Here is a 72089-nt window from a genome sequence, read left to right on the forward strand (position 1 = left end):
TTCACACTCTGGTCAATAGTCTCTGTATACCACTAAACGGGGAAAATATTTGCAGTTTTGTCTACTGTGAATTTAGAATGAGTTTTTCTGCATGCTTTTTCATGTCCTGCCCAGAATTTGATTATCAACAATCCTCAATCTCCACTACCCTAACTGCAAAGGGCTAAAGTATAAATCCACATACGCGACCAGTTTTTCATACATATGTATCCGGCTGTGGAACGCACTACCGAAGGCCATAAAAACAACGCAAGACCTAACTATCTTCCGAAGGCTACTGAAAACAGACCTATTCAAAAAGGCATACCACAAACAACCATCTGAAATATGACATAATAAGACTATAAACGAACCAGATACTACCGAAATCTTATGTAATCATACCTGATTGATTAACCTCTTAGCTATTAGTGAACAAGAACTATCACTTCAATCCTTATATCGAATATGGTCTCTCCATTGTCGATGACATAATGTATGTTATAATTCAATTATCACTCAGGAACCTTAATGTAATACCATAATGTATTCCTCTTTATCATGTATGTATGCACATGGTATATATATACCATGAACTGTTCCATGTATATTATGTTCCATCTATGTTACCATATAGGTATGCACCTTAACGTAATACCATATGTTATACTGTTACCCGGAAATGGAGACCGCCATTACGGCAAATGTAAGCCACATTGAGCCTGCAAATTGGTGGGAAAATGTGGGATACAAATGCTACAAATAAAATAAAAAAAAAAAAACATTTCTCCCTTAGAAAGCTACAAGACACACACACAGTATGTAGAAATAAAGTTTAACAAATATTTTGTGTATGATGGCATTTTATTGGACCAAATTATATTTATTTATGTATATTTTTTAACATTGTTATATATTGCTTCCTGGCTAAAAGTCGTCCAAAGTGCTTTACAAGCAGCCTAGGTCTCTAGAGCAGTGCTGTTTTCATCATGTCTGTCAATCCCAGCTACTTTTCAGCAAGAGTTAGCAAACTTCCTTTCAACGCTAGGAGTGCCAGAAAAAACTTTTAAAGTCGCAAAGTTTGAGAAGTCATAAAACTACCCTAACATGAGAAAAGTCAGATTGGAAAGGTTGATTTTTTTGAATTCATACAGAGCCTCCATGTTTCTATCAGCAGAATATTTTCAGCTGTGTGGACATAGTTTTTTTTAGACGCTATGGTTGGGCTACACAATTCTTGAAAATCGGGTCTGCTGTAGACCTTGAGGGATGGAACTATGTATTCCTGTTCTACGTTACACTAACAACATTTCTGACAAAGTTGAATAACACTTTCTGCGTTACACAGGCACTGCTCAAGGATCAACCACCAAGTGGAGGAACGTAGAGCACTAAGAGAAGTGGTCAAGACAGAAGGAGTAGTGTAGAGTCAACAGGACACTTCCAGAAAAAATACGTGGGTGATGAAGGTATATCAAACACCTGTCAGAAATGGTTTGTCAAGACTATTTTATACAAGTTGATGTTCAAACTGCAAGTTACCTTCATAACTATCTACGATTTTATTAGACTCCTGATGCAGGCACACTTTCTGAAACATGGAGCCGTGTCAAGTTCTTTTCATGAAAGAAACTTGTGTTTGATTATCTTTCATCTCTCATATGTTTTCTTCTGGAAGTGTCCTGTTGACTACACTACTCCTCAGTGTGGTTTTACTAGCAAAAAAGGTGCTGGTACTGAAATGCTAGGCCACCCTTCAGGGGTGGGGTGATACCTGAGGGACCCACCCCACAATGGGCAGGCCCCCCTGCAACCAGTCACAGAGTCTATGACAAGGCAGAATTGGTGTGTAGAGCCTGAGCTCTTTCATTAAAACTTGGGGTCCATGGGTCAATTTTAGCAGACAATGGAAAAGGTGCCGGTACTCAGTACCCCCAAGTACCCCCTCAAAAAAAGCCCTGCTACTCCTTCTGATTTACACAGGCACTGGACACACAGGAAGCAATCTTACAGAGTGGAAAAGCAACCTAATGGAGAGAGGTGAGTGAAAAACTAGGGAACCAAGGTTTGGATGCCAGTATAGATCCCTGTGATCTTGGGCAAGTCACTTAGGGTCCCTTTTATTAAGGTGCTCGGCTACCGCACGCTCTGGGCGGTAATTCCATTTTTGACGCAAAACATGCGGTAGAAAATATTTTCTATTTTCTATTTTCTATCGTGTGGCGCTTACCCGGCGGTAATCAGCAGTTTACGCGCACTGACAATTACACCTGGTTAACGTGTGAGACCTTACCACTAAGTCCATGGGTGGTGGTAAGGTCTCAGGCTGAAAATGGACGCACGCTGGTTTTAATTTTGCTGATATGTCCATTTTCGGTCACAAAAAAAAGGCCTTTTTCCATGCACGCTGAAAAATGGACCTGTGCGTATCCAAAACACGCGCCTACACCGGCACGGGCCATTTTTCAGTGCGCTTTATTAAAAGGACCCCTTAACCCTCCATTGCTTCAGCTACAAACCTAGGGTCTCTTTTCTTAAGTTGCGGTAAGCATTAACTCGTGCTTACCGCAGGGTATGCAAAGGCATCCCATGGTAACTTTTGCATGTGTGGATGCTACCCACGTGCTAAAAAAATAAAAATTGTTTCTTAATGCTGGGAGCAGGTCAGGGAGGTGGAGAATAGACTTGAACTGCACTAATTGGTTTTGTAGCTACATCACCGCACGCTAACTGATTAGCACATGGTTAGCATGTGAACACTTACTGCCTACAAAATAGGTGTCAGTAAGTGCTCAAACGCTAATGGGAAAATTATTGCATGGCCATTAATGCGGGAAATATATATGGCCTCCTAGATTGTAAGCCCCCTGGGAACAGGAAAATATCGAATATAACTCACCTTGAACTATAGCTGAAAAAAAAAAGTCTGGGCAAAACCCCAAGTCCCTTCCCCTTCCCTTGTAAAGAGTTTTCTGTGTGGATAACCTGTTTTACTTGGAGAAATAACCTCTTACAAAATTGTGTGGTGTTATTCCCATGATAGGTATGTGTGCCAACCAGATGGCACACATACCTATCATGGGAATCAGAAAAAATATGCACGGGGTAGCAAACTTTCAAAATATCCCCCCACAAAGCATCAAACATGCAGTTTGCTAACAAAATGACTAACCCAGACTGTAGGAAGCTATAAAAAAAATCTCAATTTAAGCTAATGAGTCCTCAAAACTCAAAGAGCAATGGTCTGACCAAACGTGTCAGTCTATCCCATAGGGATTCCCAGATATTATCATTGGCCCCAAATTATCTATCTCTAGAAAAAAGAGCAACAACAACAACAAAAATAAACCCTCCAAAAATGGAGAAAAAAGTTGCTAACCAAAAAAACCAGTGAAAAATAGCCAAAACCCACACAATCTGTTTTAGTCATAAAAAAAACCAAAAATATCCACATCAAATCCCCAAAGTTCCAAGATACACACCTGGTATTTCATGACTTATATTAAAATAAAGTCCCACAAAAACTTAGCTTCACTGAGGAGGTAGCCTTTCCCAATACCAGATCACCAAATTGCTACTGCTCCAGTACATAGAGGAACTCTCTTCAAGTGCTGCAGTACATGAACAATTCCAGCTGTCCAAAACCCCCGACAAGGGCCACTTGCTTCGTGAACCCGCTGCTTCTTGAGGTGGAACCAGAGCTTAAAAGATTGTCCAAAATGGCCGCCAGGAACAGACAATCACAAGCAAGCCAGTTCTTAAGGTAGTAATATTCAAGAGAACGCTTGCCACTCTATAGCCATGTTCAAAGCCATAGGTTCAACAGTATTGAGAGAAAAGATCCAGCGTTGTTCTCGCTATCTGAGAACACATTGGCATTGCCTACAAAATAGGTGGCATTAAGGGCTCATGTGCTAATTTTTGTTAATGGCCGCATGCTAATGAAACATTATTGCATGGCCATTAAATTGGAAAATCGGTCATTTTCTGGGCAGCAAAGACTCGCGTATGGGTGTGCTAAGGTGCAGCTTTGTAAAAGGTCCCCAAAGTCACATAAATGCCTATGTTGCTTTTACAAAATAACCCCAAACCAAAACACCTTCTCACTTATGACAGCACTTGTAGAATATTTAATATATGTTAATATTATTATGGAACAATCATCGCAGAGGTTTTCAAGTTCTCTTTTGCCAGTTTAGCACATTGAACCGCCAACTGCAGCTATCATTATAGGGTCCACTATTTATATGAATGCATTCAATCTGAGCAGAAGTTTTATATATCTTGTGATAAGTAAGAGGGTGTCCTATACGGTGTAGGCCACTAGAGGGTGCTAGAAGAAGATGGAGGTCGCTAGGACCGGGGGAGAGCCCTGGGAGGCCCACGGGTGCAGGAGATTATGGGCTGGGTCCTGGGTGGCTAATTAACCACTTTATACCCCACCTGAGTTAGGAAAGGAGGGAAGTGAGCTAGCAGCAAAAGAAGAGAGAGCCCCTGAAAGATACTGGCTAACCTTATGGACTTGGGGGTGGAGTGGGTGTCCAAAGGAGATCAGCAGGCTGAAAGTCCTGGGGTAAGAAGTCCCTAAAGCATTAGTGTTTGACTGTGTGTCCTCATAGGAACTGTGTGTTCAGTGGAGGGACTGTGTGTCCGAAGAAGAAAAGACTGTGTGTCTAGAACTGTGGGTTCAAAGAGGGACTGTGTGTCCAAAGAAGAAAAGACTGTGTGTCTAGAACTGTGTGTTCGAGGAGGGGACTGTGTGTCCAGGGTACTGAGAGAAGCAGGCTGCAAAGCCTGGGGTGAGAGTCCCCAAAGTATTGGTATAGTACTGAGCCCATGTATCTGTGTGGGGAGGCTCAATGTGATGAAAACATAAAGTGTTAGGCTAGAAGAAGTGTGCCCAGGGGCTGGAATAAAGAGTTGCCTGAGATATATGCAGTTGGTGAGACCTGCTTAATTTGCTGAGTGGAAACCAGGTCACCCTGAGTGAGAAGAGGTAGCACACTAATCTGCATATGATTTGCATATTGAGAACCAGGTCACCCTGAGTGAGAAAGGGGATATCACAATCTATATCTATATATAAAGACTTTTTAAAAAAGTAAAAATGCAGAGCACTTAACAACTATAGATGGAGGCACCAACAAGATCATATTTCGAAATGTTGGCTCCGCTTCAGGGTGCAGCAAACCAATACAAAACTCAACAGCGGAGTAGACGAAAATGGCAGGAAATCTTTAATCACAATTTTTCAGAAAATGTAGAGACAAACTAGATCTATATCATATGTTACACACCTTAATAGATAGAATGTATTTGGAGGGAGCATTGCTTGATACACTTGTTTGTGATAAGCGGGATATACATCTGATATGTGCCTTTGATCGTTCCATTTATAAAAGTGTGTTATATATGATATAGATCTAGTCCCAGGTCCACCAAGAGATAAAGCTGGGCCCAGGGCAGGGCCACCGCTGCCAATGCCCCCCCCCCCCCTTTGCCTGCCACAGCCCCTGCCCACTCAGGCTACTGCCGCCACTCTCCTTACCTTCTTGCATCTGCTCCTCCCTCGGTCTGTCACTCTCCTGCTCCTGTGTGCCAGGACCTGGGTTATCACATTAACGCAATCACCCGGGTCCCGACACACAGGAGCAGGAAAGAAACAGACTGAAGAAGCAGAACCTTCTGGCACTGGGCCCCCCTTGGAGGCTGGGCCCAGGGAATCTTAACCCCCCACCCCCTCTCAGCGGCCCTGCCTGACGCAGGCCCTGTCGCTAAAACACAGTCTGTTTCAAGTCATTCTGTAGACCTGTGAATAAAAGATTTCCTCCTATGTTCATCTTCTCCGCTGTTGTTTTTTCCTATGGTTTGCGTTGACTCTTGTTTGTTTATCCTTTAGGATGTGAATAAATCCGTTCATTCCACTTAAATCATGATTCTTCAGCCCTGAAATTGCTGGGCCTATTGAAGAGTTACTAGGAGTCTTCTGGACAAGCGAATGTGCTCAACAGGAGTCTCTTGAAGACCTGTGTACCTATAGTGTGCAACGAGAGGGAACCACAAAAGTGGAGGAACACTCAATCCCTACGTGAGAAACAGTCAAGCAAAAGAAGGAGTAGGGTGGGCTGGCTCTTTCCAAAAACCAAGGGAGACGATGTGCAGTTTTAAGTCTTTATTAAAGAGTCATCAAGCGACTCGACACAGCTGCTGGGTTTCGATGCTGAACCGCCTGCCTCAAGAGTCTTTGTGATGCCTCTAAGTTATTGTACTAAAGTAAGGCTTTTGTACAAAAAGACAAAGCTTGGAAAACAAATATCATAATCCAAATGTCAATAGCGATACTTCTAAAAGGCTGTCGCAGCATAATAACTTAGAGGCATCACAAAGACTCCCGAGGCAGGCGCTTAGGCATCGAAACACAGCAGCTGTGTCGACTTGCTTGATGATTCTAATAAAGACTTAAAACTGCACATTATTTCCCTTGGTTTTTGGAAAGAGCCAGCCCACCCTACTCCTTCGTTTGCTTACCCATAGTGTGCACCATTGTGTAATAATGCTCACCATTAATGAAATAGCCCTGAAACCAAAATTAAAAAGTAAAGCGAATCAAAATGGGAAACTAAACTTTCAAGACTGGTGGGTATTATTATGAATTCTTCCAGAGGCAGGATCGAAACAGGGGATCTCTCTGACGGGGCAATGACAGGTGGCCACTCTTGGTGTCCTATGGTTGAAGCCGGGGCTCTCCATGGTTGGATTAAGAAAGAAGTTATTCTTCGGTTCAGTGGTTGAGCTAAGTGACGGTTTCTCTTTATTCACATATGGTGCACCTGTTCTTTAATTATTGGGAGATTTCTCCAGTTTTTTGAAGAAATACAGTGTTTTGGATAGGGGACTATCTCTATAGCAAATAGATTCCTTCGTTTTTTTTGCTACAGGGATTTTTCTCCATTTGGGAGTTCTTTACTCTGTGGTTGGTTTCGGAGGCAGGTGGGGGGAAGAGGGGTTGGTGGTTGGGAGGCTAGGATAGGGGAGGGCAGACTTATACGGTCTGTACCAGAGCCAGTGATGGGAGACGGGACTGGTGGTTGGGAGGCGGGAAATACTGCTGGGCAGACTTATACGGTCTGTGCCCTGAAAAGACAGGTACAAATTCAAGATATGAATTTATCTTGGGCAGACTAGATGGACCATGCAGGTCTTTTTCTGCCGTCATCTACAATGTTACTATGTTACTATGTATGATGATGAATCCATTAAAGGGGAGACCATCTCTGTAGGCACCCTGGATTCATAAGGTTTCATTTGTTTAATAATTAGATTTCTGGTGAGAGAGTCTGCTACCGATCACACTATAGTGAGAGCATCTATTGATGTGTAGAAACTAAGCAGAATGAAATGTTTTACCCTGCACAACCCTAATAAAGGTCAGTCCCACATCTGCCTAGACATGGTGGGATTCCACAATCATAACCTAATGCAACCTGACAATCTTTGATCTAAGTTATCAGTTTGATGCACCCGGAGCAGAAAAAATAACCCTGACTGCTTAAATTGCAGACACACCGATATGTAGACAAGGAGAGGGAAAAGTAATCTTTATTTGGCCAGCAGAAGTTTAGTGGTGGTAAAGAGTCAGGGCCAAGTAGCTTGAGGATAAAGATTAAAAAATGTGGAGGAAGTGACGTCACTGACCGAGATGGCTGCTTGAGAGCGGAGCTCCGCTGGGGCTTTTACTAAATTACGTTAAACCCACAGAACAGTTTGGTTTTTCAAGGTCTGGAGGGGCGGAAAGCAGTCCTAACATAATGCCACTGAAGAGCCTTGAGCGATTCCGTTTTCTGACGGTGCAGACTAAGAAATTGAGGGTGAATCCAACGGGTCCTGAGAGGAAGGAGACAAAGATGGAGCTCGGGGGAGGCACATGGAGTTGAAGAAATGGAGGAAACCAGTGAGATTACTAAATTGGATGTCGTGGGCTGGTTTCAGGACTTAAAAGCAGACTTGACAGGAGTCCGAACGGATGTACAAAAGGCCCTGAAGGATATCAGGACAGAAATCCGCGAGTTGGGGACCTGAGTTGGTGAGGTGGAGGAGGGGATGGCGACATTAAAATCGGATATGGGGAAACTCCATAAAACAGTCGATAAGGACAGTGGTGAATAGCAACAACTTAAGGAACTGCTGGAGGACCTAGAAAATAGGTCGAGACGTAATAACTTGCGATTTAAAGGAATACCAGAACTGGATATTTTTGGCAACTGTGAGGCGGTGATACGGGAGTTGTGTTTATATATATTAAATCCAGAAGAGGGGAGCCAGCAACTGGACCTCCGCATTCAACGTGTACATCGGGTTGCTGGGCCACAGCGAGATTCATCCCCGAGAGATATCGTGGTATGCTTTCTAGACTTTCCTATTAAGGAGAAGATTCTGCTTAAAGATAGGCGCAGTGCCCCATAGGTGCACGGAGCCGCAGATAACATGGTACCGTGCACCGAGGGGCATGCGCGTTTGTGCCAGCGGGGTGCCATGGAAGCGGGGTGGGCTCATTCCTGCCGCCAAAGGGCACCCTGCTGGTAGGGGAGGAGAGTAAACGGGGTTTAAAAACCCTGGGGCGGAGCCCAGACGACATGATGGTGTAAGCTAGGCAGCTGGGGCAGCTGCGCTTACGGTGGAGCTCCCTTGCTGGGCGGCGGGGAGCTCAGTTTACGATTGGTCAGTCTTGCTATGACGGCGGACTGGGTTGGACAATGAGCCAGAGGCTGGATCGGCTTGGGTATGCCCATGGTTAAAATGTGTTGTATATAAATAAAGCTGCGGGCCGTGTTATGCCATATTAAAATACCATGTGTCGTGTCATTATTGTATTTTGTGTGCTGTTGTGAATTTTGTGAATTTGAACCCGAGGTGTCTCAGCTGCCTATGTTAAAGCATGGCAAGTTGTGCAAGTTGTTTGTTTCATAATTATTATTATTATAATAATAAAAATTGAAATAAAAGAAAAGATTTAAAAATGCACTTTTTCCATGCCCTCCAAAATAGAACCCTCTCTGCATCTTGGAGCAAGGGGTGGAATCGGATGTGGTGAGAGACATTTGCAGAAGTCTGGCATGTAACAACCTGAACAATGGATGCGAATGGCTTTTGCTAGGTCTTACCTGCCTTTTTAACAAGTAAACCCTCTCAAAACCTAGCAAGCCACCACTTGCCTGAAGCAATGGATAAACCTTCACTATGTTGAATTAAATCCCCAGAGCTCTACAAAGGCCTGAGGTCCTAGCCACACTGCTTTCTCACCCTGTCTGCATCCATTTTATTGTCCTATAACCCTATAAACAAGCCACAGTGAATGCTGCTGGATGCCAGGTTCACATGCCAAATTCTGGAAGCTCATGCCGACTTCACAAGGGCTTAACAAAGAGCCAGAGAAGCATAAAGAAAAGAGCAGAGGGCAGCACCTGGAATGCAGAGGATAAAGTGAACCGAGAGAGCTGAGGATTGCAGTCATGTGAAGTGTGGGAGGTCTTGTCTAACACACACAAAACTCTTCTATCAGTAAATGGAGTCAGAACCTTTTTCTTTTGCCTTCCAAATAGAATCTCTGATCTTCTTTTTGCATTAGTTTTAAAGGAACCTGAGGCAGTTTTCTTTAAAAAGCCTATAAAACTGTTTTGTTTGTGAGCAGCTGTTCTATCAGCGTCCTTCATAATCGTTCTCTGTAGCAGGGCTCTGTCTGCCTTTCATAGTCATGACCTCCTGGAACTTTTGAAACAGTTAAAGGCTCTATTTTCAAACAATTTCTCTCTCCCCCCCCCCCCCCCCAAAGGGTGGATAGGAAGAACAACATTTAAAAATCAGATCCTAGAAGTGTAATGTCAAAATCCAAACAAGTCCATTTATATGGTAACAGTCATATTTTACCCTAATTCACCTGAATATGGGTTCTCTACTCTTCAGTACAACCACAGCTAAGAAATAGGAGATCTTTTACTAAGGCGCGCTAGCGTTTTTAGCACACGCTAAACGCTAGAGAAGTCCATAGGAATACATTGGTGTCTGTAGCATTTATTTATTTGTTACATTTGTACCCCACATTTTCCCACCTATTTGCAGGCTCAATGTGGCTTACATAGTACCGTAATGGCGTTCGCCAAGTCGGTAGATAACAAATACAAGCTTATATTGTGGTCTAATGAGGTAGGTGTGCATTAGGTACCATGAGGGTCGAGGGGAATGAAGATTGTATATTGTCCAGTACGATCATTGGTTAGGATGTGTTGCTGGGGGTGGGGATTTACGGTGGATCGGTGGGGTAAGCCTTTTTGAAGAGGTTGGTTTTTAATGATTTCCCGAAGTTTAGATGGTCGTGGATTGTCTTCACAGCTTTTGGGAGTTCATTCCATAGTTGTTCACTTATGTAGGAGAAGTAGGATGCGTAAGTTGTTTTGCATTTAAGTCCTTTGCAATTTGGGTAATGTAGGTTTAGGTAAGATCGTGCTGATCCGAATCTGTTTCTGGTTGGTAGGTCTATGAGGTCTAACATATATCCTGGGACTACGCCGTAGATAATTTTGTGGACCAGAGTGCAGATTTTGAAGATGATCCTTTCTTTGATTGAGAGCCAGTGCAGCTTTTCTCGGAGGGGTTTGGCACTTTCGAATCGTGTTTTACCAAATATCAGCCTGGCTGCTGTGTTTTGGGTGGTCTGGAGTTTTTTTGCGAGTTGTGCTTTGCATCCCGCGTAGATTCTGTTGCAGTAATCTGCATGGTTTAGGACCGTTGATTGGATTAGGTTTCGGAAAATTTCTCTCGGGAAGAAAGGCTTTAATCGTTTAAGTTTCCACATTGAGTAGAACATTTTCTTTATTACGGAGTTTACTTGGCTCTCAAGGGTAAGGTTACGATCAATTGTGACTCCGAGTATTTTTAGACTGTCTGAGCTAAGGAGGGTGTGTCCTGGGGTGTTTATGGTATTTAGAGCACGCCTGTTTTTAGCATGCACTAAAAATGCTAGCTCGCCTTAGTAAAAGACCCCCATAGTCTCTGGTAAGAAACTGGTGGTATAGTGGAGTGCCTTGTAGCGTGAAAACTCGCACTCCCTACTCTACTGGAGACATTAGTTTTCATGCTACGAAGCACTTTCACTCATTGAAGTATTAGGCGTGAACTGCCATACTTTTTTCTGTAGTGCATCATACATGCACGGTCTTTTTTTTTTTTTTATTATTATATTTATTGGTTTTAATTTCATACAAACAAATCACGTTTGTAAGGCAATACAGAGAGTTATAGAGGAAAATAAAACATATATATAATATATTTCAATCAAGCATACATGTCACATATATTTATCTTATCTCTCTTCCTTAGACCATCATTAGTGGAGGAGGGGGGAGAGTCTAAACAAATTTAAGGAGAATTATCACTCTAAAAAAGAGAAGGAAAAAAAGGAACAAAATTTAACATAAATTGGCATAGTCCTGATATTATATCTCTTAACTCTTATTTGCTGATATCAATCATTGTTCTTATTCAACTAGTTGGCTTTTTGGCGTCCAGAAAAGCCTTCAACTGAATAGGCTCAAAAAATACATATTTAGTGCCAGTCATTCGAATTATGCATTTACATGGATATGCTAAGGTAAATGTTGCGCCTAACGCTTTTACTTCATCTCTAAGTATGAGAAATTGCTTTCGTCGCTGTTGTGTTATCTTGGTAACGTCAGGATATACCCATATTTTCTGTCCACAAAATAAAGCTGACGAATATTTAAAATATTTTTTCATAATCATATTTAAATCCTGTTCGAAGACCATTGATATTATAAGAGTCCCTCTTGAAGTTATTTCTATCATGGAATCTTCTAGTAGTGCAGTTAAATTTTGAATATCTATTACTGGAAATTGAGGATCTTCTCCTTGCTTTTGCACTTTAGGTAAATAGTAAACTTTATTACAAGGTGGAATATCCGCATCGGAAAACTTCAAGATCTCCTGTAAATATTTTTTAAGGAAATCTCGAGGAGTCAAAGCAGGTGAAATAGGAAAATTTAACATCCTAAGCGTAAGGCGTCGATTATCATTTTCTATCTGCTCTAGTCTACGAGCAGTGTAAAGTTTATCTTTTACAAGAGAGTCTACAGTCATCTTGACAGATTTAATATCTTCATTTACTGTAGCAAATTGGATAGCAGATTCTCTTTTAATTTCTTCATACGATTCTGTCATAATAGTCAACTTACTAGCAACCGTGGAAATTTCTCGTGTGGATTTAGCAACTTCAGTGGTCAGTCTCTGGAGCGCCGACCAAATAGCTTCCATTGTAACCTCCTGGGGCTTTTCCAGCTCCAGTACATTTTCCACCGCTGGTCCAGGGGAGAAACCGCCAAAAAGGGACAAGTCGTTACCCACTTCGGAGTCCGCTTGATCCCCTGACTCCACTCTGGCGCCTGCGGGACAAGGAGGCGGATTCAGCGTCGGCGGCGATAAGGTGATATCCAGGCCCCTGGCCGACGTCGCTCCTTTGTTGTTGGTCAATGCGGGGATCGCCACGCCGGTATCGAGAGGTAAGCTTCTCACAAAGCGGTCTAATGTCTGCTGGTTGGGAGACGACGTTAGTGCAATTGACGGTTGCACTTTTGTCGTCCCCTTTCTTTTGGTATGAGGCATAATTAGAAATCGGGGAAAAGTTAGAAAATTCCAACAAACAGTTTGAGAGCTTCCGTGAGCACAGCTAGGACGCCATCTTGCTCCTCCCTTATCACCCCATGCACGGTCTTTTTAAAGACCACCTTGCTATTCCTATTTAGCTGCATAATCCCATTCTCATTTCCGCACCATCAGACTCCTGAGGCAGGCATTTTGCATGGCGAAACACGGTGCCGTGTCGAGTCTTGACATTTGCTTTTACGCAATAAATTGTATTTGTTGAACCTGTGGTTTGTCCAGCCGTCCCTCATTTTCCACTTCTTGGTTTGTTGCAATTTTTCGTGGGACTTTCTGTGTTCGGTTACCATTTGGTTCTGACGGTTTCATAAGCAAGAAACAGAAGGTTTGCCTTTTTTTTTTTTTTTTTTGCAGATGATGGATATGCAATAGAGTGGATAGTTGAAAGAGAATATACTAACATGGCATGAGGGTGCACTAATGCCCTTACAGAATCGGTGCTAAGTGCCCTGCAGTGGCACACCTTCATTGTATGCAAATCTAATGCATATTCATTGTGGGTATCCTGAAAACCTGACGGGCTGGGTATGTTCTGAGGCTTGGGTTGAGAACCCCTGGACTAGATGGACCTTATAACCTTTGTGTGCTAGCATCACTATAAAGCAGGGGTTCTCAACTCAGTCCTCAGGACACACCAGGCCAGTCTGGTTTTCATGATATCCACAATGAATATGCATGAGATAAATTTGCATGCACTGCCTCCATTGTATACAACTTTATCTCATGCATATTCATTGTGGATTTCATGAAAGCCCGACTGGCTAGGTGTGTCCTGAGGACTGGGTGAGAACCCCTGCTATAAAGCCGTGCTTCATGAGGAGCTTTCAAAGTGCTTTATCTCCTAATGGTGCTCATGGCAAGATTCTGTTGAAATGATTGAGATCTTTTCTGATGATGAAGGCCAGCGGACAAAAGGGATTTTCCTGCTGCAATCAGGTTGGCCCAAATGACTCTCTCTGTGGGTAACATTTCTCTAAATGGAGTAGTTGTGGGCTCAAAAAAACATTTGACCAGGTACTTTTATGAATAGGAAACAAGAAAGTCATTAAATGATAAAGATTGTGGGGGTTGTATAGCTCCGGGCCAGATGGAACAGGCTGAGACAGGCCTAGTTTAATTTCCATGGCTTCCATGGACTTGTAATTCTGGTCACTGTTGGGTTCAGGCATGTCCTAGGGGAAGAAAGATACGGAATGGGGTAGTGAAGTGACTTAAACTTTAATTCAGAAAATGCAGAATTGTAGCTTGTCACAATTGAAATATTGCGTAAAGGTCATACGTTTTGAACCTCTCCCTAGCCAATTGTTTCTTGAATTTTATCACTAGTTCCAGTTCTTAAGTACTTGGGGCAAGCAGGTAGAAGAACTCCCAAGACTCAAAGGCACTAGATAAGAACATAAGATATGTCATCGTGGCCAGACCAAAGTCCATCACTATCTCCGACAGTGGCCAATATTGTATCCTATGTCACTGCATGTTGTTAAACCCTAAAACTGAGCAGGAAAATATGAAAATTCATGTTTTCCATTTGATGATCATAGTGCACTCTCTTCTGAAAGGAGACGTACTGTTTGGAATCAGGGTGCGCTCTAATGAAACAGTGTGCCCTTGTGCATTTGTGAACTATTACACAAGTGCAAGCAGCACACGTGTCCATGCTATCAGGAAAGGGGTGTATACTGTTTCAGAAAGAGTGCACCTTCCCCCCCCCCCCCCCCCCCCAAATAGTGTCCTCGCTTTCAAAAAAAGATTTAAAAAAATGGCCAATGAAAAGATCAGAGCAAACATTCCTGGATGTGTCATGGGAAAGGACATTAATCAAAAATTTCTTGGCTGCTCTTCCTTAGTCATAAGACCCCGGCAGGGCCTGAGAGAGTAGCTCCATTCTGTGTCACTCATTCCCAGTGGGTCGTTCTTTGACTTTATGTGGATCCCTTTGGGTTACTGTGTTTTACCCTTTATAATTGAGTAATTATAACAGCCACCTTTGTTCTTACTCTCCTCTGAAAGCATTCCGACCCACCCAACCTGCGTGCATGTTTCCACAAAGCTATGGTACGATTACGGAGAATTGTGGCATCCTGTTTGGATGAAAAGTGATATCCTGGACAGATGAGAGTTATTAGCGCAACTATTTCTACCAGACTGCATGAATTTCTTATTACTATATTATTTAAGCATCCATAAAGTCTCCATGCTTGACCTCTTCCACTACTGTAGAAAATCCCTTCATTCTGTTCAAGAAAATAACCATATGCTACACCAGTCTCTCACTGGTGCCAAATCTGTCTGACTATGAAACACACACATGCATTAATTAGGGTGCAAAGCATTTTCCTCAATGGCGTACTAGATTTCTATAACTACCCTCTCTTTATTTCCTTGTTGTTTTAAACTGATGTTTGTTACATGCTTTCTACTGTACTTATTATTTACTACTACTACTATTTAGCATTTTTTTATAGCGCTATAAAGCGTACGCAACGCTGCACAAACATACCTACTACTACTACTATTTAGCATTTCTATAGCGCTACAAGGCGTACGCAGCGCTGCACAAACAGAAGAAAGACAGTCCCTGCTCAAAGAGCTATGTAATAAAAGTAAGCCAAGTATAGGACAATCAAGCCATTGTGACATCACTGATGAGGTTGGCTCTTATTGGTGGCCTGAGGCATTATGACATCACAATATTAGCTCTGGTTACAAGAGACTACTACTATTACTATTTATCACTTCTATAGCGCTACAAGGCATACGCAGCGCTGCACAAACATAGAAGAAAGACAGTCCCTGCTCAAAGAGCTTACAATCTAATAGACAAAAAATAAAGTAAGCAAATCAATTAATGTGTACAGGAAGGAGGAGAGGAGGGTAGGTGGAGGCGTGTGGTTACAAGTGGTTACGAGTCAAAAGCAATGTTAAAGAGGTGGGCTTTCAATCTAGATTTAAAGACGGTCAAGGATAGGGCAAGACGTATTTGTATTATTGAACCGGAGTCTACCTCTACGGTATTGCGAAAGCCACATTGAGCCTGAAACTAAGTGGGATAATGCGGGATATAAATGTGTTTAAAAAAATTAAAAAATAAAAATAATTCACAAATTTTGAAACATTTTCTCTGTGTGTGATTTTTCAGGGACACCATTCTCCAATCAAGCAACAGATAGTATTTCTTTGAGCTACTGCAATAAATTAAATAAATTGGTCTGACCTAGTATGGCTATTCTTACGTTCTTTTGTTATGAATGAATGTTGACTTCAGTCCTATATTTTAATGGAGTTCCTTTCTGTGTTACTTTGCTGCTATTTTATATTGTTCGTCATCCTGATTTGCTGTACAACTAGGGCGGTTTCATCAAACCTCAATAAACATATAGATGAATAATTAAAAAAAAAAAAACAGATGCAAATGACATCCAGATTTTATTTTTAAAAAGAGAAAACAAAATGTAGACACAGCCAGACTTTGTTCTGAACAGATAGCCCTGTTTACACTGGTTTGGCTGTAGATGAAAGGAAGAAAAATCAGCTGCGTTAAGTGACTTTTATAGGTATGTGCATTTTATAATTGCCCTGAAAGGTAGATAAGAGATTATCTCACAAAAAACAATAAAATTGCTGCTACCACTGATTTTTCTCCATTATTCTGCATCTGTTATGCATTAAAAAAAAAAGACTTGATTTTGGATCGTTCCCATGGATCACTGGTAGAGCTGTTCTCTACCTTACGAAAAGTCTCTGGTTTAAGCCCTATGTCAGATCTTCCACTGCTCAAGAAGGCTGGGGCATGGGATGTAGCACAGGTAGAGCTCACAACCTCCAAGAATAGAGGCAGGCATGGCCACTGTTCAAGTATTATACTTAGGAGGTAAATTTTATAATGGCCTGTCAAAATATAGATGCGTACATTCTGCAGGTAGCAAGCCAAGGAGTATCCCAATGGTTAGTGCAGTGGCCTGAAAACCTTTGAAACTGGGTTTGATTCCCACTGCAGCTCCTTGTGACTCTGGGCAAGCCACTTAATCCTCCATTGCCCCAGATACAAAATAAAGTACCCCTATATAATATGTAAAATGCTTTGATGGTAACCACAGAAAGGTGGTATATCGAGTCCCATCCCTCTTCCCCTTATTCTATAAGAACAGTTATGCACTTGGGTCTTCATGTGGAAGGGCATTTTTGACTTGACACCTAATTCCAACTTTGGATGCAGGGCCGTGCCAAGGGTCTCTGGTGCCCCCCTGCAGACTATCAGTTGGTGCCCCCCCCCCCCCCCCCCGGTCTCGCTTCTTCATTAGATGTTTCTCCATTGCTACCTGTCTTTCCTTTAGACTGAAAACTACAGGCCCAGCCAGACCTGACAAAAGGGTCTACCACACCCTTCAATGTCAAGCATATACTAGAAAACTGTAAATTAGCTTACACAGGAAAGCAGTTAAAAAAAATAAACACAATTCCTGCTGTTTCTTAACACTGCTCTCCAGAGAAAGCACTGCCTTTATAAAGAGGCTTTTCAGTGGGACTTAGCCTGTTAAAAACTATTAGCATAATTAGGAATGACCAGCCCTTGTAACTGCAGAGACCTAAGCGTTGATTATGCATGTTCCTGTCTTTGTTACAGTGGGGGGGGGGGGGGGGGGGGGGGTCTCTTCATCTCAATTACATAGTCTGACCTCCCTGGCTCACTGGGAGCCCAGTCTCTTGGAGACTGCTATACATTGCAAAATAAGATAGCAGATGTAAATTCTCAAAGTAGACATATTCCAAACACTAAAATGAAAATAAAATGATTTTTTATACCTTTGTTGGCTGGTGACTTTCTTTTTCTGATCATGCTGGCCCAGTATCTGATTCTGTTGCTGGTATCTGTCCTCTTAACTCTGTTTCCAGGGCTTCCTTTCCACTGTATGTATCCCTCATTGATAAGTCTCTGACTCTAAAGTTTAGCAATTTCATTAAAGCAAAATGTATTTTCAAATATCACAAACTCTCCCTATCCAAGCAGAATGTTTTATATAAAAACAAACACACAAAAAAGCAATCAGATTTTTACTTACCAGCTATTCTACACTATACGTCAGCTAAACTTCCTCTTTGAACCTCAGCCAATTAAATGGATTTTAGCTGTAGATATGATAATTATGTACACATCATTGCAGTCATGCCCTCCTCTCAGTGTACATGCTCAAAAAACAAAAACTTTGAACCACTTACTGATAACAATTACACTATTTATTTTTTATTTCTCCCCAGTCTCACTTGCACACCTGCCTCCAAACCTGTTCTCTTTAATTTGAATGTTGTTCCAGCTCACCCTGAATGAAAGTTGTTCACACACCAAAGCCATAAATAGCTGCTGGTTATACTCTTTGAAACAGCTTTAGCAGAGCAGCGTGTCTGTGCCAGCACTGCTGGGCTACCTTCACTTCCTGATGTGGGAAGGGCAGGGGAGAGAGGAGAATCACAGCTTCAGGTAAAAGATTTTGCAAGTGAGTGGCGCCCTCTAGAGGTCGGCGGCGCCCCCCTGCGTTGCTTACCTCGCTTACCGTGTTGGCACGGCCCTGTTTGGATGTACGGTAGGGTTTTGGAGGGCTCACACGTTACACCATAAGTGTGACTGGGTGGATTATGAGCCTGGTCCCCTTCTCTACAGTGCACTGCACTGATCACTAGGCTTGCTGCTCTAATAGGATTGGCCATAACATCTGAAGCTGTCTTAAAACCTGGTATGTACTGTTTCGTTTATATCTTTGGGGGGTGGGAGAGGGTCACTGGGGGGGTGGGGTAAGGGAGAATCATGCTTTAATATCTTCAGTGGTTATCTGGTCATTTAGGACACCTTTTTGTGACTTAATCGTGATTTTAAAAAAAAACAAAAAAACAACAGGTCTAGACCAAAGCATCTAAATTGTAGCCCTGTACATTTTTTTTGTTCCATTATGGCAGAAAAATGTCCCAAGTGTTAGGACCTTCCAAATCCCACCCTCGACACGCTCTCCTGACACATCCCTTGTGATTTGGATGTACTGCTGATGAACTGCATAGTAAAACATCTTAAAAATGGGTTTTGAAAATAGCGATTTGGACGTTTTGGCAAATACAGCGTCCAAATGCTTTTTGGATGTTTTTCTGTTTCGAAAATGAGCCTCATAGAATGCTAGTGTAAACCTGCACCGATGCCTTTATTTAGGTGTGCATATTTTCAACAGGTCTATGGACTTCTAAAATCGGTGTCTTATTTAGGTGCCAATCGTGGGCATTAATTGATAGAATAGGCGCACTTATGTATGTGAATGACATCACAAATTGGTATTTATGTACATACTAGCCATTAAGCCCGTAACAACGGGCTAGTTTTTTGTCTTCCTATGGCCTCCCCCCATCCACCAACCCTGCTCTCTCCCCTGCCCTCCCCCCATGTCCAGCAACCCTCCTCTCCCCTCTCCCATCCGCTCCATCCACCCGTGTCCATCAACTGTTCTCTCCCCTACCCTCCATCCTCGGGCTCCCATCCACCGCAATTGTGACCTCCTGTGCCCTGTCATCCCTGCCGCCGCCATTTCGCCATCCCCGCCGGCGTCGCCCCCCCTCTTTCCGCCGGCGTCGAGTCGTCAGTTTTCCATCGCTGCGTCTGTTTCCCCCATTCCGCCCCCTCCTTCCCTCCCTGCTCCATCCTCCTCCGATTTCCACGCCCATGTCCAAGCCCTCCTCCCTATTGGGCTGTACTGCTGGTGGAGGCGGGGCTTGGACTTCTACACTCTCAGCGTTCTGACTCTACTGCGCATTTGCAGGTGAGTCGGTCACTTGCCGTTTGATGTGCTAGGCAATAGTCTATTAATGTGGCACACTGGTAGCATGCCCCCGGATTCTATACAGCGCACCTAGAGATCTGCGCCAAAATCCAGGCAGATTCTATAACAATGCGCGTAACTTAATTGAATTAACAAGCTAATTAGAGTTGATAACAGCACTTATATGCTATAATTTATGGTACATTGGGATTCGAAAGTTCAAGACCACTGCGTGAGAAACTGCACTGGCTTCCTGTCAAGGACCGAATCACTTTTAAAATTTGCACTCTGGTGCATAAAATCATCTACGGTGAAGCCCCAGCATGTATGGACACCCTTATCAGCTTGCCGCCTAGGAACTCTCACAGATCAGCTCGTTCGTACCTAAATCTCCATTACCCAGTATATAGTGGCCTCAAGTACAAGACCACCTATGCAACCACCTTCTCCTATGTTAGCGCTCATTTGTGGAATGGTCTACCTACATTGGTGAAACTTACTCCTGATCACCCGACCTTCAAAAAACGCCTCAAGACCTTTTTATTTGGCAGAGCTTACGCTCAAATCCCGCCTAGCATCTCCTACTTCTGAACTGTCTCTGTCAAGGCGTCATATTGATCACCACTCCTCTTTCTCTTTTTCCCTTCTTTGCTTTTACCCTTTCTCACTTACACTTCAAAGAAATTGATTGTATGTTTGCTGACTTGATGTATGTTTTTACAGACTGTTGTAAGCCACATTGAGCCTGCCCGTGGGTGGGAAATTGTGGGATATAAATGCTATAAATAAATAATGAGCACTAATTGGCATTAATTAGAATTTACATGCACAACTTGCTAAGCATATTCTGTAATGCACTGCACCTAACGTCTAATACATGCAGACAAAAAGGGGCATGGTTATGGGTGGGGAAATAGGCATTGCGTGGGCATTCTGAAATTTATGCATGTAGTTATAGAATATGGACCTCTGCACCTAAATCTATGCGCCAAGATTTATGCCATGTTTTCGTTGGTGTAAATGGCCATGCATAGTTTAGTTGCTGGGATACCAACTAAGCGTATTCTATATACCATGCCTAAATCTAGGCGCCCTTTATAGAATACGCTTAGGCAAAAATGGGCATGCTCCTTTTAGTGAAATTGAGCATGCTCAGTTTCACTAAAAGGAGCGCGTGCCGGACGTGAGGGGAAGAGAGAGCAGGGCAGGCAAATGCGGTGGTGTCGGAGACCAGTGCTGGATGAAGTCTTCAGCTGGTGGGGGTTGGGGACCCCCACCAGCCAAGATGTACAGCGGAGGCAGTGGGCGGTGAGGTGGTGGAGGGAGGGGGCAGTGGCAGAGGGGGAGTGGCGGCAGGGTGGCTACCAAAATGTGCCCCCTCACCTAGGACTCTGGCCACCGGGCACCCTGCATTAAAATTGGCAACGCCTCAGCTCGGCTCCATTTGGAAAGGCAGATCGCCTCCCTTTGGGCCTTCCCTCACTGTGTCCTGCCCTCATCTGATGTAACTTCTGGTTTCTACGAGGGCGGGACACAGGCAGGGCCCGAAGGGAGGCGATCTGCCTTTCCAAATGGAGCTCAGCTGACGCGCTGCTGATTTTAATGCAGGGTGCCCGGTGGCGGACGTAGCTGAGGGCAGGAAGGTGAGACTGGGGACTTCAGCAGCAACAGCAGCAGCGGCGATGGCGGCGGCAGGGGGGGCAATGAGGGTGGCGAGGGCGTCGGCAGCAGGGGGGGGGTGGCCTTGCCCCGGGCCCGGCTTGGTCTCTCGGCGGCCCTGCTGGCTACCTCCCACCTCAAGGTCTGGCTATGTCCCTGCTGTAAATCAACCTCTGGCTTTCAGTGTTTACAAAAATGCTGATTGTCACAGGCTGATTATTGACCCATCACTCACTGCTATTATATACGTCATTTCAAACGAATGCACATCTCCAGCACCTATTTCCTTAAAGAGTACAGTTTTCTTTTAATTCTCCGCTGCATTCTGAAAGTAGCAAATGAATGAAGGAACAGAAAGGCCACTTCTTGCAAATATGCAGTCTGAAGATTTGTAGCAGATAAAAGTCTCAGTCATGGGGGTTGGGTGATATGGACTGGAGAAAGATTTGGGAAAAGCGCCCTCCAAGGATGAAAGGATTTCATTCTGCGTGGAGCGGTTCATCGTGTCTCTGTCCCTCCCTGCCACTGTAATCTTCTTTCATGACTCCCCGGCAGTGGATCTTGTCCGAATGCTGCTCTTTTCCTGCTCCTGAAACTTTAAGCACAAATGGCAAGACAGTATCATTACACTTAACAAAATTTCACGACTCTTTCCATTGTCAAATAGGCAATATATTAAACAGAAACATTGTTCACATGTCTACACAGATGGTACAGGGTGGTGCAGCATTATCTGTCTTTTTACTAAAGAATTCTCATTCTAAATGAGGCTTGATATACAGAACATCTGTATCTGGAATTCTCTTCCAAAATTATAAAGTGATTTGCTCAGATCACTCGTATACACCTCCATGATTTGTGTCCATGGCATCTTTAATTTTCTAGGCATAGAACTTGTAAAGTTCAGCCATAGATAATCCAAGCTCATTTTTAAAATGTTTTGTACTTCCTTTAAGAAAGATATTATTGGAAGTTTTCTTGACATGGGTCTTTCTCATGGTTGACGTTCAGGCATCACTCCATCAACATGGTTGTTGCTATCGTAGTGAATGTCAGATTAAGTCCACGTTACTTTTGCAAAGAGCAGAAAGTGTTTGGAAGAATTTTGTCACACATTATTGCAAAACAGTAATGTTACCCTTACTTACTTTTTAACGTTTATTTTTCTTTTTTAGCTGTGTTGGTGGGCCTGTAGAAAGTAATAGGTTATGACCTCTGGAGCTGAAGGTTGAATTCAGAGCTCGACTCCCAAATGAAATGAGTTTAATTGACTGAAACGTGTCTCTAGTGAATGTATTAAGATTACAACATGTCAATAGAAGGGGAAGTGGATGGGCCATAACAGTAATGAGCTTGGCAGGTACTTTTCAAACTGTCTTCACTGGAACAAAGTTGGTAGGTCAAACTGCTCAATTTTCAAAACACAAGTAAATGCATCCCTTTCCTTTGAAACTGGTGGTGGGCACAGAGTATCAACAAACATTTGCACCTCTTTGGCGGTGATTTTATCAGCTTTTTATTTAAATGTGGGTAAACAGTGTCTTAACACGGTAAAAGAGTTTTATAATATTACCCCAAGAGGCTATGCATGTATACACAGAGAATGTTTGTGCCAACTTTAAAGAAGGTCAGACAGAGAAGGGCTGGACCATGGTTTCTCAGCAAGGGAGAGAAAAGGCACTAGAGGTAAAGCGTCAATTGGAAATTATTTTAATCATCAATATGCAAAATAGTCAAACCATTAGTTCTCCAATTGTTGTATGAAGTCCACCAGAGAGTAATGCAAAAGAGCTGCAGGACCTGACAATTGATGCTTTACCTCTGGTGCCTCTTCTTTTCTTTGTTGGGAAACTATGGTCCATCCGTACTGTCTGACCTTCTTTTTGGCTTCACATAGGGTGGCTTGTCTACTTTGTTGGGAAACCATGGTCCATTCCTACTCTGTCCGACCTTCTGTTTGGCTTCATATAGAGTGGCTCGTCTGTTAGGAAACCATGGCCCATCCCTACTCTGTCTGACCTTCTTTTTGGCTTCACATAGGGTGGCTCGTCTACTTTGTTGGGAAACCATGGTCCACTCCTACTCTGTCTGACCTTCTGTTTGGCTTCACATAAGGTAGCTCATCTCCTTTGGTTTGTGTTTGTTGGATATGATAACATTTATATAGCCCAAAGGTAGGCAGGGAGGAGTTTGGGTAGAGAATGGACAACATCACAAATTACATGTATGTTTTATAAAATATGTGCTCATATATTCACATCAGTTCAGATGCATTTTGGCTGTGATTGTTGCAGCTTTTGTGATGCTATCTTATGAAGACATATAGGTGCATCAATGTCTTCTTATAATAGCCCCAAAATAGATGTTTAATTGGACTTCCTATCCTGATGACTTCTTACAAAATTACCCTCTTTGGTGGTAACTTTACAAACTATTTTTGAATGTAAAATTCTGATTTATTCATGTAAAAGGCCTCTTGTAGAGCAGACGTGCTCAGGGGAGGAATTTAGGCAGAATCATGATTTAGGTGCATATTTTACAAAATTTGCACATACATTGCATGGTAACATTTACTCCTACTCTCGAGCAAGCGCAACTGTCAGTGCTCACAAACTATGCGCTATTTCTGCAGGTACCTATGGTGCTCATTTTCGAAGCAGATGGATGCCTCAAGATGGCCCCAAAAAAGTCTCATCTGCTGAAAACATCCAAATTGCAATTTTCAAAAGGTAGAATTTGGACCATTTTACACTGCAGTTTGTCCAAATAGCAAGGAAGCATCTTGGAGGTGTGTTTTGAGTGGGAATAGGGAGAGCCTAAAATTAGGATGTCTTTCAGTGATAATGGAAAGGGAAGAAATGTCCAAGGCAAAAAAGAAGAACTTTTAAAAATCTAGACTTTTTTTCAATCAAGTCCAGGGTACAAAAAAAGTGCCTTGATTGAGCAGCTGACCACTGGAGGGAGGAAGGCATGACCCCTCCTTAATCTCCCAGTAGTTACTGATCCTTTCCCACCCCCCCCCCCCTAAGAAGTGAAAGTGACAGTGGATACCAAGAAATATGTACCCTACGCATATATCCAGAATTGCCTTACGATATTTGCTTGCTATAATACTATCATGCTTTATCATTATCATGTTACCCAACATCCTTATTTTTTTTATTTTAGTTACATTTGTACCCCGCACTTTCCCACTCATGGCAGGCTCAATGCGGCTTACATATTGTATACAGGTACTTATTTGTACCTGGGGCAATGGAGGGTTAAGTGACTTGCCCAGAGTCACAAGGAGCTGCCTGTGCCTGAAGTGGGAATTGAACTCAGTTCCTCAGGACCAGAGTCCACCACCCTGACCACTAGGCCACTCCTCCACTCCGTTCACTTTTATGCTCTCATTTCCCTGGGGGAGCTTCATTCATGGTTTTTCCCATTCCCTCTCCAAGCTGCCCTCTTCTTTTGAAGTTGCTTGGGCACAACTGCAGCGGCTAGGTCTCGGTGCGGCCACAGTAGCAGGTCATGAGTGAGTGTGGGGATTGCACCATCGCATTCTCACAGTCTCTGCCTCCTGCATGCAACACAGAAGTAGGAGGGGCCACGATGATGTGCTTTGTGAATGTGCATTTATTTTATTCTTGCATTCACTCAGTACCTGCTACTTCCTTGGGCTGCTTTAAAGAGATGAGGTGTGTGTGTGTGTGTATGAATGCTTTCTTGACAGCAGAGTAAGGAGTGGAGTCTGTGCAAAGGGAGAGGGAGTCAAGACAAGCAGGCAGTAAGGAAAGATGTGAATTAAAGGGGCCTGGGAGGGACTGGATTTATGAAGAGGGGAGTAGTCCATGTCTACTGCTAGGGATGCAGGCCATTGGCAGGTTTCTGGCAATTATATTGTTGATGCAAAGGTTCTGCCAGCCACTGGCTTCCCTTAATTAAAACCACTGCTTGGCAACACTATTCTGGCCCTAACTATCCAGTATCCATCAGAGGTTTACTATTCTCAGGTGGGAGGATTGGCAGATCGAAAGCCCCCTCCTGACTTTGGGACCGTGGCGCATTCCTAGTTTGCCTGTGCATTAATCCTGCCCGTTGCTGGGTCTGAAGTTCTGCAAAATTCCAAATGTCTTTTCTTCTCCTCACATTCATTCATTTTTTTGGAGGTGTTACAGGATCAGCTGGTAATGGTGACAGTACTTGTTGTTCATGAAAAAAAAACCTAAGCTGCAACTTTGTCTCCTCACTTTGTGGTTAATTTTAGGCTTCCCGTAAGGCCACGTATAAAGAACGGTGCAGGTCAAACAATGTCAAGGCTACAAGTCAGCCACGATATGCTCAGATTACAAAAGAACGTATCGATGGGAATGTCTCTCGTCAACTGTATCAACGCTTCATTAATAACAGAAAGTAACAACATTTTCGTGTTATGCCACAATGAAAAACTGTATTAATGAGAGCTGGGAAAAACATATAGAGATAGATTCAGTATAGGGTGCCTAAGGTTAGGTGCCAGGATTCGGGACACTTAGCCCAAATTCTATAGTGGCGAGTTCTGCGTGGAACTGCCGTTATAAATTTCGCAGTTTCGCATCTAACTTTAGGCGCAAGCATTTATCCAAGCCAAAGGCCGGTGTCAGGACTGCCAAAAGGGGAGAGCAGAGGGGTAAGGTTCCCCTGGACCCGGCCTCCAAGAGGGACCTGATGCTGGGACCCAGGGTAACAGAAACAAACATTTGGCGCATTTACCACGGGTGCAGGAGCAAAAGTTTTTACCACCCTGTAGGAACAGTAAAATGCCTTATTTATTTATTTATTTATTTGTTGCATTTGTATCCCACATTTTCCCACCTATTTGCAGGCTCAATGTGGCTTACATTATGCCGTAGTGGCGGTCGCCATTATCGGAATGAGAAATACAGAGTGGTATTGCATTAAAGCTCACAAGTGACAGAGTACTTTTGAGCAGTGGCGTACCAAGGGGGGAGGCGGTGGGGACGGTCCGCCCCGGGTGCACGCCGCTGGGGGGGTGTCGCGCGCCTGTTGGCTCTTCGTTTTCATGCTCCCTTTGCCCCGGAACAGGTTACTTCCTGTTCCGGGGCAGAGGGAGCATGAAAACGAAGAGCCGGCAGGCGCGCGGCACCCCCCCCTCAGCGGCGTGCACCCGGGGGGGGGTTCTTTCACCGGGGGATCGGGGGTTCTTTCTCCGGGAGGGCGTTGCACTGTTCTGGGGGGGGAGCGCTGTACCCGGGGGGCGGGACGCATCGGCGATCCGCCCCGGGTGTCAGCCCCCCTAGGAACGCCACTGCTTTTGAGCAATATAAGCGGTCCTTTTACTAAGCCGTGGCAAAATGTGGCCTGCGGCAGTACGTGAGCAACTTTTGTGCATGTACCTGGCCAAATTGTACCGTGTTCTGGAAAAAGGGGCCAGAAAATGGACATGTGGCAAAATAAAAACCAGCACGTGTCCATTTTCGGCCTGAGACCTACAAACCACCCATTGACTTAGCGGTAAGGTCTCACGCGCTACCCGAGCAGTAGGCATGCAGCACGCGTACCCTGCCGCCTACCGCCACCATTACATATTTTCTACCTTGTCTTTTCGGCATGCACTAAATTCAGAATTATTGCCTGGGCATACGGTTGCCGGGCGGTAATGCTGATTTGGGGTGTTGGACAAGCGATAGGCTCTTACGTGCCTTTGTAAAAGGGCCCCTAAATGTCTTCCTTTGTATGTCATTATTTGTCTAAAAGCATGTTTTGCTTTCACTGTTACATAGTAAACTGATCCCTGTGTCCTCTTGCCTCCGTTTAGCACTTCTCATGTTTTTACCGTAATCTCTGCAATGCACCAGTGTTGCTCATATTTCATCTCACAATGTGAACCAGAAGCACTCATAAAAGGATACACATCTGAACGACCCATACAGTTACGTCTTTGGACTTAAGATTTTTGTGAAGTAATTTATTGGCAGCTATTTCTACTGAAGTGAGCTGTAAACATTCACAACAGCAAACAACTGTAGACACAGGCCAGAGTCACCAATTCTCACTCTTCAGAATGAAGTTTAAAAACAAAATGATTTAGCTAACTAGTGGTTATTAGGTGTCAACATTTCTGTTCATGTGCACAGGTTAGTTTATGCAAGTTGAAAGCATCTGTCATCACAGGCAAACTAGCTTGTGAATATTTTAATATGAGATCTATGCTAATGAGGTAGTGCAATTCAAAATTATGCAAAATAGCTCATTGAAGAAGTATGCATGCAAACTGCTTCACAGATGCATTAATGCAAATAAAGAAATCAACTCCACCTTAAAGCAGTACATTTTTGCAATGCAGTCTTATGTACTTTATGATCTGCCTCATCCATATGTCTTTAACATTGACTTTTATAAATCTAGTTCAAAATATTGAAAGTCTTCTGGAGACAGGGAAATATATATTGCATTTAAATATGACTCACCTTGAGCTACCAATGAAATGGTGTTATATATATATATATATATAGTAATCCAATACTAGGCTAACTTTCTTCAATTGGTTGCAATTATCTTAATCTACAATTACATAAACAACCATATCATATAATTGTCAATCTTTATTCAAAACCTTTTCATTACATACGTTACAAGACGTATGAGGAGAGACTTGCGGACCTGAACACGTATACTCTGGAGGAAAGGTATTAATCTGCAAACGAACCTTTTCCAGAGATGCGAAGGCAGTAGAACGAGAGGACATGAAATGAGATTGAAGGGGGTAGACTGAAGAAAAATGTCAGGAAGTATTTTTTCACGGAGAGAGTAGTGGATGCTTGGAATGCCCTCCCGCAGGAGGTGGTGGAAACGAAAACGGTAACGGAATTCAAACATGCGTGGCATAAACATAAAGGAATCCTGTTCAGAAGGAATGGATCCTCAGGAGCTTAGCCGAGATTGGGTGGCAGAGCCGGTGGTGGGAGGCGGGGCTGGTGGTTGGGAGGCGGGGATGGTGCTGGGCAGACTTATACGGTCTGTGCCAGAACCGGTGGTGGGAGGCGAGGCTGGTGGTTGGGAGGCGGGGATAGTGCTGGGCAGACTTATACGGTCTGTGCCCTGAAAAGGACAGGTACAAATCAAGGTAAGGTATACACAAAAAGTAGCACATGTGAGTTTATCTTGTTGGGCAGACTGGATGGACCATGCAGGTCTTTTTCTGCCGTCATCTACTATGTTACTATGTTATTTAATATATCAAAATGTTATTCATCACTCATTAAAAAACATACAACCCAACACTCTTGCATACGTTCTTACACATCACACTCATACACTCATACATCTCATCTTATTTTTAAAAAAAATACAAGATATTACAAATCATCTGCTATCATATTAGCATAAAGCTGTGTATTCTATGATCGTAATCGCAGGGAACACTGTTCATGAATGTCAACCTCAGTTGTAGTTCATATTAATGAGTGTCATCACATTTACTACTACTACTACTACTACTTAACATTTCTAGAGTGCTACTAGGGTTACGCAGCGCTGTACAGTCTAACAAAAGGACAGTCCCTGCTCAATGGAGCTTACAATCTAATGGGTGAAATGTCAAGTTGGGGCAGTCTAGATATCATGAGTAGAGGCAAGGTGGTTATGTGCCGAAGGCGACATTGAAGAGGTGGGCTTTGAGCAAGGCTTTGAAGATGGGCAGGGAGGGGGCCTGGCGTATGGGTTCAGGGAGTTTATTCCAGGCATGGGGTTAGGCGAGGCAGAAAGGGCGGAGCCTGGAGTTGGCGGTGGCGGAGAAGGGTACTGCAAGGAGGGATTTGTCTTGAGAGTGGAGGTTACGGGTAGGAACGTAAGGGGAGATGAGGGTAGAGAGGTAAGGAGGGGCTGCGGATCGAGTGCATTTGTAGGTTAAGAGGAGAAGCTTGAATTGTATGCGGTACCTGATCGGAAGCCAGTGAAGTGACTTGAGGAGAGGGGTGATATGAGTATATCGGTCCAGGCGGAAGATAAGATGTGCAGCAGCATTCTGAACGGATTGAAGGGGGGATAGATGGCAAAGTGCGAGGCCAGTGAGGAGCAGGTTGCAGTAGTCAAGGCGAGAGGTAATGAGAGAGTGGATGAGAGTTTGGGTGGTGTGCTCAGAGAGGAAGGGGCGAATTTTGCTAATGTTATAGAGGAAGAAGCGACAGGTCTTGGCTATCTGCTGGATATGTGCAGAGAAGGAGAGGGAGGAGTCGAAGATGACTCTGAGGTTGAGGGCAGATGAGACGGGGACGATGAGGGTGTTATCAACTGAGATAAAGAGTGGAGGGAGAGGAGAAGTGGGTTTGGGAGGGAAGACAATAAGCTCGGTCTTTACAGGTAGATATCCAAACCCTGTATCCAACATAGACTAAAGTCCTTATATGTATATATAAGGACTTTGGCACTCACTTTCAAAGCACATGGATGTTGCATATGGTATTAAAAAAAAAAAAAGTCCATCTACCGAAAATGTCCAAATCACGGTTTTTGAAAGGCAGGATTTGGACTTTTTATACTGCAGTTTGTCCAAATAGCAAGGGGAAGTTGGAGGTGTGTTTTGGGTGGGAGTAGGGAGGACCTAAAATTAGGATATCTTTCAGTGATAATGGAACAGGAAGAAATGTCCAAGGCTTGACCTGTTTCAATCACATTCAGGATACAAGACATATGCCTTGATTGAGCAGCTGACCACTGGAGGGATGAGGGCATGACCCTCCTTAATCTCTCAGTGGTTACTAACCCCCTACCACCCCCTCCGCCTAAGAAGTGAAACTGAAAGTAGATATCAGGCTCTATAACAGCTTCAGGTATTATGGCCATTCCTAATGGAGCAGCAAGCAACTGTAAGGAGTAGCTTAGTGGTCATGGTCAGTGCAGTGGACTTTGAACAATGAGACCCAGGTGTAACTCTCACCTTAACTCTTTTATTTCTGTGCAAATATATGAGTCCTTCTGGAGCATAGAAATATCTACTGTACCTGAATTTATAAGACACCTGCAAGTGAAAGTACGATGGCTATTGTAGTGTTGTACCTTTAGGTAGTACAGTAGTTTTTTATATGTTCCTGGAGGGCTCACAATAACATATAATAGAATTAAGGTGGGGTTTTTATGCGGGTTCTGTTGTTTAAAGTCCACTGAGTTGACCACTAGGCTGCCCTTATGCTCTGCAGGGACGTCTGTGTAGCCATTTTTGTACAAATGATAAATGATGTCAGCCATTTTTGTGCCTGTTTTTTTTTTTTTTGCATTCATATTTTGGATGTTTCATTTTGGAAAATGTCTGTTTATTGGTCTTCTGAGGAAAGGGGGAGTAGGAGGAGTAGGCTCTTGAACAACACCAGTAGGCGACGTAGGTTAGGAACAATCTCTTTATTTAAATATACACTTGACTTAACACAGCCGTCTTCGTCATAAAGCACTAAATACTGCTGCACTGAATCTGGGCTCAGTGTGCGGAAAGTCCCACGTTAAGCCATGCTAAGCCCAGATTCCAATGCCCTTTTGTAAAAGGGCCCCCAAGAAAGGCAAATGGATGGGATAATTATAATAGATTTGTTGCAAAGTTTTTGCTGAGAAAGTTGAGACGAGCTCCAAACACAACACCATGAAACAGATTTAACAGTTTTCTATAACAAAAAAAATGGCTACTTTGTCCAAGTTTCCATCCATTGCTTAAATTCCTTATCTGCTGCTTTCTCTTTTGTTGTTATACTTTGTAGACTGGTTTCTGGAAATGGACTTTGATTAGCAGCACATATTCAAACCTTGTCTTGACAGCAGGGAAAGTAAAATATCCCTTAGGGATTTTCTAGCTTGAAAATCTTTCATATTCAGACACAATATTCAAAGCTTTACATCAATGTTAACTTCTGCCTGAAAGATGGTTGCAGTGACCCATCTAAGTCCTAATTCTCTCAAGTTTTCCAGTCTTACAGCTCAAATCATATAAATATGGTGGAGGAAATGGGACTGAAAGAAGCTTGGATAACTGTTTGGAAGAAACACTTTTTATTGGCTAGGTCACCCGAGGATGTAAGTAACCTTGAACCAACTTTGCTGGTGAGTGAGAGAGCAAAACTCAGAATATCTGGATGGCTGTAAACTCCCTGAACAGTTTCCCTTTGAAAACTGGGCTGGTCTAAGCAGGTGCAAAGTATATGTTACAAAGTAGAGGGTCATGGATTTGATATATCACCTTTCTATGGTACAACCAAAACGGTTTACATATATGGTGAAGCCCCAGGTTACATGGATACCCTTATCAATCTACCATCTAGGAATTCTCGCAGATCATCCCGTTCATATTTAAACCTCCATCACCCCACCTGAAATGGTCTCAAATATAAGTCCACTTACGCTTCCACCTTTTCCTTTATTGGCACTCAACTATGGAATGCATGACCCAAACCTATGAAAATTACTCATGATCATCTGAACTTCAGAAAATCTCTAGTTTATTTGGAAAGGCTTATCCTAAAGGACCCGTCTTAAATCCATAACTCCTGGAATACAACTTATTTATGGACCTCATGGACTCTATTACCCTTCCCCTCTTACCCCTCGCCCCTTTGTAATTACTATCCTTCCCATTCACCTTATTATACTTCATTTGTTTGTTTACCGGATTGGTGATTGCCTCTACGGTCTGATGCCAGCCACATTGAGCCTGCCAGTGGGTGGGAAAATGTGGGGTATAAATGTTATAAATAAATATGTTATATGCAGGTACTTCCTCTGTGCCTAGTGGGCTCAAAGTCTAAAGGGCCCTTTTACTAAAGCCATGTAAGTGCCTACGGGCGCCTAATGCGCGCCAGTTCTGAGTTACCACCCGCTACCGCATGGCTTGGATGGTAATTTCATTTTTGATGCACGTCCGATATGCACATCAGAAAATATTTTTATTTTCTGGCGCATGGGCGGTAATCGGTATTTGGACGCACGTTGACCATTACTGCCTGGCTAACGCATGAGACCTCACCGCTAAGTCAATGGCTGGCAGTAAGGTCTCAGACCCAAAAAGGACGCGTGCCAATTTTCATTTTGCTGCACGCCCATTTTCAGCCCCCCCCCCCCCGAAAGGCATTTTTACAGGTGCACTGAAAAATGATTCTGCGCATGGCCAAAACACATGCCTGCACTACCACAGGCCATTTTTCAGTGCACCTTAGTAAAAGGACCCCTAAGTTTTGTACCTGGGTTAAGTGACTTGCTCGCAGTCACAAGGAGCACACTTGCTGATCCGTGCTTTGTGATCTGACTCTGGTTGGCCACTGTTGGAGACAGGATGCTAGGCTTGATGGACCTATGGCTAGAACCAGCACGGTATGTCTTATGATCTTACTAGTAAAAAAGGCCAGTTTCTGACACAAATGAAATGGGCGCTAGCAAGGTTTTCCTCGGAGTGTATGTTTGAGAGAGAGTGTGTATGTGAGAGTGTGTATGAGAGATGGAGTGTGTGTGTCAGAGAGAGAATGAGAGAGAGAGAGAGAGAGAGAGAGACAGAGTGTGTGTGTGTGTTTGTGTGAGAGAGTGTGAGAGAGACAGAGTGTCTGTGTGTGTGAGAGTGTGTGTGAGACAGAGAGAGACAGAGAGATAGAGTGTGATAGACAGAGAGTGTGTCAGAGAGAGAGTGTATTTGAGAGACAGGGGCAGGCAGGACCGGGGATCTTTCCTGCCTGCCCCGAAGAATTCGCTACACAGGGGAGAGAGGAGGGTAGCTGGACATGGGTGGCTGCAGGGGGGGCAGGGGAGAGAGGAGGGTCGCTGGACATGGATCAGCTGTGAGGCATGCATGTTTTTTTTCTTTTTTCACGGGTTCTGAAGTTGACAGCATAATGGCTACTGAGACGTCAGCCTGAGCTACGGAGCCTAGCTCACCAACTCTGAAGAAGCCATGGACACAGGCAGCCTGAAAATAGAACGTTGGAGGTAAGAATGATTATATAGGATTGTGCTATGTTAATAATTCTACAGCATTTTGTGTAGTGCATTACATTTTCCATAACTAATTCAACAGGTTAACCCTAATGCAGTCTGTCACTGGTTGTGCATGAAGACACCAGTGTAAAGTCACTTTCAATATTCCTTTTAATGTGCAATCTGTTGAATAGAGAACATTCACTATTAGCCTCTAATCATCGGAATGAGCTCCTCTTTAAGAGAAAGATTTGCCATTGATGTTGAGAAGCATCTGCTGAAGCATGTTAGTTAAATTACCCCAGACTAATCATTGAAAAGAACAAGTATGTTTTTGTCTGGGCATCCTGGCTAGCGACGAACATTGAAGACAATCAAAATAATGAATGGAAAGAATTTTGGTTGAAAATGTATTAAGAAATGGGGACTTGCAGGTAATGAAATACTTGCATATCTGCTGGTCAAGGCAAAACACCTGGTTATTTACAAGTAGCTTGGTTATTTGAAACCTTAGGGGGCAATTCTCTAGGTGGGTGCCTAGATGGGGCTTGCTGAGTTCAGATTCTATTATGTCATTTGGAAGCAAAGTTTCCCTTATAGAATTCTAGTGCAAATTGGCATCTATCTGCTTACAATTTGGCACATCCACTTCCCAACCAAAGGTGAGGGAGTCAGAGGCACAACCTTTGATCCTTTCCAGATTAGGTTATTGTAAATCCTACTTCAGCTATCTGTTCTAAATCACTTCTTCACCATTTACAACTAGTACAAAATTTGGCAGTTAGATTGATTTTTGGTAGGCAGGTTTTTGTTTGGGCATACTGGATGGGCCGTACAGGTCTTTATCTGCCGTCATTTACTATTACTATGGTACAGACCGAACAGAGAGGGTAAACAGCATACATAGAAAGTATACAGACAAAAAAAGCAACACTGGGCCTTCAAGACTGAGACAACAGGAGTAATTTATTGATAAGTGACCTGACGCGGGCCGTGTTTCGGCGTGAAACAACGCCTGCCTCAGGGGTCAGGGTTTAGATGTAAGTGGTTTATAATGTGTATCTGTCCAATGCCTGTAGGAAGAATGGAACCTCCAAAGATAAGACCTTTAAAACCAAGCTCGCCTGTTTGAAAGGACAGCCACGATGTAGAGTATAAAAACTCCTGTATTAACCTTGTCTTTTTGGCTGTCCTCTCAAACAGGCGAGCTTGGTTTTAATGGTCTTACCCGTCTATCTTTGGAGGTTCCGTTCTTCCTACAGGCATTGGACAGATACACATTATAAACCACTCACATCTAAACCCTGACCCCTGAGGCAGGCGTTGTTTCACGCCGAAACACGGCCTGTGTCAGGTCGCTTATCAATAAATTACTCCTGTTGTCTCAGTCTTGAAGGCCCAGTGTTGCTTTTTTTTTCTATTTCTATGGTATAAATTTGAGCCATTACAGCATTTTTAGTCTAAACGCCATCGGCTGCCTGTTGCTGCGAGAATACAATTCCTGGATGTCACCATTTAAAAAATCTTAACAGGTGACATGGCAGCTAATATGTTAGAACTAGTGACCTTATTACAAGGTTCTGCTGCAAGGTATAGAACTCGTAATCTTTTTCAATGGAGATGCTCAATGTTTGGGGGGGGGGGCTTAAATTGGTTAGACATCTTTCTTTCTCTATTCAATACCAACTTCCTAATTTGTGGAATCAGATTCCTTTTTCTTTAAGATCGTCCACTAATTATTTTAAGTCGAGAAAGAAGTTGAAAGCTTTTCTGTTTTGTAAAGTCGGGTTATCTACTGCTCAATTAACCAATCTGCTGAATGTTGTAATCTTTTGTAATTCCTGGACAAACTGGTCTGGCTCTTGTTCTCCTTTTAATTTTTGAACTGTATAGCTATAGGCAACATAACACAACATAACAGCAAAACAGCCAACAAGAATGATGGGCCTCAGGAAAGGAACAGCCTTTATTAAAGGACCCGACTTGGGCAGTGTTTTGGCAATATGCCTGCTTCAGGGGTGGCATTAGATGGGCCATTTCAGTCTATCTGCCATCCTCTACCGTGTTACTTTTCATTTGGATCATATAAGATGAGCAGTGAGAACGAGAAGTTACAAAGCAGTATCTTGACCTCAGCACAGTACACTTACACAGTAACATAGTAAATGACGGCAGATAAAAACCTGTACGGTCCATCCAGTCTGCCCAACAAGATAAACTCATTTTACATGGCATGCGATACTTTATATATATACCCGAGTTTGATTTGTCCTTGCCTTTCTCAGGGCACAGACCGTAGTAGTCTACCCAGCACTGTTCTTGTACTAAAAGTTCTGAAGATTCTGGAATCCTAAAGAGTTGCAAGATTCCAGAATCCCAATTAGTAGCAACATTCCATGTAGAACTCCAAAGAGTAACATGGTAACATAGTAAATGATGGCAGATAAAGACCTGTACGGTCCATCCAGTCTGCCCAACAAGATAAACTCATTTCACATGGTATGTGATACTTTATACCTGAGTTTGATCTGTCCTTGCCTTTCTAAGGGCACAGACCATAGAAGTCTGCCCAGCACTGTTCTTATACTAAAAGTTCTGACGTTAACGTCGAAGCCCCTTAAAATTTACACTCCAGCCCATCCCTATCTATTCAGCCACGATCAGGGCGCAGACCATAGATGTCCGCCCAGCATTGGTTTTACTCTCCAATTACTGGCGTAGCCACCCAATCTCCGCTAAGATTCCATAGATTCATTCCTTCTAAACAGAATTCCTTTGTGTTTATCCCACGCATGTTTGAATTCCGTTACCGTTTTCATCCCCACCACCTCCCACGGGAGGGTATTCCATGTATCCACCACCCTCTCCGTGATAAAATACTTCCTGACATTACTCCTGATTCTGCTCCCCCTTCAACCTCAATTCATGTCCTTTTGTTCTACTGCCTTTCTGTCTCTGAAAAAGTTTTGTTTGCGGATTAATACACTCCAACATTATTATCATCCTCAGCACACCAGAGTAATATTGAAGAGCAGTGCCCATGAAAACGAGTTTTCATTGTATTTCTTCACGGAGAGAGTGGTGGATGCTTGGAATGCCCTCCTGCGGGAGGTGGTGGAGATGAAAACGGTAACGGAATTCAAACATGCGTGGGATAAACATAAAGGAATCCTGTTCAGAAGGAATGGATCCTCAGGAGCTTAACCGAGATTGGATAGCAGAGCTGGTAGTGGGAGGCAGGGCTGGAGGTTGGGAGGCGGGGATAGTGCTGGCCAGACTTATACGGTCTGTGCCCTGAAGAGCATAGGTACAAATCAAGGTAAGGTATACACAAAAAGTAGCACACATGAGTTGTCTTGTTGGGCAGACTGGATGGACCGTGCAGGTCTTTTTCTGCCGTCATCTACTATGTTACTATGTTTAGCAGTAGAAAAAAAGCTGTTACTTCTTAAATTGAGATTTTTGTTTTTGCTTATATGAGAGTAGGATTTATTGCACAAGTCCCGAGATTTATTTTACATTAATATTAAAATGAGTCCAGACAGAAACAAACTACCAACAAGACTGAAAAGATGTTTCCAGTTATTGCATCTACCCAGCAGCTATGTATGCATTGCCACTCTTGAGCTTCACAATGCACGAACAGCATAGACAAATGTTCTCAGGCATAATAACTGTTTAGTCTTGCATTTTGCACGTGCCATTAATATTTCACAAGGTAAGTACAAAGAAGAATAGAAATTCCTAGACTCACACTAAATTCAGCTGCTTAATTCAGAGCATGCAACAATGAAATAAATCAAGTTTTCTCAAGCTCCTCTATTGCTACAGGTAGCATAATTAATATTTTAATATTGCATTCAAATTATACTTCAAAGGAAAAGGGCAAGAAATCTGTTTGAGCCATGGTTTGCATAAAAGCATAACAAGAATATCAAAGCATTTTCTTTGGATGGCACGCAATGCATTGTTTTCTGTTACATATCAACATATATTAACAATTCTTGAAATACCACCACCCACCATGCTGACAGTATTCTCTGGGAATGGATTTACTACCAAACAAAGGACAAAACCAGCCAACAGACTTGCATTCCATCCTATTGGTAAGCTGAACTGCAGTACCTGGGCTACTGGAAGCCCTCTAGGACTGATTGGGGCCTTTTCACAGTTTAACCCTGGCATTTCACAGCAAATGAAGGGCCTAGGTAAGGATCTGAAAGCCCGAGTGTAAAAGACCAGTGTGGGAAGGAGAGGTTTAGAACAGCAGGGGTCTCTTTTGCATAGGGTATTCGAGATGCGGTGACCAGACTTGCACACGGTATTCGAGGTGCGGTCGCACCATGGAGCGATACAAAGGCATTATAATGTTCTCATTTTTGTTTTTAATTCCTTTCCTAATAATTCCTAAAGTTCCATTTGCTTTCTTAGCCGCTGCCACACACTGAGCAGAGGGTTTCGACGTATCATCAACGACGACACTTACATCTTTTTCCTGGGGGATGTAATGGGTCAGTTCAGCAAGCTGAAGAGTAGTAAATCACCGGGACCTGATGGTATTCATCCCAGAGTATTAATAGAACTAAAAAATGAACTTGCGGAGCTACTGTTAGAAATATGCAATCTGTCCCTAAAATCGAGTGTAATACCGGAAGACTGGAGGGTAGCCAATGTTACTCCGATTTTTAAGAAAGGTTCCAGAGGAGATCCGGGAAATTATAGACTGGTGAGTCTGACGTCGGTGCCGGGCAAGATGGTGGAGGCTATTATTAAGAATAAAATTGCAGAGCATATACAAAAACATGGACTGATGAGACAAAGTCAGCACGGATTTAGTGAAGGGAAGTCTTGCCTCACCAATCTAATGCATTTTTTGAGGGGGTAAGCAAACATGTGGACAATGGGGAGCCGGTTGATATTGTATATCTGGATTTTCAGAAGGCGTTTGACAAAGTGCCGCACGAAAGACTCCTGAAGAAATTGCAGAGTCATGGAATCGGAGGTAGGGTATTATTATGGATTAAGAACTGGTTGAAAGATAGGAAGCAGAGAGTAGGATTGCGTGGCCAGTATTCTCAGTGGAGGAGGGTAGTTAGTGGGGTCCCGCAGGGGTCTGTGCTGGGTCCGTTGCTTTTTAATGTATTTATAAATGACCTAGAGATGGGAATAACTAGTGAGGTAATTAAATTCGCCGATGACACAAAATTATTCAGGGTCGTCAAGTTGCAGGAGGAATGTGAACGATTACAGGAGGACCTTGCGAGACTGGGAGAATGGGCGTGCAAGTGGCAGATGAAGTTCAATGTTGACAAGTGCAAAGTGATGCATGTGGGTAAGAGGAACCCGAATTATAGCTACGTCTTGCAAGGTTCCGCGTTAGGAGTTACGGATCAAGAAAGGGATCTGGGTGTCGTCGTCGATGATACGCTGAAACCTTCTGCTCAGTGTGCTGCTGCGGCTAGGAAAGCGAATAGAATGTTGGGTGTTATTAAGAAGGGTATGGAGTCCAGGTGTGCGGATGTTATAATGCCGTTGTATCGCTCCATGGTGCGACCGCACCTGGAGTATTGTGTTCAGTACTGGTCTCCGTATCTCAAAAAAGATATAGTAGAATTGGAAAAGGTACAGCGAAGGGCGACGAAAATGATAGTGGGGATGGGACGACTTTCCTATGAAGAGAGGCTGAGAAGGCTAGGGCTTTTCAGCTTGGAGAAGAGACGGCTGAGGGGAGATATGATAGAAGTGTATAAAATAATGAGTGGAATGGATCGGGTGGATGTGAAGCGACTGTTCACGCTATCCAAAAATACTAGGACTAGAGGGCATGAGTTGAAGCTACAGTGTGGTAAATTTAAAACGAATCGGAGACAATTTTTCTTCACCCAACGTGTAATTAGACTCTGGAATTCATTGCCGGAGAACGTGGTACGGGCGGTTAGCTTGACGGAGTTTAAAAAGGGGTTAGATAGATTCCTAAAGGACAAGTCCATAGACCGCTATTAAATGGACTGGAAAAATTCCTCATTTTTAGGTATAACTTGTCTGGAATGTTTTTACGTTTGGGGAGCGTGCCAGGTGCCCTTGACCTGGATTGGCCACTGTCGGTGACAGGATGCTGGGCTAGATGGACCTTTGGTCTTTCCCAGTATGGCACTACTTATGTACTTATGTACTTATGGGTGGTGACTCCTAATGTGGAACCTTGCATCACATAGCTGTAGTTTGCATCACTTTGTATTGGCTCACATTAAATGCCATCTGTCATTTGGGTGCCCAGGTCTCCCAGTCTGATAGTGTCCTCTTACAATTTAACAACTTTGAATAACTTTCAGGCTCATTTTCGAAAGAGATGGACGTCCATCTTTCGACATAAATCGGAAAATGGACGTCCATCTCCTAGGGACGTCCAAATCGGTAGAATCGAAAGCCGATTTTGGACGTCTCCAACTGCAGTTCGTCACAAGCACGTCCAGATTTCAAGGGGGTGTGTCGGAGGCTTGGTGAAGGCGGGACTTGGGCATGCCTAACACTTGGATGTCTTTGAGCCATAATCGAAAAAAGCAGGGACGTTTTCACCCGGACGTGTTTTTTTTTTTACGAATAAGGCACAAAACGGTGCTCGAAATGACCAGATGACCACCGAAAGGAATCAGGGATGACCTCCCGCTACTCCCGCTACTCCCGCTACTCCCCCAGTGGTCACTAACCCCCTCCCACCCTCAAAACACATCTTTAAAAATATTTCGTGCCAGCCTCAGATGTCATACTCAGGTCCATGACAGCGCATGCAGGTCCCTGGAACAGTTTTAGTGGGTACTGCAGTGCACTTCAGACAGGTGGACCCAGGTCCATACCCCCCTACCTGTTGCAGTTGTGGAAGAAACAGTGAGCCCTCCAAAACCCACCACAAACCCACTGTACCCACATCTAGGTGCCCCCCTTCACCCGTAAGGGCTATGGTAGTGGTGTACAGTTGTGGGTAGTGGGTTCTGGGTTTTTTGGGTGGGTTCAACACACAAGGTAAGGGAGCTATGTACCTGGGAGCATTTTATGAAGTCCACTGCAGTGCCCCCTAGGGTGCCCGGTTGGTGTCCTGGCATGTCAGGGGGACCAGTGCACTAGAAATGCTGGCTCCTCCCACATCCAAATGGCTTGCATTTGGACGTTTTTGACATGGACGTCTTTGGTTTCGAAAATTGCAGAAAATCAAATACATCCATGACCAGGGACGTCCAAATCTAAGGATGTTCTTCGTAGTTTCGAAACGAAAGATGGACGTCCATCTTTTTATGAAAATACGCTTTTCCCCGGCTCCGGATTTGGATGTTTTACAAGAACGTCCAAATCCAAACATAGACGTTTCTTTCTAAAATGCCCCTCTTTGTAATCAGCAGTTTGCGCACTCTGGCTGTGTACTGCCTGGTCAGCGAGTGAAACCTTACTGCTAAGTCAATGGGTGGCGCTAAGGTCTCAGGCCAAAAATGGACACACGCTTGTTTTAATTATGATGCACATCCATTTTTGGACACACAAAAAAATGCCTTTTTTCCAGGTGTGCTAAAAAATTGACCTGCGCGCATCCAAAACACGCGCCTACACCAGCACAGGCCACTTTTAGGTGCGCCTTAGTTAAAGGGCCCCTCAGTGCCTTTCATTTTAGTGTTGATAGACAATTATTTATTTATTTATTTGTCTGTTATTATAGCCTGATATAAGCAACAAACCTTGCATCATCTCTTCTGGACTTGGACTCATGCATTCAACAAGCCTTTGTATAAGGACACCTTTATCAAAAAGACACCTTCCCCCCTCCCCCCCCCCCCCCCCCCCCCCAATATTCAAAAGCATTTAACCGGCCAGGATTGGCACCTGGCTGGTTAAATGCCCCATAACCAGCTATCAACAAATTTTCAGTGGGCCATGGCAAAGCCATGACCTGCTGAAAATTTGTGGCTAGCGGCTAGCCAGTTATATCACACGATATAACCGCCTATCTGCCAATATTCAGTGTAAGCTTGACGGCCATGTTTGGCCATGTGAATACCTGAAATATCTTTGTCCAGTTCAAACTTAATAAGCCAGCACCGAATATCGGCTTGGACGGTTGAACTGGCCAAAAATAAACTGGATAATTCCATGCCGGTCACAGGAAATGGCCCGACCACTAACTCCTACGGTCTGACTGTCGGGCCCACAGAATTTTTCAAGACCTTCCCTTAGCCTCTGATTTCTTAGTGTCTTTCATTTGTGTATTTTTTTGTGGCGCTCCTGCAAATTTCTTTGGTGCCTCAGGCTGAGACGTCTGAATAACACATCACAAGACGTTGTTTGAATAAGGAAGCGATACCTCCCAATCACAACACATTCTTAGCCTTTTAGATAGTGGACTGAATAAGCGCCGTGCAGACGACATTTGGCTTTTCTTAATTGCACAATCAGCTATGGCTTTTACATTCTGCACCCTGTATTACCTCCAAATATTTCTTACCATAACACAGCCTCATAGACTCATGTCAATCACCTGTACCCGGCACTGTTTTGGTAAACTTTTCAACCTATTCTCTACTGCTATAGCTTCAACTTCAGCTACCCATTGATGAGGCTAAATTAACTCTCAACATAGCTGAACGTGCTTATCAAAGCAAATGCACTTAGCAGTTTCTGCTTATAAACATGATGTCATTTCAGTATTATGCTTCTTTTTGCATGCAAGTGGTGAAACTCGTGACTTACTTTATGCAGAAAAGTTGCCAAGTAAAACCAATATCATATCATAGCTACAAATTACTGTATCCTAGATAAGATGTTAAACTCTAATACATTATTTGCACCTAGCTGGTTTCATGCCTTAATTGGCTCAGGGGTTATTTCCTATCATATTTAAATAAAAAGACCACGCTACCTGCTGCTTTTGGAACAATGGACTCCTTAACAGCATTTTGCCACTTATCTTATGTCAATTCAAACATGTTACGTTACCTAGGATATTTCAAGGGCGAGAAAGAAGGACTTCATTCAGCAAAATTGTAATTCGGGTTTTAATGGTCATGCAAGTATGCTGTTCACTTTTTTATGACTTCTCTGTTCTTGCACAATTTAGTTAAACAGAGATATGTTCGGAAAGTGCACTTGGAAAGGAAGTTAGAGCTTGATAGAAAATATGAAAGGTTACCAAGCAGAATTTGTTTAAGATACGAATATTAAAACAACTTCCTTGTATACTTGCAGATACTGGAAAACAAGGACAAGTTTCCAGCCGCCCGTTAAATTTTTACTTGCTTAAAAGAATCTTAAAGCGTGGTACGAAATAAAACAGCATATATACCATTTTAAAATACAGAAAACATTATCAAACAGAAAACAGCACAAATACAAGCAATAAACCAATAACTTATAAGACAAACCACAGTAAAAATCTTGATTTCCTCAAAACTTAAATTGTTGGGACCTTAGAACCTCTCATAATGCAATACCTGTTTGATCTATTCCTACTGTACACCGCCTTGAGTAAATTCCTTCAAAGAGGTGGTAAATAAATCCTAATAAAATAAATAAATAAATACCTACTTTAAAATGTGGTGCCAAAAGCCAGTACAAAACACTGTTTTAAGACAAAGCATCACATCAAGGGTTTTTTGAATCGTTAATAAGCCTATAATGGCTTAAAGGCATGCCTAAGTTGTTAAAGAATACTAGTGCAAAGATTGCATTGGCAGGTGAAACATAAACATTGGCCATGCCTACTTACAAGTGCAGAGAAACCACAAAAGTGGGAAGAACACAAAAGTCCCATGTGAAAGACGCAGTCCGACAGAAAGTGGGAACAGCATCAGGCCCTTCAAAACAGACCGAAGACTCTCAATATGTAGTTAAAAACTTTTATTCGATGATGACTCAACACGGTACCGTGTTTCGGCACATTCATGCCTGCCTCAGGAGTCTTAGTTAAAATGTCCAACAATCGCGGGTGTTTCCGTTGATGTATCTTTAAAAGGTAAGCAAAGGTTGTCTTTAGAAAGACCGTTGGTGAATCGAATTGCTTACGGACACCACTGATGTGCACCATGGAACCACTGTTCCCTGTAAACTGAGCAGGAATCCTCCATGTACATTCCTGCTAGTAGGGGTATTGAAAACACAATATTGAAACACCACTCCCCCTGACAGTAATGTAGTTGGAGGACTCCCACTCAGCTTAGAGGGAACAATGCCCAGAAAACATACAACTGATAGCATTCTACAAGTTGGGCTTATACATATCCAAGACATGGCCATGCTCTACCCACATGTACGCCTTCTTGACAATTGTACGCCAAAGGAAACCTGTCCTTTCTATCATGTTAGGTGCACTGTTTATAGAATGGCACCAAATCAAGCATGTAAGGGCTACTATTCTATAAAGTACTATTGGCAACTAAAATTAGATTCACAGCGAGCAGATCAGAGGGAAACAGAAAAACAAAGAAGCATGTAACAATAACAGTGTAGAGGGCCACAGAAGAAACAACGAGGTGGCATCAGGATACGGAAGAAGCAACTTTATTCAAGGACCCGACACGGGATGTTGTTAAGACAATGAAAGTCTTCCGGTATAAGTTCCGCAATTACAATGGTAAAATGTCAATATATGCTACACCAGTCCTCATGATAATGACCTGTGACCACCAGATTGATGGCACGGTAGAAAACACATGCCTGTATCCTGGCTCTGCCTCATTGTTTTATCTGTGGCCCTCTACACTGTTGTTACTCCATCTAAAATTTGATACCAGTTTACAGAATTTTACTTATACTGTTCCATAGAACATAGTAACATAGTAAACGACAGCAGATAAAAACCTGCAAGGTTCATCCAGTCTGCCCAACAAGATAAACTCATTTTACATGGTATGCGATACTTTATACCCGAGTTTGATTTGTCCTTTCCATTCTCAGGGCATAGACCGTAGAAGTCTGCCCAGCACTGTTCGTGTACTAAATTCTGAAGCTAACATCGAAGCCCCTTAAAATTTACACTCCAGCCCATCCCTATCTATTCAGTCACACAGGGCACATCAGGGCACAGACCATAGAAGTCTGCCCAGCACTGGCTTTGCTTCCCAATTACTGGTGTTGCCACCCAATCTCTACTTCCATAGATCCATCCCTTCTAAAAAGGATTCCTTTGTGTTTATCCCTCACATGTTTGAATTCCATTACCGTTTTCATCTCCACCACCTCCTGCGGGAGGGCATTCCACATATCTACCACCCTTTCCGTGAAAAAATACTTCCTGACTTTACTTCTGAGTCTGCCCCCCTTGAACCTCAATTCAAGTCCTCTAGTTCTACCACTTTCCCATCTCCGGAAAAGGTAGGTATTTATTTATTTGGATTTACTAACCACCTTTATGAAGAGATGCACCCAAGGTTATGTATAGCAGGTACATTTTAACATAAATCTTACAAGAAATGGCCTGTTTACATGTCTGCAAAAGGCCAGACAACCTTTAAAGATGGGACGACCAGATCTAATGGGAAAACAGCACTCCAAGAGAGAAAGACTACATCCAGTGGTTCCCTTGTTTGCAGCACGTTAAGTACCACATAAACAGACACTCAATGAAAACACTATTCCCCAAATTCTATAAAGGTTGCCTAAATGTGGGCACAGATCCCAGATCCGAGATCAAGCTAGTAAGCTCTTAACAATTGATTATTGACGTCAATTGGCACTAAATAGAACTTGCTTACAGATCTGCTATGCCTTATTCTAAAATGCCGCACATCTAAATTGTCTTGCATGCAACTCAAAAGGGGTGTGTCCATGGGAGGGGCGTGGGTAGGTCAGGGGCATTCCCAAAATTTAGGCACGTGCCAGCATTTACATCAGGTTTCAGCAGGCGTGAGTCCTCACATCCAAAGTTGGGCATGGAAATCTGCACTAAGCAACCTGTATAGAATTGGTGTTTGGCATTGATCTTCCTTGTGTCTGACTTTGGGTGCCGTTTACTGAAGCCTAAACCATAATAACAAGGTCTCCAGGGCTTAAAAATGTCCAGATTTGACAAACTAATTAAGAAGAAAGAAATTCTAGATTTATCTGCAGTGAAAGAGTTATCCAGGAAAACACCCGACATTTCGAAACGATCTTTTGCTAAAAGGTAGATCAGATGTTGCGGGGCGCTGTTGCTTTTGGTTCCGGTAGACTGCGACTCCTGTTCCTGCCTCCGGTGGCCGCCTCCACTCTCCAGGCTGCATGGCGGGGGGCTGTTGCCTTTGGTTCCAGTAGACTGCGACTCCTGCTCCTGCCTCCGGTGGCCGCCTCCACTCTCCAGGCTGCATGCTGCTTCTTCAGCACTTCATCTGCGCTTGCTGGGCCTCCCTACAGTGCCTTGTTGGGTGCTGTTCCAGCCACTCTGATACATCTCAGCGTCTGGATTTTCACAGTCCATTTTAGACTCTTTTCCCTTTGCATCCCTCCTTTCTCTGTTCTTCTACCTCCTCTACTGTCATCGTAATTGTTTTCTCAGTTCATTGTAAACCGCTTTGGGGCTGCTTTCAGTGGCAAAAAGTGGGGTATAAATGTTCCCAATAAATAAATAAATCTATTTTAGCGGAATGAAATATCTCTGAGGATCTTACCTACTCAAAAAACTTCAGTCCTAGTAGGATTCAGCAGCAATGTATTTGCAGGTAGTCAATTCCATGTTATCCAGATATTTTAATTAATGACAAATCGAGCTGGTATTCGAAGGAGACCTTTGCTGATGGATGGTGAGTACATTATTTTTTTATGCGTCGATTTTATAAAATTATCCATATAAAAACAGGCTGTTTAAATTGTTACATGGTTAAATTTTGTATGGATAGTAAGGGGCTGTGTTAGGGGGGAGCAGAAGTGGAGCCCACACTTTGCTACCAGGAGCATATTTCTATATAGTAGGCGGTATCATTTACAAGTCAATGATGTGCATAAATGTTTAGAATATCAACATAATCAAACAAAGGAACACCACTGCTGAAAGGGGAGCAACGGTATATCTAGAAGTTGTGTTTTGGTAGAGTACATATGTATTGAGTACTTCATATTAAGACCCCTGAAGAAGCCATTAGTTCTTAATAGTATTTCTTTGCTGAAACGCTGTAGTGTTGGGTCATCTATATTTTGAAGTACCTTTTTGTTCACTACTTTTTATGCACTTTACTTGACATTGTACACTTTTATTGGACATTGCTTCCTGAAGACCCTCTGTTATTTAATAAATTAAGCCATTTTGTGACATCTTGATTTGTGGTGTATGGCTCCTTCCATTCCTTTTCTTTGATAGAATACCAACATAGACACACATAGGACCAGGTTCGGTAAATGGTGCTCAAAATTGGGTGCAAAGTAAAATCTGCGCAGTCTTTAAAGAATCACGCTTAGCGCCGATTCCTGTGCCTCACTTTAGGTGCCAGACTTAACGCCTGCTGAAACCTGGTGCAAATGCAGGCACCCAAGTTAGGCACATCGAGGCACTATTCTATAACTACGCATTCAACGTTTTGGAATGCCCCTGAGCCGTCCATGGCCACGCCCCTTTTGATTTACATGCTAGTAGAGTTAGGCACCATGCCTTATAAAATAGTGCATAGCCAGATGTGCGTGCAAATTTTAATGAGTGCCAATTAACTTCAATAATTGGTTGCTAGCACCTAATTATTGATAGCTAAGGGTTCATTACTCAATTAAGTTGTTCGAATGGCCAAACTTGGGCACACAAATATGGGCACCATATATAGAATCTGAGGGGATATTGTGCACATGTGCATAAATGGCAAAAGTGTACCTAAGCGCTATTCTGTAAATACACACATATCTTAGCGCTTATTTTACAGGAACAGAATGATAGAATCAGGGCAGGGGATAGGTGGGGCTCACAATTATGCGCATAATGTACAGGATATTCTAAGATAAATTTGCATGCACTGCTTCCCTTCTATGCAAATCTATCTCCCCATATTCATTGTGGGTATTCTGAAAACCTGACTGGCTAGGTGTGTCCAAAGGATAGGTTGAGAATCATTGTGCTACCTCAACATTTGCCCCACCTATCATAATTCTACTATTCCCCAGAACTTGTGCAGCTGCATGAGCTGGATTTTGGATTTAGCTCATGCCAGTGGACTTTGATCCTGGGGAACTGAGTTCGATTCCCACTGCAGCTCCTTCTGACTCTGGGCAGGTCACTTAACCCTCCATTGCCCCTGGTACAAAATAAGTACCTGAATATATGTAAACCGCTTTTAATGTAGTTGCAGAGGAGTGTGGTAGCCGTGTTAGTCCACTTTTAAGGTTATCAATAGAAATCAAACAAAATAAAACATGGAAAAGAAAATAAGATGATACCTTTTTTATTGGACATAACTTAATACATTTCTTGATTAGCTTTCGAAGGTTGCCCTTCTTCCTCAGATCGGAAATAAGCAAATGTGCTAGCTGACAGTGTATATAAGTGAAAACATTCAAGCATTACTATGACAGTCTGACAGGGTGGGAGGAGGGGGGTGGGTAGGAAGTATGCATGGGGACATCAAAGCATATCATTGATATTCTAACAGGATGGGTGTGGATAGGTGAGGGGAGGGTGATCAACAGAGACATACAGCTTTATGGTTTATAATGGGCTAGGAACCCCAGATCCTTGTTAAGTCCTTTCTGTTGGGTGTTAAAATATTCAATCATTCTGACTTCATGTATGTAGTTGCAAAAACATCAGAAAGGCGGTATATCAAGTCCCATTTCCCTTTCCCCCTTTCCCTTATGACATCACAATATCAGAAGTGAGCCAAGTATCGCAATCAAGCCATTGTGACATCACTGATGAAGTTGGCTCTTATTGGTGGAATGAGTGGAGGAGTAGCCTAGTGGTTAGTGCAGCAGACTCTGATTCTGGGGAACTGAGATCAATTCCCACTGCAGCTCCTTGTGACTCTGGGCAAGTCACTTAACTTTCCATTGCCCCTAGTACAAAATAAGTACCTGAATATATGTAAACCGCTTTGAATGTGGTTGCAAAAACCTCAGAAAGGCGGTACATCGTCCCATTTCTCTTCCCTTCCCTTTTTCAGTTGTAGCTCAAGGTGAGTTACATTTTCTGTCCTCTGGAGGGCTTACAATCTATCTTTGTACCTGAGGCAATGGAGGGTTAAGTAACTTGACTCAGATCACGTGGAGCAGCAGTGGGATTTGAACCCAGCTTCCCTCATCAGCCTGGAACTCTAACCAGGGCTAGCCTTAAGCAGGGGCAACAGGATCGGCTACACAGGGCCTCACGCTCCTAGGGGGTCCCGTACTTAACTGAGTCGGCTATGCAACTGGCAGCTGACCCAAATCTGAAGCTTCTTTTTTCTTTCCATTTTCATCTACATCTCTGTCTGTTTCTCTCCCTCCCAGGGCTGCTGAGGGAGAGGGGGAAGGGTGGGCAAGATTCTCCGGGCCCCGTCTTCCAAGGGGTCCCGGCGCCGGGGATGGTCCCTCTTCTGCTCCTGTGTGTCGGGACCCAGGTGTTTGCATTAACACCCAGATCCCAGCACACAGGAGCAGGAGAGGGACAGACTGAGGGAGGAGCAGATGCAGGAATGTAAGGAGATGGATGCGGTGGCTGCCCAAGTGGGAGAGGGGGGCAGAGGTGGCTTGAGTTGGGCGGCGGGGTTGGGGGCGGCCCTGCCCCGGGGCCCGTCTCTTTCTCTCGGTGGCCCTGCTCCCTCCCCCTTTCCCTTGGTAATCATGCTCCTCAGGACTGATGCTCTATGCTCTTAATTTGAAATCTCAAGTCCTGGGTGAGGGGACAGCCAACTGTACAGGGCTCTGCAATTGCTGGCCCTGGCTCTAACCATTCTAATTCTTGCTTTTTGACTTTTAAAGGCTTTATTTGCTCAACTCCCGTACTAATTGCTTTTTTTTTCTCCCCGTCTCCCTGCAGACCTTTTCTGAATATAGTCCTGACAGTAGTAGCTTGTAGTTTTCCCCTTACAGAACCTCTGCTCTGTTGCCAAAACCTCAAAGACATTTCCTTCTCTGTTACCCCATCTGTCTGTGTCTATAATCGACCTGAAATTCCGGCTCCCTGGTTAACCTCCATTGTTCTTGCCTTTGACCAGAGAGGCTGCCTGCTCTTGGGAGTTTGCCTGCTTTTAAAAAAGATTGAATGGGCCAAAGGAAGTTCAGCTGTCATTCATCTCCCACTCCCAGCCATAGAGCAAGGAAAGACTAGTCTTCTCTTGTTGGGGGAAGGATTTTTCTCTTAAATATTCACTGGAGTGCACTGATGCGTGTGATGTATTTCCCAAATGGTTACCTCAATCCCACTGAAAGGAATGCATGAGAGTACAGTAAGTCCTGGGCTGATTTCAAGTCAAGGAAATAACAGTGACTCACTGTTTAATCAGAGTTCATCGATTTCCCAAAGTAAACTGTAAGGGAAGCATGCCTGCCTTGATGCCTAAAAAATGAGGCATGCTCTGAAGCAGAAAGGCAGCGGCAAAAGGATGCGTGTAATCTACCCGTATGATTCTGAAATATCAGCGGAACCAGCTTCATGGAAAACCATGACTGGCCTGCTGTAACAACAGGGGCATCCCTAGATTTGATACTGCAGTACAGTCTGTACTTATGGGCTGGTGATCAGAAGCAAACGCAGGTGCTAGAGACTGTTAGCGCCATACTACCGCCTGTGTCTGCTACCGCCCCATGATCAGAACCCCCGAGCGTGTGAAACACACGCTCGCAGGCTCCAAACACAGCTAGAATGCAAATGTGTGCCAAACAGGGCTCTTAGCGCAAGTAGCATGCACATTTCTTCCCAATGATCAACAACCAACGTGCCAAACATTGAGGGGATGGTAGGGGGTTAGGGGTGCTGGAGTCCCACCAGATCTCCAGCCCCCCCCTGAACATGTGTCGGGGGGTTGGGGGGACTGGTGGTCTGCCTGACCTCCAGCCCTGTGTTGCTTGGCTCGGGGTGGGGGCACTAGGCCACCAGGCCATGCTGTTTGGGATCTGGTGGTCCAATGGACCTCCAGCCCCTGTGTTTGACAGGCCTGAGCGCATGCTTATGACAATCCTCCTGCACTTTACCCTATGAAGAGAGATAATAACGTGCATAAATTTGCATGCTATTATCTCTGATCATAGGGGTGGTAAAGCCCCGCGCTGTTCCAGCGCTATTTTTAGAGCGCTGTTTGGAACAGCGTGGGGCTTTCGATCATCTGTCCATTAATGTTCCAGGAAGGTAGTTTAAAATGAACTTCAGATGCAGCACAAATGGAATACATTTCAAACTCTTTTGCATGAAAGCTAAAGGAAAAATGTACTTCTGTTTCATCCGGCCAGCAGATCAATTTCTTCCTAGTCTTATTTGCAAGAGTCCCAACTTTGCATTTTTAAACACAGGCTTGCATGCATATTATTACATTTGGGACGCAGGCTTGTGTCCTTGATAAAAACAGATATAAAAAATAACTCAAGTGGAGAAGTTATTTTACTGTCAACCCCAGTTACTTGTGTCATTGCGTTACCAACAAATTAATAAGCTAAGTTTTTGCGCTCTATTTGTTATGAATTGCACTGCAAGTGTCTCTCTCTTTGCCTTTTCAATGAATGAATACAGTCAATAATTGATTTAATTTATATCAAAATATATTTTATGTGAGAAAAAAAGAAAAAATTCTAAAAGTATCATCTACTATAATAAAACTCACCCTCAACGTTCTGAGGACACTGACGTCAGTGAAGCCAAGCCCTGACTTCCTTCAAAAAGGTTCGAAGGTTCGTGGTGGTGAAGCCACCAAAATCGCTCCGGGCCCCGCCCTCGAGGGCGGAGCAATGGCAGAACAACGAAAGGGGTTGGCAGGGAGGCAGGGTGGAAATCGCTCCGGGCCCTGCCCTCGCGTCAAATGTCATGACGTTGGGGGCGGAGCAATGGCAGAACAACGAAGGGGTTGGCCAGGGAGGGAGGGGGTGGCGACGAAAACCTTGCTAGCCCCCGTTTCATTTGCTCTGAAACGGGCCTCTTTTACTAGTAATTAAATAAATTAAGGTGGAGGTTTTTCTAGACTAATGATGGTATGTATCAGTGATCTTATAAATTGGTAATTTACTGCATAAGCACTGGCTACTGAAGTCTTTTCCTCCCTATAATCTAACTAGTGAAGCAACAAATAGTAGAAATAAATGAATAAATAAAACGGGCTTGAAGTTAGGTACGGTTTATAGAATGACGCTTACTTCTGGGTATCACGCCTCACTTTAGGTGCGGCCATTTGCACCCAACTAAAATGTGGTGCAAATACCCATTTGTGAATTTAGGTTCAGATGCCTTTATTCTCTAACTGCGCACAGAACTTAAAGTAATGTACCTGATCCGCCCATGACCTCCCATTGACACACCCCTTTTTTGATGCACACATAAAATTTATATGTGGATCCCGCACCTAAACGTATGCATGCACATTTCAATTAAATCTAATTAATGCCAATAATTTCTTGTTAAAAGGCCAATTATCAGTGCTAATTAGCTTGCTATTCAATTAAATTGCACATGCAAATTGCCTAAATTTGCACATTTTTCTAATAGTCTTTTTTACATAAAGCAAGTATTCTCTCTTTATCGGAGCAAAAAGACTTCAGATTCTTGCAAACGCCCTTATCGGTGTTACAATGAGTTGCAAGCTGCCACCTCTCCTATGCAGATCCCTGCCTGCTATATGAAGCTTTTCTACAGCCCAGATAAGTCTTGAATTAATAAAAACAAATTAAATATAAAGTGTATACTGAGATAAAGAAGTGCATCAGGAAAATATTACTGTGCACAAGAAGAAAATGTGTATACTAACATCCTATATAATAATTCTCACCTCCAACATTCTGAGGCTGCCTGGAACCATTGTTTCCGCTGGAGGTGGTGTCCCTCATGTAGTAGGTAATAGTGACGTCACACAACCCACACCAGATTGGCCAGTAGAAGGGAGAGGGGCGGAGCCACGATACAGGGAGCAGCGAATCAGCACAACACTGGGAATGCACAGCACACAGGAACAGAAGCCTCTCTCACACAGTTACTCTCACATACACTCTCTCAAACATACACACTCAGAGGAAAACCTTGCTAGCGCCCGTTTCCTTTCAAACAGAACGGGCCTTTTTTACTAGTAATAATATAAAAAGAGGAGGTTGTTTCAGATTAATGACGATTCTGCACCTGATCCTAATACCGATAAGGGCGTTTGCAAGAATCTGAAGTCTTTTTCCTCCGATAAAGAGAGAATACTTGCTTTATGTAAAAAAGACTATTAGAAAGATATTCTGTAGCAAGTACCCACTACCGTGTTTCCCCGAATATAAGACACTGTCTTATATTAATTTTTCCTCCCCAAGACCCGCTAGGTCTTATTTTCAGGGGAGGTCTTATTTTTTTTCGGGGAAACATCGGGGTCGTCACCCCCCCCCCCCAACCGAGGTCGCCGGGCCCCCCCTCCACCCGCCCTCCGTCGCTCCCAACCTGAAACGCCTCCTTTCACCTTCCTTCGCAAGTTCGGAGCAAGCAGCAGCAGGGTAGGCCACTCCTTCCTTCTGTGCCTCGCCTTCGCCTGACGTTACGTTACGTCAGGCGAGGGCGGAACACGGAAGGAAGGAGTGGCCTACCCTGCTGCTGCTTGCTCCGAACTTGCGAAGGAAGGTGAAAGGAGGCGTTTCAGGTACTGGTAGTTTCGGGAGCGATGGAGGGCGGGTGGAGGGGGGGCGGCGACCTCGGGGGCGGCGGCGGCAGCTGCCTTTGTCCGGCTCTCGGCGGCACTGCTTCAGGTAGGTCTTACTTTCGGGGGAAGCCTTATAATACAAATTTGCAGCAAAACCCCGGTAGGCCTTATTTTCGGAGTAGGTCTTATTTTCGGGGAAACACGGTAAGTGACTAAATTTGCACATGCAATTTTTAGTGACTTTTATAGAATTAGGAAGTTAGTGCACAAAGCTGCATGCACGAGTTATAGAATAGAATCAGTTGCATGGGTAATTTAATATGTTAATTAGCTATGAGTTAGCATTAGCTATTAATTATTGGCTATAACTGGTGTCAATTAGCAGTTACGTACTTATCTATCATTAGTCATTATTCTATAAATAGTGCTTACATAATCTGTTGCACGTGAGTGTAAGGGGGGGTCTGGACCTGGGAGGGGCATTGGTGGATCAGCTGACTGCCTAGTAGCTGCATGCGCAATTTATATGATACTATCATTTAGGCACCTAACTGCTTACAGTCAGGTGTAAGCATTTACACCAGCCTAAAGTTTGGTGCACAGCTGCAGACTTAGGGGTCCTTTTACTAAGCTGTGGGATAAAGGGCCCTGTGGTAGTGGCAAGGGCCATTTTTCCCGTGTGCCAGGGCCCTTTTTACTGCAGTGGGTAAAAAGCCCCTACACAAATGGCCATGTGGTAAGATTACTCTTACTGCATGACCATGCAGGCAGAGCACCTACTGCCACCCATTGAGGTGGCGGTAAGGGCTCCCATGATAACCTGGCGGTAACCAGGCAGCACACGGCAATGCCCGATGACCGCTGGGTTAGCGCCATGCTATAAAATGAAAAAAATATTTCTGACACACTGGAAATGGCGCACACTCAAAGCGGAACTATTGACAGCGGTCACGTTGGGCTGGCGATAGTTCCAGGTTAGTGTGGGGCAGTGGCATAGCTATGGGGGGCCATGGGGGCCTAGCCCCCCCCCACAAAATTGGCTCCAGGGCCCACAGTTTGGCTGGCGGGGGTCCCCAATCCCCGCCAGCTAAGGCATTTGTCCCACACTGGTCTTATATTGCCTGGGGCCCTGTCCTGTTCAGTGCCATGCATGCTTGTACGGCGCTGAAAACAGGAGAGGGCACCGGGAAATGTGAGACCAGCATGGGACAAACGCTTTAGCTGGCGGGAGTTAGGGACTCCCGTCAGCCAAGGTATCTTCCAGCGGCAGTGGGCGGCGGGGAGCGGTGGCGGCAGGGAGGGCAGAAGTGGCGGTGGGAGGGCGGCAGCAGTGAGGTGGGCCAAAATGTACCCCCACCTTGGGCTCTGTCCCCCCCTCCCCCGTCAAGGTCTGGCTATGCCCCTGGTGCGTGGTAAGCCTGCGTTGGGCTTCCCAACACTTTGTAAAAGGGCCCCTTAAGCTAGTAATTCTGTATCATCAATTGCCATTATAGATTCCGTGTTTAGCGCACAACATCCAGGTGCCCACGTTTAGACAATCTATAGAGAATTACCCCTTATGTGCAGAATATATTTTAGAAAATTGTCCCATAATGTCCTCATTTCAGTTCCAAACTTTAGTTTTTTGTGGATTGTGCTGTTCCATTGCTTAGTCTTCCCAAATTTCAAAAAAGCTCATTTTGAATCTACCTGGCACTCGCTTTCTACTTTATTAGCTCCTCAGCTGTGAAACAACCTACCCTGTGAAATTAGATCTGAGCAATGTTTCCAAAAATCCAAGTCATCCCTAAAAACATATCTTTTCTCCTCCATCGCTAACTCCAGACTTCGTTCCTTTTATCTCGCCACACCTTATGCCTAGAATAGGCTTCCTGAGCCGTTACGTCTAGCTCCATCCCTGGCCGCCTTCAAATCCGGGCTTAAGGCCTACCTGTTTGATGCTGCTTTTGACTCCTAACTTGTCACTTGCTCGTAACCTTTATCTTGTCTTCCTCTCTTCAATAGTCCCTGTCCCTATGTGTCCTTCTGTCTGTCCTACCCTTATTGGTCCTGTCTGTCTGTCCTGATTTAGATTGTAAGCTCTTTTGAGCAGGGACTGTCTTTTCTTCATGTTCAATTGTGAAGCGCTGCGTACGACTGGTAGCGCTATAGAAATGATTTATAGTAGTAGTAGTTTTCCATAAGGCATTTGGGGATGTGTTGGGAGGATCTGGGATACAATCAATTGTCTGAGATTGTCTGTTAGTGGATTGACTGCTTGATGTTTCTTTTAAATATGGATGTCGTCTCTCCTTTTAAAAATGGCGTTCCTTTCCTTGTCCTGTACTGTCATTTTATAAAATTTGTTCACAGCCTTGACCCATTTGCCAGATAAGATGGTATATCATGTCACTAAAAAACAGAAACTTACCATCAAATTCAAAGCAAGCATATCATTACTTCAAAAGAAATATTTGTACTCCATTGAGTCAAGAGCGGGGAGGGTGAGGGGGCGTATTGATATATCCAACCTCATTTTAAGGGCTTCAGTCAGTACCATTTACCTGTAAGTTCTCATCATGTTAGTATTCATAGTCCATTTTCCCTGCATCCCACTGGTATTCAGTCTTATCAAGCCTCAGAAAGCATATTTAAATACATTTATTCATAGTTGAAACATATGGTTTACTTGAACGAATGTTGGTTTTAAAAGACTTCTAGTGGGAAGTTTTCAGAGAGCTGATTTGCATAGATAAGCATTTTTTTACCCATGTAAATCACTGTGAAAATTGCATTCATTAATTTGGTTTCCAGCTAAGAGGCATGGATGTTTGTGAAGGAAATTGACTCATGGCGTTGACAAGGCAAAGTCTAAATCCGTTATGTGTTTACAGGCTCTGGGAAAACAAGATTTCGAGACAATTGTTAACAGTGTGAGTGCTACACTGAAAATATGAAATCTTTTTTCTCAGTTTGAAGAAAGTACACTCAGTTGCTGAAGAACAATTTGATGGGAAATTTAATTACTGGAGCCCATTCATCAGATTCCTATCCTTGCCAACTTTTTCTCCCCACACACATACTTTGGATCATTTCTAATGCCCAAAGCTATCCAGAAAATATCTCGTAACCAGATTTCTGTCTGCTATAAATAAAGAAAAAAATGTTCCGGATTGAATATATTTGGAGTGGCAAATCTGTTTCAGCCGTTACAGCCAAACCCCCGACCTTAATGTGTTGGCTATGAATGGAGACATGAAGGTTAAAAGGTTTGTTGAATTGCTTTTGATGATTGGGTCAAAACAAACTCTTGAATACCTTCATCTCTGTGAATAATGATAGGGATTCAGAATGACTTGAGTCCTTTGATGGTCAGAACAGATGGTCCAGGTGGCTCTGCACTGTTCACTGTGTCTCAGATGCTTTTGCATGCCCTCCCCCCCCCCCCCCCCCCAAAAAAAGATGTATTTTGCAATGATCATATCTTTTGAAGACATTTTGTGGCTGATACAGTACAGTCTCGATTATCCGATCTTCACTAATCCGACCATCCAACATATACAACAGACCCCCCGGTGATGTTATCACATTTATTTCTATTAAAAATCTTTGCTTTAGAACAATTTTTGAGAATTGTGAACTCTATGCCTTTGTTAATGCATTCTTTGAGGGGTTTATGCGGTGTTTTCTGTATTATCTGACTTTTTACTTATCCAACAACGGGTCGGTCCCGTTTACATTGGATAATCGAGACTGTACTGTATTTAAAATGATTGTACTGGGCAGGAGGTGCTGCTGCCTGGCTAAATTCCACCGGCTGGGCGAGCCCCAAAATTTCAGCCGCAAATAACTGGACAGTGCCATCGAAAATCCAGGGTGGGCACCGCGGCAATTTTGTTTACAGCAAATTTACATGCAAACATAGTATATAAAATATTTACAGAATTTTGTAATTCTATACTTTTATTTAAATATTACAGGTTATACTTTAATTAAAATCGTTTTCACCATATAAATATGACTTTATTCTTATTTACAGAAAAGAGTGATGAAACACATCGAAAGCGGGCGGTAAACCCCAGGGGTGTAGCCAGACTTCGGTGGGAGTGGGGTCCAGAGCCCGAGGTGAGGGGGCACATTTTAGCCCCCCACCACCATTGCCGACTTTGCCCCCACCCCGCTGCTGACCCTCTCAACCCCCCTCTCGCCGCCAACCTGCCGTCACCTACCTTTGCTGGCGGGGGACCCCAACCCCCGCCAGCCGAGGTCCTCTTCTTCTCGCAAAAGGCTTCCTTCTGTTTCTGACGTCCTGCACGCTGTACGTGCAGGATGTCAGAAACAGAAGGAAGCCTTTTGCAAGAAGAAGAGGACGTCAGCTGGCAGGGGTTGGGGTCCCCCGCCAGCAAAGGCAGGCGACGGCGATGGCGGGTTGGCGGCGGGAGGGGGGTTCAGGCGGGTCGTCGGCAGGGGAGTCCAGGGCCAAATACTACTACTACTACTTAACATTTCTAGAGCGCTACTAGGGTTACGCAGCGCTGTACAAAATAAACAAAGAAGGATGGTCCCTGCTCAAAGGAGCTTACAATCTAAAGAACGAAATGTCAAGTTGGGTCATCGGCAGGGGGGTCCAGGGCCAAATCTACTGGGGCCCAGGCCTCCCCAGGCCCCACGTAGCTACGCCACTGGTAAACCCCAGGGCCCCTAAATTGGTTAATGAGCCAATTAATAGCAATAATTAGGTGCTAATTGCCATCAATTTGGATTTGCGTGCACATCTTGCTATGCGCTATTCTATAACAATGTGTGCAATCCCATAGTGTGTAACCCAAAAGGGAGCGTAGCTATGCAAGGTGCAAGGGTGGATCAGGAGCAATCCTAAGATTTTCACACAGGGTTCTAGAATACTGGGGATGTGCATCCAAATTGGACACTGTGAATTACACTCAATGCTATCTTATAGTGAGCACTCATCTTTGAGTGTCCATTTTTTTGGCACTGAATTTTGAGCACCATTTCCTGAATTTAGCCCCGTAAGCATCAGGCAGACTTGCATGCCAGTCACCTCCAATATATGCAAGTCACTCTCATGCATATTCATTAGGGATATTCTGAAAACCCAAGCGGCTAGTGATCCTCCAGGACAGGATTGAGAACCTGACCAGTGGCGTAGCTATGTGGGGCCACGTGGACCTGGGCCTCCGTAGATTTGGCCCTGGACCCCCCTGCCAATGACCCTCTCAACCCCCCTCCTGCCGCCAACCCTCCCCAGCCCCCACCGTCACCTACCTTTGTTGGCGGGGGACCCCAACCCCCACCAGCTGAGGTCCTCTTCTTCCGGTGCAAGGCTTCGTTCTGTTTCTGTGAGTCTGACGTCCTACATGTACAACGTGCAGGACGTCAGACTCACAGAAACAGAATGAAGCCTTGCGCCGGAAGAAGAGGACCTCGGCTGGTGGGGGTTGGGGTCCCCCGCCAGCAAAGGTAGGCGACGGCGGCGGCGGGGGGAGGGTTGGCGGTGGGAGGGGGGGTCAAGAGGGTCGTCGGTGGGGGGTCAAAGTTGTTGGTGGTGGCGGCGGTGGGGGGGGTCAGCAATGGCAGGGGGGTTGGCGGCGCCAGGCGGGGGGTAAAATGTACCCCCTCACCTCGGGCTCTGGACCCCCCTCTCGCTGAAATGTGGCTACACCCCTGGCCCTGACACTGTATTTCTAGTCCACAGCACGCAGCATCCTTTCGGTTTCAGAAACCATGGACTGAATTTTGTTTTTCTTTTTATAGTTGCAGGATAAAAATAAAGACAAGCAAGGATAAAAATAAAAAAAAAAAAGCAAAGAGAAAATATGCCGATTCCCAAGTCATCTTGATTTTCTGAAGCAGTTTAATTTTGTTAAGCTTTGATCTGATACCAGAACCCAGAGGACTTGCTCTTTCTAAATAATGAGTCTAATGTTTATGCTCTCAAGCCTGAACTTTTCTGGTTTTGGAAAAAATGTGACTTCTACAAAAAAGTCTTTTGATTAGCTCAGCTACATTGACAGGAGGTTTCTTTTAAATACAATAATGAAAAGGCTTTTCAGATTGCAAGGTTGACCACAGCTCAGCATACGACACTCAAGATGAGGCACTCGGCAGAACAATGACACCATCAGTTTTCCGCTTGCCCCTTCTTTCCAGCTTCTGCAATTACTGGTGCCAAGTTACTCGTCAAATGCCATATAAATTGGCATGAAAATCTAGGTCTGATAGAATGATGTACTGTACATATAATCAGTGCCCTCTGAATTGCGTGGACCCAGCGTGATTTCATTTCTATTCTTATCATTCTGACTTATAACATGGCCTTTTCTGAAGTAAAAAAAAAAATTCACATGAAGGCGTAAAGCCACATTTTGCATAAGTCAGAAATGAGATGTCACAAATTTCTGGCTATTTTACAAAAGGCTCACTGAGAGGTCCTTTTATAAAGGTACTCTAGCGTTTTTAGTGCACGCTAAAAATAAGCACGTGCTAAACGCTAGAGATGCCCATATATTCCAATGGGTGTCTCTAGCATTTAGCATGTGCTAATCATTAGCGTATGCTAAAAATGATAGCGCACCTTTGTAAAAGGACCTCTGAATGTGGAGTCTTTTGTAAAATACATACCGGTCAGTGGAAAATGCAGGTGCATTTCTCTAAAGGTACTGCAAGAGCAAGTATCCAAAGTACATATTCTAAAAAAGAGTGGCATCACTTGGCAGCTTCTACACGCCAGGCTCCAGTACTGGCATGTACATGCGTAGTGTAGGTGCCATTTTTGCAACCTACACATGTGTGTACGGGCCTTATATGTATAAACATCAGAAAACTATGCAAAACAGAAGCCAAATTTTTACATTTTTAGGGTCATGTAAAATCCTAGAGGGTTAAACACAATTGTTCCCTTAATTAGTCCTCTAAAGCTCTGTTTATGTTTGTTCCTGGACTTGATATACCACCTTCACTTGAAACAAAGCAGTGGTGTACTGAGGGTGGGGCGGTCCACCATGGTGTACGTTGCAGGAGGGTGCAGGGAGCAGCCACGTGGCTGTCGGCCCTGCCGGTTCCCTGCTCCCTCTGATGTTGCTTCCTGTTCTGGGGCAGGGAAATGGCGGAGCCAACAGCCATGCGGCTGCTTCCAGTACTCACAGGAGGTAAGCGCAATGCACCAGGGTTGGAGGTGATGGGGGGGGGGGGGGGGGGTGAGGAACATCACTGAAATAAGGTCTAAGTGGTTTACATAAAACAATATAAAAGAATCAAGAAAGCCAGAAAGAAACTCCAGTAAAACAGGAAAAAACACAGTCAGACAGATCACACGCATACAAGAAAAAAAAAAAGAGGCTCAGCTAAAACATTAATACACACAATGCATTCTGTGCTCCCAAACAGCACTCAAGTTTGAAGAATAATCAATCCAATGGTAGACTGAAAACAAGTTTAAAGAAGTAGCTTTTTAGAAGTGAGTGTCTCCTACTTTCCATTCCCCTTCAGGCAATCCCGGGGGACGGTGGAAAGAGCAGCTTAACTGGGTCTCTGTATGTTAAAGAGCAACTTATTCTGCAAATGTTCTTCATGCAGAAATGTAAACAAATGTCACGAGTGGCTGCTACAAGCAGTTTGTATTCTGCATTTCCCAGTGAGTGTCTTCCATTTTAAGTGGATGTTCGATTGATGTCCTGCATTGTTATATTATTGAGGGAGGAGGGTGTAGAGCAGCTGCTGAAGAGCTCTATTGATTGAGGTGGAGGCTGCATCAGTCTCCAGCTGGAGCCTGAGTCCTCAGCAGTGGACACAGATCAAGTGAGTGGCAACCATGATGCTTCTCTCAATATTGTGCTTCCTACTGCTGAGTCTCTGCCTCTTGACTGCTCAGCACTGCTGCTTCTTGATTCTTCAGCTCCAAGCTGGCATAGGGCTTCCCATGGTAAGGGCACCATGGCTAACTGTGCTATCACTCTCAATGCTCAGGGAATTATCCAAACACCTTCTTGATGGGTTAGTCCTCCCCTGTCACCTCCCACGTAGTATTTCCTGTCTAGCTACAACCTTCCGAGATGGGTTCCAGATGTTCACCTTGTGTTGGTGGGGACTACACCCAAGTTGTTCTTCTGTATGATCTGGTGGTGTTACCTCTTTGGGGTTGGAGACTCCTCCTGCTTTGTGATGGGATGTACACTCTGTCACACTAATCAATTTTTCTATTAAGGACTACATAAAACGGAAAGAAATTCAAGACATGAGAAATCTGACTGCTAATTACTTTCTAGAGACCTTGTTTTACTGTCATGTAGATGAAAAGATGAGGATAGTGTCAGAACAGGTTGATATCTGGAATGCACGCTTAGCAATGGCATTAGAAAAATGGATCTTCTATAGAAGGTCCTATGATCTACTCACAAACACTCCCCATGTTATCCCCAGAACTATGGGTCCTTAAGTATTAAGGATGCCAATTTGAAAGAAAATGGCAAAAATCTAATCTAGATGAAGACAGGTTCAACTGTAAGAAATACATAGCAATGTACAGCCAGGCCTTAACGACAGCCAAAAAAAGAAGTTACACCTGTATCTCCTGCATTTACATGCAAGAACTTCTACCAGCTCTATGGCTGGTGTAAGTGCTCATACCTTAATTATAGGCATGTATGTCACCTGTTAGACAAGTCAAACATATAAACGGCGAGTGACCGAACTCACTCGCAAATGCGCAGTAGAGACTTCCCTCTCTGTCCCGTCCCCGCATCAATACGTGATGACGGGGGCGGGACAGAGAGGGAAACTGCGCTCCCCCCCCCGAGTTGCCGCCGCCACCCCTCCACCCGGCCCGGGCCCTCTGATCGCAATTAATTCAACTTACATCTCGGCAGCACGCAGATCAGCTGAGCTCCGGTCGGCCTTCCTTCCCTGCCTGTGTCCCGCCCTCGCCGACGGTACGTCACACGAGTGCGGGACACAGGCAGAGAAGGAAGGCCAGGCCGACAGGAGCTCAGCTGATCTGTGTGCTGCGGCGATGTAAGTTGCATTTATAGCGAACAGAGGGCCCGGGCCGGGTGGAGGGGTGGCGGCGACTCCGGGGGGGGGGGGGGCGGGTACTGGTAGCGGCGACCTCGGGGGGGGGGGCCTTGGAAAACCCCCATTCCAATAGTAGCCCATTTTAACGGGCTCAACGGCTGGTATTCTATAGAGGAAAGTAGGTGCACCATCTGGGCTTTTACATGTAGGTGACCTTTTATAGAATTACTAGTAAATCAGGCCTGTTTCTGACACAAATGAAACGGGCACTAGCAAGGTTGTCCTCGGAGTGTGTATGTTTGAGATAGTGTGTGTGAGACTGACTGTGTGTGAGAGAGAGAGTGAATGTGCGAGTGTGTGTGTGAGAGAGAGAGTGAGACTGGGTGCGAGTGTGTATGTGTGAGAGTGTGTGTGTGAGAATGAGAGTGTGTGCCATGGGCCCCGCTCCCTCCCTCTGAGTTCCAGGGTCATCCCCCCTTCCTCCCTCCCTCCCTCCCTCCGAGTTCCAGGGTCGTCCCCCTCCCTCCCTCCCTCCGAGTTCCAGGGTTGTTCCCCCCTCCCTCCCTCTGAGTTCCAGGGTCGCCCCCTCCCTCTGAGTTCCCAGGTCGCCCCCTCCCTCCCTCCGAGTTCCAGGGTCATCCCCCCTCTCCCTCCCTTTGAGTTCCAGGGTCACCCCCTCTCCCTCCCTCCAATTTCCAGCATCTCCCTCCCCCCCCTGAGTTCCAGGGTCACCCCTCCCTCCCTCCCTCCGAGTTCCAGGGTCCCCCTCCCCCCTCCTTCCAATTTTCAGGGTTCCCCTCCCAGTTCTAGGGTCGTCGTCCCTTCCTCCCTCCCTTCCAGTTCCAGGCGCACTCGCTCCAAATTGTAAAAATCATCTTCTCACGAAAGCAGCGTTAAAAGGCATGCAGCCTCAGCCCTTCTCTCTGTGTTAGCTCTGGTCCCGCCCTCATCGTGGAAACAGGAAATGAGGGTGGGACCAGAGCTAACAGAGAGAGAAGAGCCGAGCGTGCACGCCTGGGGGGGGGGGCGTGGTGTTGCGGCGAGGGCGGCAGGGGTGGGGCCTCATGCTGGTGTTGTGCTGTTGGTCAGTGCTGCGGCTGACGTACCCGGAAGTACGTGACGTCGGTTCAGTAGGTGGAGCCTTACAGAGCGCAGGAATGCCTCAGCCACGGTCCACGGAGTCAGCTTCAGAACGTTGGAGGTGCGTTTTATTAGATAGGATGGTTTATGGTAGGAATGTACCAAATATTCATATTCGATTCGGCCCCAAATACATTATTTGTATTCAGTTGAATAGTGATTTTGAATATGAATAATCTGGGGCTCTACTGTGTTAAATCCTACTGAAATAAGCACTTGATGTCTGATTGCACATTGCTGCTTTTATTACTTGCTATGTTGAATCTCAATGCCTATTATTCGTATCTGGTATTCGACCAAATAATATTTTTCATTAGTTGTATTCAACCGAATAGTAGAACATGCTATTCGGTACAGCTCTAGTTTATGCTTTATTACATATGGAGGGGCATAATCGAACGAAAACGTCTATCTCCATGGGCGTTTATCTCCAAGAACGGGTCCGTGAAGGGGCGGACCGAACCGTATTTTGGGAAAAAATAGACACCCATGTTTTATTCAACAATGTGTGAGCTGGGCGTTTTTGTTTTTCAGCGATAATGGAAAATGAAAGCGCCCAGCTCAAAAACGAATAAATCCAAGGCATTTGTTCGTGGGAGGGGCCAGGATTCGTAGTGCACTGGTCCCCCTCACATGCCAGGACATCAACCGGGCACCCTAGGGGGCACTTTTACAAAACCAAACAAAAAGGTAAAAGAGCTCCCAGGTGCATAGCACCCTTCCCTTGTGTGTAGAGCCCCCCAAATCCCCCTCAAAACCCACTGCCCACAAGTCTACACCATTACTATAGCCCTAAGGGGTGAAGGGGGGCACCTACATGTGGGTACAGTGGGTTTGGGGGAGTTGGATGACTAATAAGCATTAAGCAGCACAATTGTAACATGTAGGGGGGGATGGGCCTGGGTCCACCTGCCTGAAGTCCACTGCACCCCCTAACAACTGCTCCAGGGACCTGCATACTGCTGCCAGGGAGGTGGGTATGACATTTCAGAGTGAAAATAAACATTGTGAAACGGCATATTTTGTGGTGGGAGGGGGTTTGTGACCACTGGGGGAGTCAGGGGAGGTCATCCCTGATTCCCTCCAGTGGTCATCTGGTCATTTAGGGCACTTTTTGGGGCCTTATTCGTGAAAAAACAGGGTCCAGGAAAAATGTCCTAAATTCTAGCTGAAAACGCATACTTTTTTCCCATTATCGGTGAAATGCGCCCATCTCTGTTCAGCAGATAACCACGCCCCAGTTCCTCCTTCGCCACACCTCTGACACGCCCCCATCAACTTTGTCCGCATCCGCGACGGATTGCAGTTGAAAACGTCCAAAAATCGGCTTTCGATTATACCGCTTTATTCGGTTTTGTGAGATAAACGTCCATCTCCCGATTTAGGTCGGAACTTGGGGCGTTTTTCTCATTCGAATATAAGCAGGTTAGATTCCCATCTTTTCTGAAGGCCTAATAAGGTGGTGAACAAGCTAAAAAATTAGTTAGAAAGGAACTCCATTTTGTTCGACAGAAAAGAGAGTGAGAGAGATACAAGTTAGAGAAAATCCAAAAGACAGCAACCTCACTAAGATACTGCAAACATTCATAAAGTAAGCAATCAGTCAAATTAGGGCAGTAAAGATCTAATGATTCCTGGGGACAACCTCGAGGCTTCGAAAATGAATTCCAGAATGCATTGTTAGTTCAATGAAAGACTATCACCTTCAATTCTACTTTTATTTTATTTTTATTGATTACCTTTGATTCCTATAACACTCAAGTGGGCTAACACAGAGGAGTGGCCTAGTGGTTAGGGTGGTGGACTTTGGTCCTGAGGAACTGAGTTCGATTCCCACTTCAGGCACAGGCAGCTCCTTGTGACTCTGGGCAAGTCACTTAACCCTCCATTGCCCCATGTAAGCCGCATTGAGCCTGCCATGAGTGGGAAAGCGCAGGGTACAAATGTAACAAAAATAAAATAGATACTATTGGAGATTCTACATGGAATGTTGCTACTATTGGAGATTCTGTTGCTACTACTGGAGATTCTACATGGAATGTTGCTAGCAACATTCCATGTAGAAGGCTGCGCAGGCTTCTGTTTCTGTGAGTCTGACGTCCTGCGCAGCCACATTTGGTGATCTGCAAGGGCCGACTTCTACATGGAATGTTGCTAGTGGAATAGCAACATTCCATGTAGAATCTCAAATAGTAACAACAGTGGAGGAGTGGCCTAGTGGTTAGGGTGGTGGACTTTGGTCCTGAGGAACTGAGTTGGATTCCCACTTCAGGCACAGGCAGCTCCTTGTGACTCTGGGCAAGTCCCTTAACCCTCCATTGCCCCATGTAAGCCGCATTGAGCCTGCCATGAGTGGGAAAGCGCGGGGTACAAATGTAACAAACAAACAATTAGAGTGCTTTATTGAAACGAAAAGTGGATAGGAAGGAACTAGGGTGAGAAAGAGGTGGGAAAGGGAAGACACTTCCTCTTTTTCTCTTCTCAGTGCTGAGGGAAACAAGCTGGTTATAGCTGATTCTTTTCATTGCCAATTTCCTTACCCTGGAATTGCATGTACAAAATGAATTATGAAGTGAAAAGTTAAGAGGCACCACTTATTATGTTTATAATTTTTTACAGTATACCGTCCAACATCCTGTTTCCTCCTCCATACCTAATGCCTTAGACAGGATCTGTTCCTTCTTCTACTCAAGCTTAATATTCAACAGAAATAGCTTTTCTCTTCTGAATCATCTGCTTTATGCACATACCAGGGCTTTTGAAACAAATATTTTATTTTTCCATAATTAAATTATAATTTCTTGATAGAATTAACAGAAATAAAGACTAACATAAAATTGTATGGGTCAATCTTCGACTGCCACAGTCACCAGCAGAGGCAGCTAAATACAACAAAGATATTCAGTTCCACTATCTAGATAGATACTGAGTGGCCAGTGCCTTCTCTATCCAGACAGTACGATATTCAAGTTACTATGTGGATAGCTAATTGAATAAAGTTAAGACACTAATTTGTCTGTCCTCCCTTTATTTGGGTAGTTATCTAGCTAGTGGTGTGAATATCTCTGCTCTTCAGATTAATGCCAGCTCTGGCTTCACTCTGCCTATGCACTGCCCCATGCCGAGACAGTATGGCTAAGTCATTTATCCAGATAATGGCTGCTGTTATCCACATCAAATGGCTTTGAATATTGACCTGTATATGGTGACACCTTTTTATTGGCAAATACATTTCTCGATTAGCTTTTGGGAGTTATGATCCTTTCATCAGTCAGAACAGAATGAGTAGGTCAAGAGAAAAGATGATGTTAACCGAATATACAAGTGAATCACACAGTAGTGTGACGGGGAAAGATGACATTTAGCAGAAGAAACTATAAGAACATAAAATATGCCATATTGAGTCACACTATAGGTACATTGAGCAAAATATTCTGTCTCCAACAATGGCCAATCTAGGTCACAAGTAATCGGGGGATCCTAAGGGGTAGATTCATTCCTTGTTGCTCATGCCTAGAGATAAATGGTAGCTTTCCCAAGTCCACCTGGCTAATAATGCTTGATGGACTTTTCCTCCAGGAACATCTAGACCTGTTTTATACCCAGCTGTGTTACTGATTTGGTCATATCTTCTGCCAACAAAATAAAGAGCTTAATTGTGCATTAGGTGAAAAATATTTTCTTTAATTTGTTTTAAAAGTGCTACTTATTAATGTAATTGGCATCTCCTGATCTAGTACGTTTGAGATGGCAAACAGCCATTCCCTAGTTATCCAATAGTAGTGTATCTCCATAGCATTCATTGAAATTAATTGATTTTGATAGATGACACGCACACTTCTGGGTTTTCAGCCAATCAGAAGCAAAATGATAAGAAAAAGAAAATTGGCTATTTTCTTTTCCTGTGAGAAAAAAAAGGTTAAGGTGTGCATGCACAACTAAATTCCATTGAAGCGGTAGGGGGCAGTGTTGGGGGTTTTCTGACATCACTTCCCGTCACATGACTCCAAGATGGCGGCTAGTAGTAGAAACAGGAAGTGATGTCATGCATACACTGGTGGCCGCTGTCTTGAAAAAGGGGCATTGCTACGATGTCAGTTCCTACAACATCACCAAAAGGGGCAGGGTTTGGGGACAGGCTATGCAAAAAAGAGGACATGGTTTGGGGCAGGGCTATGCAATTAAGGTGAGTCAAGGGGTGTGGCTATGCAAAATGGGCAGGACTTGGGCAAGGGAACGGGAAGTGGGCATGATGTGGGCGTAGCTTGGGTGGTGATATCAAAAGAGGTGGGGAGTAGGCATGGCCTCACTTCTCATTGACTGAAAACCCAGAAGTGGGCGTGTCACCTGTCAAAATCAATTAATTTTGATGAATGCTATGGAGATATATTACTTCCACTTCACCTCAGTGATGATTTTATGAATTTCCATTATACCTCTTCTCGGCGTTTCTCCATACCGAAAAGCCCTAATCTGCATGGGGGAGCTGTTCTAGTCCATTTATCATTTTGGTGGCTTTTCTTCTTTCACTATGGAGGTCATTTTCAAAAGAGAAAAATGTCCAAAAAGTGGCATAAATCTGCATTTGATGTTTTTCTCACAAAAACGTCCAAATTTCGAAACCAATTTTTAGACATTTTTCTATGAAGTCCATCAGAAGTGCATTCAAATCACAAGGGGGTGTGTCAGGGCTGTGTTAAGGGCAGGATCTGGGCGTTCCTAACTCTTGAACGTTTTTCACTCATAATAAAATGAAAACTGTCCAGGACTAAAACTAAGACCTGTTTTTATAACGAATAAGGCACTAAAGGGTGCCCTAAATGACCAGATGAACAGTGGAGGGAATCAGAGATGACCTTTCCTTACTCCCCCAGTGGTCACTAACCCCCTCCCACTCCTCAAAAATTTGATTAAAAACATTACTTGCCAGCCTCTTTGCCAGCCTCAGATGTTATACTCAGGTCCATTAGAACAGCATGCAGGGCCCTGGAATAGTCTAGTGGTGGGTGCGGTGTACTGCAGACAGGTGGACCCAGGCCCATACCTCCCCCTACCTGTTACACTTCTAGAGGAAACTGTGAGCCCTCCAAAACTCACCAGAAACCCACTGTAGGTTACCGACGTCAGACAGGGGCGGGCCCAGGAGGAGAGAGACGCGCGACAGAAGCTGGGCGAAGGCAGGCATCAGCTTTCTTCTTGCCCGTGCAGCGCCTTCAGACAGAGGAGAGAGGCGCTGCACGGGCCCGGTAAGAGGGAGGGGGGCCCGATGGAGGAGGGGAATGGCGGTGACGACCCCAAGAGGGGGCGGGGCACAGGGCGGAGGATGTCGGGAGGCGGAGCTGAGGGGAGACAGAGTAGTGAGGAAGGGAGGGGGGCCGGGGCTGCTAGAATTTTGCTTTTTCGGGGGGGGAGGGAGCGGCGGAAAGTGGGGAGCAGCGGGGGGGGGGGGGGGCAAGGCCGTCCATACAGGACGCTCCTGATGAGCACCCTTGCCCCCTCCCGATCCTTTTTTTATTTTTTTTATTTGATGTGTTTTCTGACGTCCTTTGGACCAATCACAGCGCTTTTAGCTCTGCTAATGCGCTGGGATTGGCTCAAAGTTTGTTTATTTTTTCACTTAATGATTTTTCCTGGCACAGAGCTGTCCTAACGAGAGGTCCAGACCTCTCGTTAGATTTCCTGCCTTTTTCCTGCGTAAAGGCAATCGGAAAAGGTTAGTGCATGTCGTTTCAATGGGGTTTTCACACTAATTGCTCATCTCCATTCCGTTTTCGTTAGCTGCTGGCTTCCTCGGTAAAAGCCCTTTGATGCATGCAACGGATCAAATTTTCCTCGTTGGAGGGTCATTAAAGGCTCATTTAGCTTTAGTGCATCTGCCTCTTAGCCTTTCCTCATAGGGAAGTCGTTCCATTTCTTTTATCATTTGCTCTTTTCTTCCAGTTGATTTTGCATCTTCTGGCCTGTTTTGCCAGTGTAGCATTCTTCCTCACAGAGAGGGGATCCTTTTACTAAGGTGCGCTGAAAAATGGCCTGCGGAAGTGTAGACACGTGTTGTGGGCGCGCGCAGAATCATTTTTCAGCGCACCTGCAAAAAAATGCCTTTAAAAAATTTTTTTGCCGAAAATGGATGTGCAGCAAAATGAAAATTGCCACGCGTCCATTTTGGGTCTGAGACCTTACTGCCAGCCACTGACCTACCGGGGCAGTAATGACCTGCGTGCCTCAAATGCAACTTGGCGCTCGCCCAATATGTGCGTCCGAAAATAAAAATTATTTTTTTGGACAAGTGTATCGGACATGCATCAAAAACGAAAGTACTGCAAGAGCCACGCAGTAGCTAGGCGGTAACTCCATTTTGACGTGCGTTGGGCACGCGTAGGCACGCAGCTTAGTAAAAGGGCCCATCAATTTCTTGTTGCAGTTTATGAATTACAAAGACACAGAGGAGGTGATTTAAGAGCAATACATGAATGCAATTAACCTTTGAATTAATGCAACATGAGAAAAGCAACATGGTATTTACTGTAGAAGCTGTATAGACTGTCCATACCTCATGCACAGAATCAAAATGTAACTTAAGACTAAATGGAAATCATGAGTGCACTGATATGTCTGTATTGAGCTGAACTATGCACATGTTTCAGTTTGCTATAGGCAGTGCAATTTTTCTAGCAAAATAGGTGCCGGTACTCAAATGCCAGGCCACCCTTCAGGGGTGGGGTGATCACTGAGGGACCCATCCCACAATAGCCAGGCCCCCCTGCAACCAGTCACAGAATCTATGACAAGGCAGAATTGGTGTGTCGAGCCTAAGGTCTTTCATTAAAACTTGTGGTCCATGGGTCAATTTTAGCAGACACTGGAAAAGGTGCCAGTACTCAGTACCCCCGAGTACCCCCTCAAAAAAAGCCCTGGCTATAGGTAAACCTGTGGATGTATGTTTGGGAAAAGTAGGGTGCCCCCTCTCCACCTTAAAAGCAATTCTGGGCATCGAAGTTAAAGTCAGGTTTTCTTCTAGTTTTGAAAAGGATTTTCAAGGGGTTAACAATAAGATAGATTGTCTATGGCACTTTGTTGCATTTTTCTAACCAAGCCCAACTTTGAAATGCTTATGGTTTCAGCAAGGCAGTCTACACCCCGGCAGCTGTTTGCAAGCTTTTTTTCTCTCTTAGTTCTAAAGAGCTTTTCCTAGGGAAATCAAAAGTTTAAGAACCCAGAAGGTCATACTCCAGTTGTACTTGGAAGCAGTTCAAATATGTCTCAGGTCTGCAACTATTTAGCAGTTATACTCGAGTGGTGATTTCATGACAAAGGAATGGTTAATTTCACACTTCGGATAACACTTAACCCAGAAAGCAGTAAAATGTGGTTGTACAGAAGTTATTAAATAGAGCGGAAGATCATAATTGTTCATTAATGCATATATAGCTATATTTACTAGACTGCACAACCGCTTTAGTGTATGCTAATGCCATTAACGCATATTAGTAAATAAATCCTATTGAATAAAATGGTATCTATGATTAATACAGCACTTTAGTAAATTGAGCTAATGATTATTTATTTATTTATTTATTTGTTACATTTGTATCCCGCACTTTCCCACATTTAACAGGTTCAATACGGCTTACATAGTTGTAAGATCACTATCCTGCTTATAATCGAAATAGAAAAACGCCTATATTGTGACCCAAATCGGGAGATAGACGTTTATCTCACAAAAACGAATAAAGCGGTATAATCGAAAGCCGAATTTGGACGTTTTCAACTGCACTCCGTCGCGGATGCGGACAAAGTTGATGGGGGTGTGTCGAAGGCGTGGTGAAGCCGGAACTGGGGCGTGGTTATCGGCCGATCAGAGATGGGCGCCTTTCGCCAATAATGGAAAAAAAAATATGCGTTTGTAGCTAGAATTTAGGGCACTTTTCCTGGACCCTGTTTTTCCACGAATAAGGCCCCAATAAGTGCCCTAAATGACCAAATGACCACTGGAGGGAATCGGGGATGACCTCCCCTGACTCCCCCAGTGGTCACAAACCCCCTCCCACCACAAAATATGCCGTTTCACAACTTTTTATTTTCACCCTCAAATGTCATACCCACCTCCCTGGCAGCAATATGCAGGTCACTGGAGCAGTTATTAGGGGGTGCAGTGGACTTCAGGCAGGTGGACCCAGGCCCATCCCCCCCACCTGTTACACTTGTGCTGGTAAATGGGAGCCCTCCAAACCGCCCCCCCCAAACCCACTGTACCCACATGTAGGTGCCCCCCTTCACCCCTTAGGGCTATAGTAATGGTGTAGACTTGTGGGCAGTGGGTTTTGAGGGGGATTTGGGGGGCTCAACACACAAGGGAAGGGTGCTATGCACCTGGGAGCTCTTTTACCTTTTTTTTGTTTTTGTAGAAGTGCCCCCTAGGGTGCCCAGTTGGTGTCCTGGCATGTGAGGGGGACCAGTGCACTACGAATCCTGGCCCCTCCCACGAATAAATGTCTTGGAGTTATTCGTTTTTGAGCTGGGCGCTTTCATTTTCCGTTATCGCTGAAAAACAAAAACGCCCACCTCACAAATTGTCGAATAAAACATGGACGTCTATTTTTTCCGAAAATACAGTTCGGTCCGCCCCTTCACGGACCCGTTCTCGGAGATAAACGCCCATGGAGATAGACGTTTCCATTTGATTATGCCCCTTCACGTGTAATACAGAGAAAACAGGTTAAGCTTAGCAGAGTAATGGGGATATGTAGATAGGTAATAATATAAGGGAGAGGGGGCAGAGGAGGTAGGAGAAGGTGCTAGTTTTAGGCTAGATTAGGATATTCAAGGGATAGGGTCCGGGTGAGCATAGGGAAAAATTGGAGGAGGGGTGGTCTGAATCATTGCCGTTGTCGCAGGAGCAACTGATGAATAGGAGGGTTCATGGAGTTAGGTCGTGGCGTTTGGATAAGCTTTCTTAAATAGATGGTTTTTTAGCGATTTTCTGAAGGGTAGGTGGTCTTTAATAGAACAAATGGGTCTGGGAAAGGCATTCCAAAGTTGACTACCTTTCAAGAAGTTGAAATCAAATGAGGATTTGTACTTGAGTCCTTTGCACAGGGCCGTGCCTAGGGTCTCTGGGCCTCCCCCCCCCCCC

The sequence above is a fragment of the Microcaecilia unicolor genome, chromosome 8, assembly GCF_901765095.1.
Source record: "Microcaecilia unicolor chromosome 8, aMicUni1.1, whole genome shotgun sequence".
NCBI classification, from domain to species: Eukaryota; Metazoa; Chordata; class Amphibia; order Gymnophiona; family Siphonopidae; genus Microcaecilia; species Microcaecilia unicolor.